Source organism: Triticum urartu, chromosome 7A, assembly GCF_056163025.1.
Source record: "Triticum urartu cultivar PI428250 chromosome 7A, HENAU_Tu73, whole genome shotgun sequence".
Classification (NCBI taxonomy): Eukaryota; Viridiplantae; Streptophyta; class Magnoliopsida; order Poales; family Poaceae; genus Triticum; species Triticum urartu.
In genome coordinates this window covers 137,574,226-137,646,314 of record NC_141879.1, presented here as the reverse complement: position 1 = coordinate 137,646,314, position 72,089 = coordinate 137,574,226, and the positions used below count along the sequence as shown (strand labels likewise).

The 72,089-nt window shown below is 52.9% G+C and overlaps 1 long non-coding RNA gene across 6 annotated transcripts; it reads right to left on the bottom strand.

Moving 5' to 3' along the window:
- Positions 1-39,139: 39,139 nt before the first annotated feature.
- Positions 39,140-47,051, bottom strand: LOC125523742 (uncharacterized). Of its 6 annotated transcripts, none has more exons than XR_015610292.1 (6): positions 46,571-47,051; positions 45,862-45,983; positions 41,433-45,589; positions 40,230-40,403; positions 39,696-39,793; positions 39,140-39,549 (listed from the first exon to the last, which is right to left on the bottom strand). It is a non-coding gene; the product is annotated as an uncharacterized LOC125523742 (long non-coding RNA). The 6 variants fall into 6 exon arrangements; XR_015610293.1 differs by lacking the exon at positions 39,140-39,549 and adding an exon at positions 45,666-45,750 and having other exon boundaries at positions 39,556-39,793; XR_015610294.1 differs by lacking the exon at positions 39,140-39,549 and adding an exon at positions 45,666-45,733 and having other exon boundaries at positions 39,556-39,793.
- Positions 47,052-72,089: the final 25,038 nt, after the last annotated feature.

Genomic DNA, 72,089 nt, shown 5'->3' with positions numbered 1-72,089 from the left:
CGGCGCCGTCCGTGAGGGGGGCACACCCCGGTGACGCGTGCCGCCTCTTTGAACATGCCACCAGAACATCCCTCATGTATGAGGTCCTGGTGCGACGCTCCCGTGGCATTGCTACCCCCAGGGCCCCCGTCCCGCCTAAACCTGTAGCGTTTGACCACGGGATCTAGCCCTTTGACTTTGCACGGACGAGCTTTGGCCAGTGGACCTCTCCACCCGCTTGTGTTAGGTCAGCCCATAGGAACACTTTGGAGCAACATCCGGGCCAAAGCCACAGCAAGATCCCCTCCGTGTAGACCTGACGTGTCCGTTTCCCCCCTCCAGGTGCCGGCGGCGGCGCCGTCCGTGAGGGGGGCACACCCCGGAGACGCGTGCCGCCTCTTTGAACATGCCACCAGACCATCCCTCATGTATGAGGTCCCTGTGCGACGCTCCGGTGCCATTGCTACCCCCAGGGCCCCCGTCCCGCCTAAACCTGTAGCGTTTGACCACGGGATCTAGCCCTTTTACTTTGCACGGACGAGCTTTGACCAGTGGACCTCTCCACCCGGTTGTGTTAGGTCAGCCCATAGGAACACTTTGGAACAACATCCGGGCTAAAGCCACAGCAAGATCCCCTCCGTGTAGACGTGATGTGTCCGTTCCCCCCCCCCAAGGTGCCGGCGGCGGCGCCGTCCGTGAGGGGGGCACACTCCAGAGACGCATGCCGCCTCCTTGAACATGCCACCAGACCATCCCTCATGTATGTGGTCCCGGTGAGACGCTCCGGTGGCATTGCTACCCCTAGGGCCCCCGTCCCGCCTAAACCTGTAGCGTTTGACCACGGGATCTAGCCCTTTGACTTTGCACGGACGAGCTTTGGCCAGTGGACCTCTCCACCCGGTTGTGTTAGGTCAGCCCATAGGAACACTTTGGAACAACATCCGGGCCAAAGCCACAGCAAGATCCCCTCCGTGTAGACCTGACGTGTCCGTTTCCCCCCTCCAGGTGTCGGCGGTGGCGCCGTCCATGAGGGGGGCACACCCCGGAGACGCGTGCTGCCTCTTCGAACATGCCACTAGACCATCCCTCACGTATGAGGTCCCGGTGCAACGCTCTGGTGCCATTGCTACCCCCCAGGGCCCCCGTCCCGCCTAAACCTGTAGCGTTTGACCACGGGATCTAGCCCTTTGACTTTGCACGGACGAGCTTTGGCCAGTGGACCTCTCCACCCGGTTGTGTTAGGTCAGCCCATAGGAACACTTTGGAACAACATCCGGGACAAAGCGACAGCAAGATCCACTCCGTGTAGACCTGACGTGTCCGTTTCCCCCCTCCAAGTACCGGCGGCGGCGCTGTCCGTGAGGGGGGCACACCCCGGAGACGCGTGCCGCCTCTTCGAACAAGCCACCAGACCATCCCTCATGTATGAGGTCCCGGTGCAACGCTCCGGTGCCATTGCTACCCCCAGGGCCCCCGTCCCGCCTAAACCTGTAGCGTTTGACCACGGGATCTAGCCCTTTGACTTTGCACGGATGAGCTTTGACCAGTGGACCTCTCCACCCGGATGTGTTAGGTCATCCCATAGGAACACTTTGGAACAACATCCGGGCCAAAGCCACAGCAAGATCCCCTCCGTGTAGACCTGACGTGTCCGTTTCCCCCATCCAGGTGCCGGCGGCGGCGCTGTCCGTGAGGGGGGCACACCCCGGAGACGTGTGCCGCCTCTTCGAACATGCCACCAGACCATCCCTCATGTATGAGGTCCCGGTGTGACGCTCCGGTGCCATTGCTACCCCCAGGGCCCCCGTCCCGCCTAAACCTGTAGCGTGTGACCACGGGATCTAGCCCTTTGACTTTGTACGGACGAGCGTTGACCAGTGGACCTCTCCACCCAGTTGTGTTAGGTCAGTCCATAGGAACACTTTGGAACAACATCCGGGACAAAGCCACAACAAGATCCCCTCCGTGTAGACCTGACGTGTCCGTTTCCCCCCTCCAGGTGCCGGTGGCGGCGCCGTCCGTGAGGGGGGCACACCCCGGAGACGCGTGCTGCCTCTTTGAACATGCTGCAAGACCATCCCTCATGTATGAGGTCCCGGTGCGACGCTCCCATGGCATTGCTACCCCCAGGGCCCCCGTCCCGCCTAAACCTGTAGCGTTTGACCACGGGATCTAGCCCTTTGACTTTGCACGGACGAGCTTTGGCCTGTGGACCTCTCCACCCGGTTGTGTTAGGTCAGCCCATAGGAACACTTTGGAACAACATCCGGGCCAAAGCCACAGCAAGATCCCCTCCGTGTAGACTTCACGTGTCCGTTTCCCCCCTCCAGGTGTCGGCGGCGGCGCCGTCCGTGAGGGAGGCACACCCCGGAGACGTGTGCCGCCTCTTCGAACATGCCACTAGACCATCCCTCATGTATGAGGTCCCGGTGCGACGCTCCGGTGCCATTGCTACCCCCCAGGGCCCCCGTCCCGCCTAAACCTGTAGCGTTTGACCACGGGATCTAGCCCTTTGACTTTGCACGGACGAGCTTTGACTAGTGGACCTCTCCACCCGGTTGTGTTAGGTCATCCCATAGGAACACTTTGGAACAACATCCGGTCCAAAGCCACAGCAAGATCCCCTCCGTGTAGACCTGACGTGTCCGTTTCCCCCTCCAGGTGCCGGCGGCGGCGCTGTCCGTGAGGGGGCACACCCCAGAGACGTGTGCCGCCTCTTCGAACATGCCACCAGACCATCCCTCATGTATGAGGTCCCGGTGCGACGCTCCGGTGCCATTGCTAACCCCCAGGGCCCCCGTCCCGCCTAAACCTGTAGCGTTTGACCACGGGATCTAGCCCTTTGACTTTGCACGGACGAGCGTTGACCAGTGGACCTCTCCACCCGGTTGTGTTAGGTCAGCCCATAGGAACACTTTGGAACAACATCCGGGCCAAAGCCACAGCAAGATCCCCTCCGTGTAGACCTGATGTGTCCGTTTCCCCCCTCCAGGTGCCGGCGGCGGCGCCGTCCGTGAGGGGGGCACACCCCGGAGACGCGTGCTGCCTCTTTGAACAAGCCACCAGACCATCCCTCATGTATGAGGTCCCGGTGTGACGCTCCGGTGCCATTGCTACCCCCCCAGGGCCCCCGTCCCGCCTAAACCTGTAGCGTTTGACCACGGGATCTAGCCCTTTGACTTTGCACGGACGAGCGTTGACCAGTGGACCTCTCCACCCAGTTGTGTTAGGTCAGTCCATAGGAACACTTTGGAACAACATCCGGGACAAAGCCACAACAAGATCCCCTCCGTGTAGACCTGACGTGTCCGTTTCCCCCCTCCAGGTGCCGGTGGCGGCGCCGTCCGTGAGGGGGGCACACCCCGGAGACGCGTGCCGCCTCTTTGAACATGCTGCAAGACCATCCCTCATGTATGAGGTCCCGGTGCGACGCTCCCATGGCATTGCTACCCCCAGGGCCCCCGTCCCGCCTAAACCTGTAGCGTTTGACCACGGGATCTAGCCCTTTGACTTTGCACGGACGAGCTTTGGCCAGTGGACCTCTCCACCCGTTTGTGTTAGGTCAGCCCATAGGAACACTTTGGAACAACATCCGGGCCAAAGCCACAGCAAGATCCCCTCCACGTGTCCGTTTCTCCCCTCCAGGAGCCGGCGGTGGCGCTGTCCGTGAGGGGGGCACACCCTGGAGACGCGTGCCGCCTCTTCGAACATGCCACTAGACCATCCCTCATGTATGAGGTCCCGGTGCGACGCTCCGGTGCCATTGCTACCCCCCAGGGCCCCCATCCCGCCTAAACCTGTAGCGTTTGACCACGGGATCTAGCCCTTTGACTTTGCACGGACGAGCTTTGACCAGTGGACCTCTCCACCCGGTTGTGTTAGGTCATCCAATAGGAACACTTTGGAACAACATCCGGGCCAAAGCCACAGCAAGATCCCCTCCGTGTAGACCTGACGTGTCCGTTTCCCCCTCCAGGTGCCGGCGGCGGCGCTGTCCGTGAGGGGGGCACACCCCGGAGACGCGTGCCGCCTCTTCGAACATGCCACCAGACCATCCCTCATGTATGAGGTCCCGGTGCGACGCTCCGGTGCCATTGCTACCCCTAGGGCCCCCGTCCCGCCTGAACCTGTAGCGTTTGACCATGGGATCTAGCCCTTTGACTTTGCACGGATGAGCTTTGACCAGTGGACCTCTCCACCCGGTTGTGTTAGGTCAGCCCATAGGAACACTTTGGAACAACATCCGGGCCAAAGCCACAGCAAGATCCCCTCCGTGTAGACCTGACGTGTCCGTTTCCCCCCTCCAGGTGCCGGCGGCGGCGCCGTCCGTGAGGGGGGCACACCCCGGAGACGCGTGCCGCCTCTTTGAACATGCCACCAGACCATCCCTCATGTATGAGGTCCCGGTGAGACGCTCCGGTGGCATTGCTACCCCAGGGCCCCCGTCCCGCCTAAACCTGTAGCGTTTGACCACGGGATCTAGCCCTTTGACTTTGCACGGACGAGCTTTGGCCAGTGGACCTCTCCACCTGGTTGTGTCAGGTCAGCCCATAGGAACACTTTGGAACAACATCCGGGCCAAAGCCACAACAAGATCCCCTCCGTGTAGACCTAACGTGTCCGTTTCCCCCCTCCAAGTGTCGGCGGTGGCGCCGTCCATGAGGGGGGCACACCCTTGAGACGCGTGCCGCCTCTTCGAACATGCCACCAGACCATCCCTCATGTATGAGGTCCCGGTGCGACGCTCCGGTGCCATTGCTACCCCCAGGGCCCCCGTCCCGACTAAACCTGTAGCGTTTGACCACGGGATCTAGCCCTTTGACTTTGCACGGACGAGCTTTGACCAGTGGACCTCTCCACCCGGTTGTGTTAGGTCATCCCATAGGAACACTTTGGAACAACATCCGGGCCAAAGCCACAGCAAGATCCCCTCCGTGTAGACCTGACGTGTCCGTTTCCCCCCTCCAGGTGCCGGCGGCGGCGCTGTCCGTGAGGGGGCACACCCCGGAGACGTGTGCCACCTCTTCAAACATGCCACCAGACCATCCCTCATGTATGAGGTCCCGGTGCGACGCTCCGGTGCCATTTTTACCCCCCAGGGCCCCCGTCCCGCCTAAACCTGTAGCGTTTGACCACGGGATCTAGCCCTTTGACTTTGCACGGACGAGCGTTGACCAGTGGACCTCTCCACCCGGTTGTGTTAGGTCAGCCCATAGGAACACTTTGGAACAACATCCGGGCCAAAGCCACAGCAAGATCCCCTCCGTGTAGACCTGATGTGTCCGTTTCCCCCCTCCAGGTGCCGGCGGCGGCGCCGTCCGTGAGGGGGGCACACCCCGGAGACGCGTGCTGCCTCTTTGAACAAGCCACCAGACCATCCCTCATGTATGAGGTCCCGGTGCGACGCTCCCGTGGCATTGCTAGCCCCAGGGCCCCCGTCCCGCCTAAACCTGTAGCGTTTGACCACGGGATCTAGCCCTTTGACTTTGCACGGACGAGCTTTGGCCAGTGGACCTCTCCACCCGGTTGTGTTAGGTCAGCCCATAGGAACACTTTGGAACAACATCCGGGCCAAAGCCAAAGCAAGACCCCCTCCGTGTAGACCTGACGTGTCCGTTTCCCCCCTCCAGTTGTCGGCGGCGGCGCCGGCCGTGAGGGAGGCACACCCCGGAGACGCTTGCCGCCTCTTCAAACATGCCACTAGACCATCCCTCATGTATGAGGTCCCGGTGCGACGCTCCGGTGCCATTGCTACCCCCCAGGGCCCCCGTCCCGCCTAAACCTGTAGCGTTTGACCACGGGATCTAGCCCTTTGACTTTGCACGGACGAGCTTTGGCGAGTGGACCTCTCCACCCGGTTGTGTTAGGTCAGCCCATAGGAACACTTTGGAACAACATCCGGGCCACAGCCACAGCAAGATCCACTCCGTGTAGACCTGACGTGTCCGTTTCCCCCCTCCACGTGCCGGCGGCGGTGCTGTCCGTGAGGGGGGCACACCCCGGAGACGCGTGCCGCCTCTTGGAACATGCCACTAGACCATCCCTTATGTATGTGGTCCCGGTGCGACGCTCCGGTGCCATTGCTACCCCCCAGGGCCCCCGTCCCGCCTAAACCTGTAGCGTTTGACCACGGGATCTAGCCCTTTGACTTTGCACGGACGAGCTTTGGCCAGTGGACCTCTCCACCCGTTTGTGTTAGGTCGGCCCATAGGAACACTTTGGAACAACATCCGGGCCAAAGCCACAGCAGGATCCACTCCGTGTAGACCTGACGTGTCCGTTTCTCCCCTCCAGGTGCGGGCGGTGGCGCTGTCCGTGAGGGGGGCACACCCTGGAGACGCGTGCCGCCTCTTCGAACATGCCACCAGACCATCCCTCATGTATGAGGTCCCGGTGCGATGCTCCGGTGCCATTGCTACCCGCCAGGGCCCCCGTCCCGCCTAAACCTGTAGCGTTTGACCACGGGATCTAGCCCTTTGACTTTGCACGGACGAGCTTTGACCAGTGGACCTCTCCACCCGGTTGTGTTAGGTCAGCCCATAGGAACACTTTGGAACAACATCCGGGCCAAAGCCACAGCAAGATCCCCTCCGTGTAGACCTGATGTGTCCGTTTCCCCCCTCCAGGTGCCGGCGGCGGCGCCGTCCGTGAGGGGGGCACACCCCGGTGACGCGTGCCGCCTCTTCGAACATGCCACCAGACCATCCCTCATGTATGAGGTCCCGGTGCGACGCTCCGGTGGCATTGCTACCCCAGGGCCCCTGTTCCGCCTAAACCTGTAACGTTTGACCATGGGATCTAGCCCTTTGACTTTGCACGGACGAGCTTTGGCCAGTGGACCTCTCCACCCGGTTGTGTTAGGTCAGCCCATAGGAACACTTTGGAACAACATCCGGGCCAAAGCCACAGCAAGATCCCCTCCGTGTAGACCTGACGTGTCCGTTTCCCGCCTTTAGGTGCCGGCGGCGGCGCCGTCCGTGAGAGGGCACACCCCGGAGACGCGTGCCGCCTCTTCGAACATGCCACCAGACCATCGCTCATGTATGAGGTCCCGGTGCGACGCTCCGGTGCCATTGCTACCCCCAGGGCCCCGTCCCGCCTAAACCTGTAGCGTTTGACCACGTGATCTAGCCCTTTGACTTTGCACGGACGAGCTTTGACCAGTGGACCTCTCCACCCGGTTGTGTTAGGTCAGCCCATAGGAACACTTTGGAACAACATCCGGGCCAAAGCCACAACAAGATCCCCTCCGTGTAGACCTGACGTGTCTGTTTCCCCCTCCAAGTGCCGGCGGCGGCGCCGTCCGTGAGGGGGGGGCACACCCCGGAGACGCGTGCCGCCTCTTCGAACATGCCACCACACCATCCCTCATGTATAAGGTCCCGGTGCGATGCTCGGGCGGCATTGCTACCCCCAGGGCCCCCGTCCCGCCTAACCCTGTAGCGTTTGACCACGGGGTCTACCCCTTTGACTTTGCATGGACGGGCTTTGAGCAGTGGACGTATCCATCCGGTTGTGTTAGGTCAGCCCATAGGAACACTTTGGAGCAACATCCGGGCCAGACCCACGGCAAGAACCCCTCCGTGTAGACCCGACGCGTCCGTTTCCCCCCTCCAGGTACCGGCGGCGGCGCCGTCCGTGAGGGTTAGACGGGACGGGGTACCGGAGGGGGGTAGGAATGCCGCCAGGTGTTGCGGTGGGCCCTCCTACGCTTGTGGACGTGTGATGGTACGCGCAGGCACCCGACACGCGGCTCTGGGGTGTGCACCCCTGACGGTCGTCGATTCCGCCGTGTCAGGGAGGGGGGAAACGGCCACATTGGGCCGAAAACTATCTATTCCGACGGGCAGAATGCGGTCAATTTTTTTTGTGAGAACCAATAAACATGTGCAATATTTATGTGTTAGGAAAAATGCACCTTAAAATAATGAAAAAAAAAGAATATACCTATGCCGACGGCTTGGCCGTCGGCATAGGCGTACACGTGGCATACAGAGCTATGACGACGGCTAAGCCGTCGACATATCCTCACCTTATCCGCATCGGCCACCCGTGGCCACTCATTCTCTCTGCCCTCCTCCTCGACCACTCCCACTAGTAGAAAAAAGGCCTGCAGTCCCGGTTCATAAGGGCCTTTAGTCCCGGTTCAAACCAGAACCGGGACTAAAGGCCCTCCACGTGGCCGCTGCCTGGAGGTCCACCTTTAGTCCCGGTTGGTAACACCAACCAGTACTAAAGGTAATTTTCTGATTTTTTTTGAAATTTTTTTTTTGAAATTTTTTTATTTTCAAATTTCTGATTTATTTTAACCTCTCATCTCTAATCACCCCTCTCATCACTGCTCAATTTAATCTCTAATCACCCCTCATCATTCCAAAGCATCTAACTTCCCGGACGGTCACCCATCCTCCCACTCCCCCAGCCCGAGCACGCTTAACTTCCAGGTTCTATTCTCCCTCGTTTCCAAGTCTGCACTCGTTGTTTTCCTGACAATAGTAAGATGTTAATCCTATTAACCCTCAGTATTTTAGCTTGAGCATGAAGTCACACATTTCACTGTTTGAGTTTGAAACTACTGTTCTAAAAAACTATAATTATTTAGTAACACTAATATTTCTTGAATAAGTAGTTTGACCATTGTTTGACCACAGTTTGACCATAGTTTGACCAGATTTGACCAAAATTCAAAAAAACTGAAATAATTATTTAATAACACTAATATTCTTGAATAATTATTTAGTAACACTAATACTTCTTGAATAAGTAGTTTGACCATAGTTTGACCAGATTTAATGAAAATTAAAAAAAACTGAAATTTAAGCATAACTTTTTTTCCTTTTGGAATTTTAGGATTCTACAAATTTGCAAACAGGCCGTAGGCGGTCTCCATCGAATGTAACTTTTTGAGTAGATGATTTTTCATATAAATAACTTTTTAATCCGAGTTCGTATGCCAAAGTTATGCCCATTTTACAAATTCCAGAGAGATTTTGTAAATAAAGTCGAAATTCATATTTGTAAATTTTCCCAACAACTAGACCACATGTCACATGGGAAACTTATTTTATTTTATTTTTTTGACATTTCCATTATTTTCTTTTGTTTTTTCTAAAACTGAAAAGGCGGTCCACCGGGGGGGGTTGAAAATTGGACCTTTAGTACCGGTTCGTGCCATGAACCGGTACTAATGCCTCAAAGCCCATTAGTCCCGGTTGGTGGCACTAACCGGTACTAAAGGTTAGACCTTTAGTCCCGGTTGGTGCCACCACCCGGGACTAATGGGCATCGCACCCTTTAGTCCCGGTTCGTGGCATGAACCGGGACTAAAGGGCCCAAGTGAACCGAGACTAATGCCTTAGCCGCACGAACCGGGACTAATGCACCCATTGGTCCCGGTTCTGGACTGAACCGGGACTAATGGGGTTACCCGGCCTAGACCAAAGCCCCCTTTTTCTACTAGTGTCCGCCTTCCCAACCCCGACCCGCGCCGCGCCACCCGACCCCGACCCCCACCCGCGCCGCCGCTGGATCCCGACCCGCTGCGCTGCACACCCTCGCTGCCTCCGTCCGCCCCCTCCACCCAAGCCTCACCGTGCCGCCACCCCATCCCCTCCCCCAACTCCGGCACCTCCCCGCCCCGTCAGCATCGATTGATCTATCCTGACGGCCCAGGTCAGGCCGTCGGCATAGAAAAGCCGTCAGCATACATCCACCTATGTCGACGGGGGCCGTCGGCACAGATGGGCCGTCGGCATCCCAATAAATATGCCTACGGCGGCCGTCGGCACAGAGGCTATCTTCGGCATATCTGTGGGCCCGACTGCCCGGGCGGCGACATCCTTTGACGGTGTGAAGCCTACGCCGACGGGGCCTAACGGTGACCGTCGGCATATCTGCCATGTCATCGATCCGCGTCATCTGCCACGTCAACGATCCGAAACGCTCACCGGTCCGTTGGGTGGCATATCTATGCCGAAAGCCTTGCCGTCGGCATAGGCTTGGCCCATGGACGGTGCCACGTCATCGACCCGCGCCATACGCCACATCATCGATCCATGGCTCTACCCTTCTGTGGCTGTAGCTATGCCGACGGCATAGCCGTAGGCATAGATTTCTAATATTTTTTATTCATATTTTATTTATTTTCTCTTTTTCCTTTTTATTTTTCCCCCAAAATAATTAGATTAACTTAAATGTGCGTTATGTCCAGAAAACATATTTGGATTATATATATATATATATATATATATATATATATATATATCGATTGCCACCTCACGGGCGTCACTTCCATCGTGTTACGAAGAGGGGAGACGGGACGGGGTACCTAGGGGGGTAGCAATGCAGCCAGGTGTTGCGGTGGGCCCTCCTACGGTTGTGGAAGCGTGGTGGCAGGCGCAGGCACCCGGCATGCGGCTCCGGGGTGTGCCCCTCCCCACACGGGCGCCGCTGCCGTCGTGTCCTGGAGGGGGGAAACGGCAACGTCGGGCCGACACGGAGGGAATCTTGGGGTGGGTTGGGCCGGGACTGTGTTGGGGGTGTAGCTATGGGCTGGGCTATGACAACCAGGTGAAAAGGTCCACCGGTCAAACCCCGTGCGGTGAAAGTCAAAGGGCTAGACCCGGCGGCCGTCTGTGTCAGGGTTAGACGGGACGGTGTACCTGGGGGGGTAGCAATGCCGCGAGGTGTCGCAGTGGGCCCTCCTACGGTTGTGGAAGCGTAGTGGCAGGCTCAGGCACCCGACACGCGGCTCCGAGATGTGCCCCCTCACGGGCGTCGCTGCCACCGTGTCACGGAGGGGGAAACGGCCACGTCGGGCCGACACGGAGGGAATCTTGGGGTGGGTTGGGCCGGGACGGTGTTGGGAGGTCTAGCCACGGGCTGGGCTATGACAACCAGGTGAAAAGGTCCACCGATCAAACCCCGTCCGGCGAAAGTCAAAGGGCTAGACCCAGCGGTCGTCTGTGTCAGGGTTAGACGGGACGAGGTACCTAGGGGGTAGCAATGCCGCCAGGCGTTGTAGTGGGCTCTCCTACGGTTGTGGAAGCATGGTGGCAGGCGCAGGCACCCGGCACGCGGCTCCGGGGAGTGCCCCACCTCACGGTTGAGGTCCCGGTGCGACGCTCCGGTGCCATTGCTAACCCTAGGGCCCCCGTCCCGCCTAAACCTGTAGCGTTTGACCACGGGATTTAGCCCTTTGACTTTGCACGGACGAGCTTTGACCAGTGGACCTCTCCACCCGGTTGTGTTAGGTCAGCCCATAGGAACACTTTGGAACAACATCCAGGCCAAAGCCACAGCAAGATCCCCTCCGTGTAGACCTGACGTGTCCGTTTCCCCCCTCGAGGTGCCGGCGGCGGCGCTGTCCGTGAGGGGGGCACACCCCGGAGACGTGTGCCGCCTCTTCGAACATGCCACCAGACCATCCCTCATGTATGAGGTCCCGGTGCGACGGTCCGGTGCCATTGCTACCCCCCCTAGGGCCCCCGTCCCGCCTAAACCTGTAGCGTTTGACCACGGGATCTAGCCCTTTGACTTTGCACGGACGAGCTTTGACCAGTGGACCTCTCCACCCGGTTGTGTTAGGTAAGCCCATAGGAACACTTTGGAACAACATCCGGGCCAAAACCACAGCAAGATCCCCTCCGTGTAGACCTGATGTGTCCGTTTCCCCCCTCCAGGTGCCAGCGGCGGCGCCGTCCGTGAGGGGGCACACCTCGGAGACGCGTGCCGCCTCTTCGAACATGCCACCAGACCATCCCTCATGTATGAGTTCCCGGTGCGATGCTCCGGTGGCATTGCTACCCCAGGGCCCCCGTCCCGCCTAAACCTGTAGCGTTTGACCACGGGATCTAGCCCTTTGACTTTGCATGGACAAGCTTTGGCCAGTGGACCTCTCCACCCGGTTGTGTTAGGTTAGACCATAGGAACACTTTGGAACAACATCCGGGCCAAAGACACAGCAAGATCCCCTCCGTGTAGACCTGACGTGTCCGTTTCCCCCCTCCAGGTGCCGGCGGCGGCGCCGTCCTTGAGGGGGGCACACCCCGGAGACGCGTGCCGCCTCTTCAAACATGCCACCAGACCATCCCTCATGTATGAGGTCCCGGTGCGACGCTCCGGTGCCATTGCTACCCCAGGGCCCCCGTCCCGCCTAAACCTGTAGCGTTTGACCACGAGATCTAGCCCTTTGACTTTGCACGGACGAGCTTTGACCAGTGGACCTCTCCACCCGGTTGTGTTAGGTCAGCCCATAGGAACACTTTGGAACAACATCCGGGCCAAAGCCACAGCAAGATCCCCTCCGTGTAGACCTGACATGTCCGTTTCCCCCCTCTAGGTGCCGGCGGCGGCGCCGTCCGCGAGGGGGCACACCCCGAAGACGCGTGCCGCCTCTTTGAACATGCCACCAGACCATCACTCATGTATGAGGACCCGGTGCGACGCTCCGGTGCCATTGCTACCCCCCAGGGACCCCGTCCCGCCTAAACCTGTAGCGTTTGACCACGGGATCTAGCCCTTTGACTTTGCACGGACGAGCTTTGACCAGTGGACCTCTCCACCCGGATGTGTTAGGTCATCCCATAGGAACACTTTGGAACAACATCCGGGCCAAAGCCACAGCAAGATCCCCTACGTGTAGACCTGACGTGTCTGTTTCCCCCCTCCAGGTGCCGGCGGCGGCGCCGTCCGTGAGGGGGGGCACACCCCGGAGATGCGTGCCGCCTCTTCGAACATGCCACCACACCATCCCTCATGTATGAGGTCCCGGTACGACGCTCGGGCGGCATTGCTACCCCCAGGGCCCCCGTCCCGCCTAAGCCTGTAGCGTTTGACCACGGGGTCTACCCCTTTGACTTTGCACGGACGGGCTTTGAGCAGTGGACGTATCCATCCAGTTGTGTTAGGTCAGCCCATAGGAACACTTTGGAGCAACATCCGGGCCAGACCCATGGCAAGAACCCCTCCGTGTAGACCCGACACGTCCGTTTCCCCCCTGCAGGTGCCGGCGGCGGCGCCGTCCATGAGGGTTAGACGGGACGGGGTACCGGAGGGGGGTAGGAATGCCGCCAGGTGTTGCGGTGGGCCCTCCTACGCTTGTGGAAGTGTGATGGTACGCGCAGGCACCCGACACGCGGCTCCCGGGTGTGCACCACTGACGGTCGTCGCTTCCGCCGTGTCACGGAGGGGGGAAACGGCCATGTTGGGCCGAAAACTATCTATTCCGACGGGCAGAACGCAGTCAATTTTTTGTGAGAACCAATAAACATGTGTAATATTTATGTGTTAGGAAAAATGCACCTTAAAATAATGAAAAAAAGAATATACCTATGCCGACGGCTTGGCCGTCGGCATAGGCGTACACGTGGCAGACAGAGCTATGCCGACGGCTATGCCGTCGGCATATCCTCACCTTATCCGCATCGGCCACCCGTGGCCACTCATTCTCTCTGCCCTCCTCCTCGACCACTCCCACTAGTAGAAAAATGGCCTGCAGTCCCGGTTCATGAACCAGGACTAAAGGGTCCGTACTAATGCCCTGACCCTTTAGTCCCGGTTCAAACCAGAACCGGGACTAAAGGCCCTCCACGTGGCCGTTGCCTGGAGGTCCACCTTTAGTCCCGGTTGGTAACACCAACCGGTACTAAAGGTAATTTTCTGATTTTTTTTTGAAATTTTTTTATTTTCAAATTTCTGATTTATTTTAACCTCTAATCTCTAATCACCCCTCTTATCACTGCTCAATTTAATCTCTAATCACCTCATTCCAAATCATCTAACTTCCCGGACGGTTACCCATCCTCCCACTCCCCCAGCCTGAGCACGCTTAACTTCCAGGTTCTATTCTCCCTCGTTTCCAAGTCTGCACTCGTTGTTTTCCTGACAATAGTAAGATGTTAATCCTATTAACCCTCAGGATTTTAGCTTGAGCATGAAGTCACACATTTCACTGTTTGAGTTTGAAACTATTGTTCTAAAAAACAATAATTATTTAGTAACACTAATATTTCTTGAATAAGTAGTTTGACCATTGTTTGACCACAGTTTGACCATAGTTTCACCAGATTTGACCAAAATTCAAAAAAACTGAAATAATTATTTAATAACACTAATATTCTTGAATAATTATTTAGTAACACTAATACTTCTTGAATAAGTAGTTTGACCATAGTTTGACCAGATTCAATGAAAATTTTAAAAAAAAACTAAAATTTAAGCATAACTTTTTTTCCTTTTGGAATTTGAGGATTCTACAAATTTGCAAACAGGCCGTAGGCGGCCTCCATCTGATGTAACTTTTCGAGTAGATGATTTTTCATATAAAAACTTTTTAATCCGAGTTCGTATGCAAAAGTTATGCCCATTTTACAAATTCCAGAGAGATTTTGTAAATAAAGTCGAAATTCATATTTGTAAATTTTCCCAACAACTAGACCACATATCACATGGGAAACTTATTTTATTTTATTTTTTTGACATTTCCATCATTTTCTTTTGTTTTTTCTAAAATTGAAAAGGCGGTCCACAGGGGGGAGTTTGAAAATTGGACCTTTAGTACCGGTTCGTGCCATGAACCGATACTAATGCCTCAAAGCCCATTAGTCCCGGTTGGTGGCACCAACCGGTACTAAAGGTTAGACCTTTAGTCCTAGTTGGTTCCACCAACCGGGACTAATGGGCATCGCACCCTTTAGTCCCGGTTCGTGGCATGAACCGGGACTAAAGGGCCCAGGTGAACCGAGACTAATGCCTTAGCCGCACGAACCGGGACTAATGCACTCATTGGTCCCGGTTCTGGACTGAACCGGGACTAATGGGGTTACCCGGCCTGGACCAAAGCCCCCTTTTTCTACTAGTGACCGCCTTCCCGACCCCGACCCGCGCCACCCGACCCCGACCCCCACCCGCGCTGCCGCTGGATCCCGACCTGCTGCCCCGCACACATTCCTGCCTCCGTTCGCCCCCCTCCACCCAAGCCTCGCCTCGCCGTGCCGCCACCCCATCCCCTTCCCCAACTCCGGCGCCTGCCCGCCCCGTCGGCATCGACTGATCTATCCCGACGGCCCAGGTCAGGCCGTCGGCATAGAAAAGCCGTCGGCATACATCCACCTATGTCAACGGGGGCCGTTGGCACAGATGGGCCGTCGGCATCCTAATAAATATGCCTACGGCGGCCGTTGGCATAGAGGCTGTGTTCGGCATATCTGTGGGCCCGACTGCCCGGGCGGCGACATCCTTTAACGGCGTGAAGCCTACGCCGACGGGGCCTAACGGTGGCCATCGGCATATCTGCCATGTCATCGATCCGCGTGATCTGCCACGTCAACGATCCGAAATGCTCACCGGTCCGTGGGGTGGCATATCTATGCCGACAGCCTTGCCGTCGGCATAGGCTTGGCCCATGGACGGTGCCACATCATCGATCCGCGCCATACGCCACGTCATCGATCCATGGCTCTACCCTTCTATGGCTATAGCTATGCCGACGGCATAGTCGTAGGCATAGATTTCTAATTTTTTTTCATATTTTATTTATTTTCTCTTTTTCCTTTTTATTTTTCCCCCAAAATAAATAGATTAACCTAAATGTGCGTTATGTACAGAAAACATATCTGGATTATATATATATATATATATCGATTGCCCCCTCACGGGCGTCACTTCCGTCGTGTTATGAAGAGGGGAGACGAGACGGGGTACCTAGGGGGGTAGCAATGCCGCCAGGTGTTGCGGTGGGCCCTCCTACAGTTGTGGAAGCGTGGTGGCAGGCGCAGGCACCCGGCACGCGGCTCCGGGGTGTGCCCCTCCCCGCACGAGCACCGCTGCCGCCGTGTCCCGGAGGAGGGAAACGGCAACGTCGGGCCGACACGGAGGGAATCTTGGGGTGGGTTGGGCCGGGACTGTGTTGGGGGTGTAGCTATGGGCTGGGCTATGACAACTAGGTGAAAAGGTCCACCGGTCAAACCCTGTGCGGTGAAAGTCAAAGGGCTAGACCCGGCGGCCGTCTGTGTCAGGGTTAGACGGGACGGTGTACCTGGGGGGTAGCAATGCCGCGAGGTGTCGCAGTGGGCCCTCCTACGATTGTGGAAGCGTAGTGGCAGGCTCAGGAACCCGAGACGCGGCTCCGGGGTGTGCCCCCCTCACGGGCGTCGCTTCCACCGTGTCACGGAGGGGGAAACGGCCACGTCGGGCCGACACGGAGGGAATCTTGGGGTGGGTTGGGCCGGGACGGTGTTGGGGGGTCTAGCTATGGGCTGGGCTATGACAACCAGGTGAAAAGGTCCACCGGTAAAACCCCGTCCGGTGAAAGTCAAAGGGCTAGACCCAGCGGTCGTCTGTGTCAGGGTTAGACGGGACGGGGTACCTAGGGGGTAGCAATGCCGCCAGGCGTTGCAGTGGGCTCTCCTACGGCTGTGGAAGCATGGTGGCAGGCGCAGGCACCCGGCACGCTGCTCCGGGGAGTGCCCCCCCCCCTCACGGTTGAGGTCCTAGTGCGACGCTCCGGTGCCATTGCTACCCCCAGGGCCCCCGTCCCGCCTAAACCTGTAGCGTTTGACCACGGGATCTAGCCCTTTGACTTTGCACGGACGAGCTTTGACCAGTGGACCTCTCCACCCGGTTGTGTTAGGTCAGCCCATAGGAACACTTTGGAACAACATCCGGGCCAAAGCCACAGCAGGATCCCCTCCGTGTAGACCTGGCGTGTCCGTTTCCCCCCCCCCCCAGGTGCCGGCGGCGGCGCCGTCCGTGAGGGGGGCACACTCCGGAGACGCGTGCCGCCTCTTTGAACATGCCACCAGACCATCCCTCATGTATGAGGTCCCGGTGAGACGCTCCGGTGGCATTGCTACCCCTAGGGCCCCCGTCCCGCCTAAACCTGTAGCGTTTGACCACGGGATCTAGCCCTTTTACTTTGCACGGACGAGCTTTGACCAGTGGACCTCTCCACCCGGTTGTGTTAGGTCAGCCCATAGGAACACTTTGGAACAACATCCGGGCTAAAGCCACAGCAAGATCCCCTCCGTGTAGACGTGATGTGTCCGTTCCCCCCCAGGTGCCGGCGGCGGCGCCGTCCGTGAGGGGGGCACACTCCAGAGACGCATGCCGCCTCTTTGAACATGCCACCAGACCATCCCTCATGTATGTGGTCCCGGTGAGACGCTCCGGTGGCATTGCTACCCCTAGGGCCCCCGTCCCGCCTAAACCTGTAGCGTTTGACCACGGGATCTAGCCCTTTGACTTTGCACGGACGAGCTTTGGCCAGTGGACCTCTCCACCCGGTTGTGTTAGGTCAGCCCATAGGAACACTTTGGAACAACATCCGGGCCAAAGCCACAGCAAGATCCCCTCCGTGTAGACCTGACGTGTCCGTTTCCCCCCTCCAGGTGTCGGCGGTGGCGCCGTCCATGAGGGGGGCACACCCCGGAGACGCGTGCTGCCTCTTCGAACATGCCACTAGACCATCCCTCACGTATGAGGTCCCGGTGCGACGCTCTGGTGCCATTGCTACCCCCCAGGGCCCCCGTCCCGCCTAAACCTGTAGCGTTTGACCACGGGATCTAGCCCTTTGACTTTGCAAGGACGAGCTTTGGCCAGTGGACCTCTCCACCCGGTTGTGTTAGGTCAGCCCATAGGAACACTTTGGAACAACATCCGGGACAAAGCGACAGCAAGATCCACTCCGTGTAGACCTGACGTGTCCGTTTCCCCCCTCCAAGTACCGGCGGCGGCGCTGTCCATGAGGGGGGCACACACCGGAGACGCGTGCCGCCTCTTCGAACAAGCCACCAGACCATCCCTCATGTATGAGGTCCCGGTGCAACGCTCCGGTGCCATTGCTACCCCCAGGGCCCCCGTCCCGCCTAAACCTGTAGCGTTTGACCACGGGATCTAGCCCTTTGACTTTGCACGGACGAGCTTTGACCAGTGGACCTCTCCACCCGGATGTGTTAGGTCATCCCATAGGAACACTTTGGAACAACATCCGGGCCAAAGCCACAGCAAGATCCCCTCCGTGTAGACCTGACGTGTCCGTTTCCCCCCTCCAGGTGCCGGCGGCGGCGCTGTCCGTGAGGGGGGCACACCCCGGAGACGTGTGCCGCCTCTTCGAACATGCCACCAGACCATCCCTCATGTATGAGGTCCCGGTGTGACGCTCCGGTGCCATTACTACCCCCAGGGCCCCCGTCCCGCCTAAACCTGTAGCGTTTGACCACGGGATCTAGCCCTTTGACTTTGCACGGACGAGCGTTGACCAGTGGACCTCTCCACCCAGTTGTGTTAGGTCAGTCCATAGGAACACTTTGGAACAACATCCGGGACAAAGCCACAACAAGATCCCCTCCGTGTAGACCTGACGTGTCCGTTTCCCCCCTCCAGGTGCCGGTGGCGGCGCCGTCCGTGAGGGGGGCACACCCCGGAGACGCGTGCTACCTCTTTGAACATGCTGCAAGACCATCCCTCATGTATGAGGTCCCGGTGCGACGCTCCCATGGCATTGCTACCCCCAGGGCCCCCGTCCCGCCTAAACCTGTAGCGTTTGACCACGGGATCTAGCCCTTTGACTTTGCACGGACGAGCTTTGGCCTGTGGACCTCTCCACCCGGTTGTGTTAGGTCAGCCCATAGGAACACTTTGGAACAACATCCGGGCCAAAGCCACAGCAAGATCCCCTCCGTGTAGACTTCACGTGTCCGTTTCCCCCCTCCAGGTGTCGGCGGCGGCGCCGTCCGTGAGGGAGGCACACCCCGGAGACGTGTGCCGCCTCTTCGAACATGCCACTAGACCATCCCTCATGTATGAGGTCCCGGTGCGACGCTCCGGTGCCATTGCTACCCCCCAGGGCCCCCATCCCGCCTAAACCTGTAGCGTTTGACCACGGGATCTAGCCCTTTGACTTTGCACGGACGAGCTTTGACTAGTGGACCTCTCCACCCGGTTGTGTTAGGTCATCCCATAGGAACACTTTGGAACAACATCCGGGCCAAAGCCACAGCAAGATCCCCTCCGTGTAGACCTGACGTGTCCGTTTCCCCCTCCAGGTGCCGGCGGCGGCGCTGTCCGTGAGGGGGGCACACCCCAGAGACGTGTGCCGCCTCTTCGAACATGCCACCAGACCATCCCTCATGTATGAGGTCCCGGTGCGACGCTCCGGTGCCATTGCTACCCCCCAGGGCCCCCGTCTCGCCTAAACATGTAGCGTTTGACCACGGGATCTAGCCCTTTGACTTTGCACGGATGAGCTTTGACCAGTGGACCTCTCCACCCGGTCGTGTTAGGTTAGCCCATAGGAACACTTTGGAACAACATCCGGGCCAAAGCCACAGGAAGATCCCCTCCGTGTAGACCTGACGTGTCCATTTCCCCCCTCCAGGTGTCGGCGGCGGCGCCGTCCGTGAGGGAGGCACACCCCGGAGACGCGTGCCGCCTCTTCGAACATGCCACTAGACCATCCCTCCTGTATGAGGTCCCGGTGCGACGCTCCGGTGCCATTGCTACCCCCAGGGCCCCCGTCCCGCCTAAACCTGTAGCGTTTGACCACGGGATCTAGCCCTTTGACTTTGCACGGACGAGCTTTGGCCAATGGACCTCTCCACCCGGTTGTGTTAGGTCATCCCATAGGAACACTTTGGAACAACATCCGGGCCAAAGCCACAGCAAGATCCCCTCCGTGTAGACCTGACGTGTCCGTTTCCCCCTCCAGGTGCCGGCGGCGGCGCTGTCCGTGAGGGGGGCACACCCCGGAGACGTGTGCCGCCTCTTCGAACATGCCACCAGACCATCCCTCATGTATGAGGTCCCGGTGCGACGCTCCGGTGCCATTGCTACCCCCCAGGGCCCCCGTCCCGCCTAAACCTGTAGCGTTTGACCACAGGATCTAGCCCTTTGACTTTGCACGAACGAGCTTTGGCCAGTGGACCTCTCCACCCGGTTGTGTTAGGTCATCCCATAGGAACACTTTGGAACAACATCCGGGCCAATTCCACAGCAAGATCCACTCCGTGTAGACCTGACGTGTCCGTTTCCCCCCTCCAGGTGTCGGCGGCGGCGCCGTCCATGAGGAGGGCACACCCCGGAGACGCGTGCCGCCTCTTCGAACATGCCACTAGACCATCCCTCATGTATGAGGTCCCGGTGCGAAGCTCCGGTGGCATTGCTACCCCCAGGGCCCCCGTCCCGCCTAAACCTGTAGCGTTTGACCACGGGATCTAGCCCTTTGACTTTGCACGGACGAGCTTTGGCCAGTGGACCTCTCCACCCGGTTCTGTTAGGTCAGCCCATAGGAACACTTTGGAACAACATCCGGGCCAAAGCCACAGCAAGATCCACTCCGTGTAGACCTGACGTGTCCGTTTCCCCCTCCAGGTGCCGGCGGCGGCGCTGCCCGTGAGGGGGCACACCCTCGAGACGCGTGCCGCCTCTTCGGACATGCCACTAGACCATCCCTCATGTATGAGGTCCCGGAGCGATGCTCTGGTGCCATTGCTACCCCCAGGGCCCCCGTCCCGCCTAAACCTGTAGCGTTTGACCACGGGATCTAGCCCTTTGACTTTGCATGGACGAGCTTTGGCCAGTGGACCTCTCCACCCGGTTGTGTTAGGTCATCCCATAGGAACACTTTGGAACAACATCCGGGCCAAAGCCACAGCAAGATCCCCACCGTGTAGACCTGACGTGTCCGTTTGCCCCCTCCAGGTGTCGTCGGCGGCGCCGTCCGTGAGGGAGGCACACCCCGGAGACGCGTGCCGCCTCTTCGAACATCCCACCAGACCATCCCTCATGTATGAGGTCCCGGTGCGACGCTCCGGTGCCATTGCTACCCCCAGGGCCCCCGTCCCGCCTAAACCTGTAGCGTTTTACCACGGGATCTAGCCCTTTGACTTTGCACGGACGAGCTTTGACCAGTGGACCTCTCCACCCGATTGTGTTAGGTCATCCCATAGGAACACTTTGGAACAACATCCGGGCCAAAGCCACAGCAAGATCCCCTCTGTGTAGACCTGACGTGTCCGTTTCCCCCCTCCAGGTGCCGGCGGCGGCGCTGTCCGTGAGGGGGGCACACCCTGGAGACGTGTGCCACCTCTTCGAACATGCCACCAGACCATCCCTCATGTATGAGGTCCCGGTGCAACGCTCCGGTGCCATTGCTACCCCCCAGGGGCCCCGTCCCGCCTAAACCTGCAGCGTTTGACCACGGGATCTAGCCCTTTGACTTTGCACGGACGAGCTTTGACCAGTGGACCTCTCCACCCGGTTGTGTTAGGTCATCCCATAGGTACACTTTGGAACAACATCCGGGCCAAAGCCACAGCAAGATCCCCTCCGTGTAGACCTGACGTGTCCGTTTCCCCCCTCCAGGTGCCGGCGGCGGTGCTGTCCGTGAGGGGGGCACACCCCGGAGACGTGTGCCACCTCTTCGAACATGCCACCAGACCATCCCTCGTGTATGAGGTCCCGGTGTGACGCTCCGGTGCCATTGCTACCTCCCAAGACCCCCGTCCCGCCTAAACCTGTAGCGTTTGACCACGGGATCTAGCCCTTTGACTTTGCACGGACGAGCGTTGACCAGTGGACCTCTCCACCCAGTTGTGTTAGGCCAGTCCATAGGAACACTTTGGAACAACATCCGGGAGAAAGCCACAACAAGATCCCCTCCGTGTAGACCTGACGTGTCCGTTTCCCCCCTCCAGGTGCCGGTGGCGGCGCCGTCCGTGAGGGGGGCACACCCCGGAGACGCGTGCCGCCTCTTTGAACATGCTGCAAGACCATCCCTCATGTATGAGGTCTCGGTGCGACGCTCCCATGGCATTGCTACCCCCAGGGCCCCCGTCCCGCCTAAACCTGTAGCGTTTGACCACGGGATCTAGCCCTTTGACTTTGCACGGACGAGCTTTGGCCAGTGGACCTCTCCACCCGTTTGTGTTAGGTCAGCCCATAGGAACACTTTGGAACAACATCCGGCCCAAAGCCACAGCAAGATCCCCTCCACGTGTCCGTTTCTCCCCTCTAGGTGCCGGCGGTGGCGCTGTCCATGAGGGGGGCACACCCTGGAGACGCGTGCCGCCTCTTCGAACATGCCACTAGACCATCCCTTATGTATGAGGTCCCGGTGCGACGCTCCGGTGCCATTGCTACCCCCCAGGCCCCCCATCCCGCCTAAACCTGTAGCGTTTGACCACGGGATCTAGCCCTTTGACTTTGCACGGACGAGCTTTGACCAGTGGACCTCTCCACCCGGTTGTGTTAGTTCATCCCATAGGAACACTTTGGAACAACATCCGGGCCAAAGCCACAGCAAGATCCCCTCCGTGTAGACCTGACGTGTCCGTTTCCCCCTCCAGGTGCCGGCGTTGGCGCTGTCCGTGAGGGGGGCACACCCCGGAGACGTGTGCCGCCTCTTCGAACAGGCCACCAGACCATCCCTCATGTATGAGGTCCCGGTGCGACGCTCCGGTGCCATTGCTACCCCCAGGGCCCCCGTCCCGCCTAAACCTGTAGCGTTTGACCACGGGATCTAGCCCTTTGACTTTGCACGGATGAGCTTTGACCAGTGGACCTCTCCACCCGGTTGTGTTAGGTCAGCCCATAGGAACACTTTGGAACAACATCCGGGCCAAAGCCACAGCAAGATCCCCTCCGTGTAGACCTGACGTGTCCGTTTCCCCCCTCCAGGTGCCGGCGGCGGCGCCGTCCGTGAGGGGGGCACACCCCAGAGACGCGTGCCGCCTCTTTGAACATGCCACCAGACCATCCCTCATGTATGAGGTCCCGGTGAGACGCTCCGGTGGCATTGCTACCCCCAGGGCCCCCGTCCCGCCTAAACCTGTAGCGTTTGACCACGGGATCTAGCCCTTTGACTTTGCACGGACGAGCTTTGGCCAGTGGACCTCTCCACCTGGTTGTGTTAGGTCAGCCCATAGGAACACTTTGGAACAACATCCGGGCCAAAGCCACAACAAGATCCCCTCCGTGTAGACCTGACGTGTCCGTTTCCCCCCTCCAGGTGTCGGCGGTGGCGCCGTCCATGAGGGGGGCACACCCCTGAGACGCGTGCCGCCTCTTCGAACATGACACTAGACCATCCCTCATGTATGAGGTCCCGGTGCGATGCTCCGGTGCCATTGCTACCCCCAGGGCCCCCGTCCCGCCTAAACCTGTAGCGTTTGACCACGGGATCTAGCCCTTTGACTTTGCACGGACGAGCTTTGACAAGTGGACCTCTCCACCCGGTTGTGTTAGGTCATCCCATAGGAACACTTTGGAACAACATCCGGGCCGAAGCCACAGCAAGATCCCCTCCGTGTAGACCTGACGTGTCCGTTTCCCCCCTCCAGGTGCCGGCGGCGGCGCTATCCGTGAGGGGGCACACCCTGGAGACGTGTGCCACCTCTTCGAACATGCCACCAGACCATCCCTCATGTATGAGGTCTCGGTGCGATGCTCCGGTGCCATTTTTACCCCCAGGGCCCCCGTCCCGCCTAAACCTGTAGCGTTTGACCACGGGATCTAGCCCTTTGACTTTGCACGGACGAGCGTTGACCAGTGGACCTCTCCACCCGGTTGTGTTAGGTCAGTCCATAGGAACACTTTGGAACAACATCCGGGCCAAAGCCACAGCAAGATCCCCTCCGTGTAGACCTGATGTGTCCGTTTCCCCCCTCCAGGTGCCGGCGGCGGCGCCGTCCGTGAGGGGGGCACACCCCGGAGACGCGTGCTGCCTCTTTGAACAAGCCACCAGACCATCCCTCATGTATGAGGTCCCGGTGCGACGCTCCCGTGGCATTGCTACCCCCAGGGCCCCCGTCCCGCCTAAACCTGTAGCGTTTGACCACGGGATCTAGCCCTTTGACTTTGCACGGACGAGCTTTGACCAGTGGACCTCTCCACCCGGTTGTGTTAGGTCATCCCATAGGAACACTTTGGAACAACATCCGGGCCAAAGCCACAGCAAGATCCCCTCCGTGTAGACCTGACGTGTCCGTTTCCCCCCTCCAGGTGCCGGCGGCGGCGCTGTGCGTGAGGGGGGCACACCCCGGAGACGTGTGCCACCTCTTCGAACATGCCACCAGACCATCCCTCATGTATGAGGTCCCGGTGTGACGCTCCGGTGCCATTGCTACCCCCCAGGGCCCCCGTCCCGCCTAAACCTGTAGCGTTTGACCACGGGATCTAGCCCTTTGACTTTGCACGGACGAGCGTTGACCAGTGGACCTCTCCACCCAGTTGTGTTAGGTCAGTCCATAGGAACACTTTGGAACAACATCCGGGACAAAGCCACAACAAGATCCCCTCCGTGTAGACCTGACGTGTCCGTTTCCCCCCTCCAGGTGCCGGTGGCGGCGCCGTCCGTGAGGGGGGCACATCTCGGAGACGCGTGCCGCCTCTTTGAACATGCTGCAAGACCATCCCTCATGTATGAGGTCCCGGTGCGACGCTCCCATGGCATTGCTACCCCCAGGGCCCCCGTCCCGCCTAAACCTGTAGCGTTTGACCACGGGATCTAGCCCTTTGACTTTGCACGGACGAGCTTTGGCCAGTGGACCTCTCCACCCGTTTGTGTTAGGTCAGCCCATAGGAACACTTTGGAACAACATCCGGGCCAAAGCCACAGCAAGATCCCCTCCACGTGTCCGTTTCTCCCCTCCAGGAGCCGGCGGTGGCGCTGTCCGTGAGGGGGGCACACCCTGGAGACGCGTGCCGCCTCTTCGAACATGCCACTAGACCATCCCACATGTATGAGGTCCCGGTGTGACGCTCCGGTGCCATTGCTACCCCCCAGGGCCCCCATCCCGCCTAAACCTGTAGCGTTTGACCACGGGATCTAGCCCTTTGACTTTGCACGGACGAGCTTTGACCAGTGGACCTCTCCACCCGGTTGTGTTAGGTCATCCAATAGGAACACTTTGGAACAACATCCGGGCCAAAGCCACAGCAAGATCCCCTCCGTGTAGACCTGACGTGTCCGTTTCCCCCTCCAGGTGCCGGCGGCGGCGCTGTCCGTGAGGGGGGCACACCCCGGAGACGCGTGCCGCCTCTTCGAACATGCCACCAGACCATCCCTCATGTATGAGGTCCCGGTGCGACGCTCCGGTGCCATTGCTACCCCTAGGGCCCCCGTCCCGCCTGAACCTGTAGCGTTTGACCACGGGATCTAGCCCTTTGACTTTGCACGGATGAGCTTTGACCAGTGGACCTCTCCACCCGGTTGTGTTAGGTCAGCCCATAGGAACACTTTGGAACAACATCCGGGCCAAAGCCACAGCAAGATCCCCTCCGTGTAGACCTGACGTGTCCGTTTCCCCCCTCCAGGTGCCGGCGGCGGCGCCGTCCGTGAGGGGGGCACACCCCGGAGACGCGTGCCGCCTCTTTGAACATGCCACCAGACCATCCCTCATGTATGAGGTCCCGGTGAGATGCTCCGGTGGCATTGCTACCCCAGGGCCCCCGTCCCGCCTAAACCTGTAGCGTTTGACCACGGGATCTAGCCCTTTGACTTTGCACGGACGAGCTTTGGCCAGTGGACCTCTCCACCTGGTTTTGTTAGGTCAGCCCATAGGAACACTTTGGAACAACATCCGGGCCAAAGCCACAACAAGATCCCCTCCGTGTAGACCTAACGTGTCCGTTTCCCCCCTCCAAGTGTCGGCGGTGGCGCCGTCCATGAGGGGGGCACACCCTTGAGACGCGTGCCGCCTCTTCGAACATGCCACTAGACCAGCCCTCATGTATGAGGTCCCGGTGCGACGCTCCGGTGCCATTGCTACCCCCAGGGCCCCCGTCCCGACTAAACCTGTAGCGTTTGACCACGGGATCTAGCCCTTTGACTTTGCACGGACGAGCTTTGACCAGTGGACCTCTCCACCCGGTTGTGTTAGGTCATCCCATAGGAACACTTTGGAACAACATCCGGGCCAAAGCCACAGCAAGATCCCCTCCATGTAGACCTGACGTGTCCGTTTCCCCCCTCCAGGTGCCGGCGGCGGCGCTGTCCGTGAGGGGGTACACCCCGGAGACGTGTGCCACCTCTTCAAACATGCCACCAGACCATCCCTCATGTATGAGGTCCCGGTGCGACGCTCCGGTGCCATTTTTACCCCCCAGGGCCCCCGTCCCGCCTAAACCTGTAGCGTTTGACCACGGGATCTAGCCCTTTGACTTTGCACGGACGAGCGTTGACCAGTGGACCTCTCCACCCGGTTGTGTTAGGTCAGCCCATAGGAACACTTTGGAACAACATCCGGGCCAAAGCCACAGCAAGATCCCCTCCGTGTAGACCTGATGTGTCCGTTTCCCCCCTCCAGGTGCCGGCGGCGGCGCCGTCCGTGAGGGGGGCACACCCCGGAGACGCGTGCTGCCTCTTTGAACAAGCCACCAGACCATCCCTCATGTATGAGGTCCCGGTGCGACGCTCCCGTGGCATTGCTAGCCCCAGGGCCCCCGTCCCGCCTAAACCTGTAGCGTTTGACCACGGGATCTAGCCCTTTGACTTTGCACGGACGAGCTTTGGCCAGTGGACCTCTCCACCCGGTTGTGTTAGGTCAGCCCATAGGAACACTTTGGAACAACATCCGGGCAAAGCCAAAGCAAGACCCCCTCCGTGTAGACCTGACGTGTCCGTTTCCCCCCTCCAGTTGTCGGCGGCGGCGCCGTCCGTGAGGGAGGCACACCCCGGAGACGCTTGCCGCCTCTTCGAACATGCCACTAGACCATCCCTCATGTATGAGGTCCCGGTGCGACGCTCCGGTGCCATTGCTACCCCCCAGGGCCCCCGTCCCGCCTAAACCTGTAGCGTTTGACCACGGGATCTAGCCCTTTGACTTTGCACGGACGAGCTTTGGCGAGTGGACCTCTCCACCCGGTTGTGTTAGGTCAGCCCATAGGAACACTTTGGAACAACATCCGGGCCACAGCCACAGCAAGATCCACTCCGTGTAGACCTGACGTGTCCGTTTCCCCCCTCCACGTGCCGGCGGCGGTGCTGTCCGTGAGGGGGGCACACCCCGGAGACGCGTGCCGCCTCTTGGAACATGCCACTAGACCATCCCTTATGTATGTGGTCCCGGTGCGACGCTCCGTTGCCATTGCTACCCCCCAGGGCCCCCGTCCCGCCTAAACCTGTAGCGTTTGACCACGGGATCTAGCCCTTTGACTTTGCACGGACGAGCTTTGGCCAGTGGACCTCTCCACCCGTTTGTGTTAGGTCGGCCCATAGGAACACTTTGGAACAACATCCGGGCCAAAGCCACAGCAGGATCCACTCCGTGTAGACCTGACGTGTCCGTTTCTCCCCTCCAGGTGCCGGCGGTGGCGCTGTCCGTGAGGGGGGCACACCCTGGAGACGCGTGCCGCCTCTTCGAATATGCCACCAGACCATCCCTCATGTATGAGGTCCCGGTGCGACGCTCCGGTGCCATTGCTACCCGCCAGGGCCCCCGTCCCGCCTAAACCTGTAGCGTTTGACCACGGGATCTAGCCCTTTGACTTTGCACGGACGAGCTTTGACCAGTGGACCTCTCCACCCGGTTGTGTTAGGTCAGCCCATAGGAACACTTTGGAACAACATCCGGGCCAAAGCCACAGCAAGATCCCCTCCGTGTAGACCTGATGTGTCCGTTTCCCCCCTCCAGGTGCCGGCGGCGGCGCCGTCCGTGAGGGGGGCACACCCCGGTGACGCGTGCCGCCTCTTTGAACATGCCACCAGAACATCCCTCATGTATGAGGTCCTGGTGCGATGCTCCCGTGGCATTGCTACCCCCAGGGCCCCCGTCCCGCCTAAACCTGTAGCGTTTGACCACGGGATCTAGCCCTTTGACTTTGCACGGACGAGCTTTGGCCAGTGGACCTCTCCACCCGCTTGTGTTAGGTCAGCCCATAGGAACACTTTGGAGCAACATCCGGGCCAAAGCCACAGCAAGATCCCCTCCGTGTAGACCTGACGTGTCCGTTTCCCCCCTCCAGGTGCCGGCGGCGGCGCCGTCCGTGAGGGGGGCACACCCCGGAGACGCGTGCCGCCTCTTCGAACATGCCACCAGACCATCCCTCATGTATGAGGTCCCTGTGCAACGCTCCGGTGCCATTGCTACCCCCAGGGCCCCCGTCCCGCCTAAACCTGTAGCGTTTGACCACGGGATCTAGCCCTTTGACTTTGCACGGACGAGGTTTGACCAGTGGACCTCTCCACCCGGTTGTGTTAGGTCAGCCCATAGGAACACTTTGGAACAACATCCGGGCCAAAGCCACAGCAAGATCCCCTTCGTGTAGACCTGACGTGTCTGTTTCCCCCCTCTAGGTGCCGGCGGCGGCGCCGTCCGTGAGGGGGGGCACACCCCGGAGACGCGTGCCGCCTCTTCGAACATGCCACCACACCATCCCTCATGTATGAGGTCCCGGTGCGACGCTCCCGTGGCATTGCTACCCCCAGGGCCCCGTCCCGCCTAACCCTGTAGCGTTTGACCACGGGGTCTACCCCTTTGACTTTGCATGGACGGGCTTTGAGCAGTGGACGTATCCATCCGGTTGTGTTAGGTCAGCCCATAGGAACACTTTGGAGCAACATCCGGGCCAGACCCACGGCAAGAACCCCTCCGTGTAGACCCGACGCGTCCGTTTCCCCCCTCCAGGTACCGGCGGCGGCGCCGTCCGTGAGGGTTAGACGGGACGGGGTACCGGAGGGGGGTAGGAATGCCGCCAGGTGTTGTGGTGGGCCCTCCTACGCTTGTGGAAGTGTGATGGTATGCACAGGCACCCGACACGCGGCTCCGGGGTGTGCACCCCTGACGGTCGTCAATTCCGCCGTGTCAGGGAGGGGGGAAACGGCCACATTGGGCCGAAAACTATCTATTCCGACGGGCAGAATGCAGTCAATTTTTTTTGTGAGAACCAATAAACATGTGAAATATTTATGTGTTAGGAAAAATGCACCTTAAAATAATGAAAAAAAAGAATATACCTATGCCGACGGCTTGGCCGTCGGCATAGGCGTACACGTGGCATACAGAGCTATGACGACGGCTAAGCCGTCGACATATCCTCACCTTATCCGCATCGGCCACCCGTGGCCACTCATTCTCTCTGCCCTCCTCCTCGACCACTCCCACTAGTAGAAAAAAGGCCTGCAGTCCCGGTTCATAAGGGCCTTTAGTCCCGGTTCAAACCAGAACCGGGACTAAAGGCCCTCCACGTGGCCGCTGCCTGGAGGTCCACCTTTAGTCCCGTTGGTAACACCAACCAGTACTAAAGGTAATTTTCTGATTTTTTTTGAAATTTTTTTTTGAAATTTTTTGATTTTCAAATTTCTGATTTATTTTAACCTCTCATCTCTAATCACCCCTCTCATCACTGCTCAATTTAATCTCTAATCACCCCTCATCATTCCAAAGCATCTAACTTCCCGGACGGTCACCCATCCTCCCACTCCCCCAGCCCGAGCACGCTTAACTTCCAGGTTCTATTCTCCCTCGTTTCCAAGTCTGCACTCGTTGTTTTCCTGACAATAGTAAGATGTTAATCCTATTAACCCTCAGTATTTTAGCTTGAGCATGAAGTCACACATTTCACTGTTTGAGTTTGAAACTATTGTTCTAAAAAACTATAATTATTTAGTAACACTAATATTTCTTGAATAAGTAGTTTAACCATTGTTTGACCACAGTTTGACCATAGTTTGACCAGATTTGACCAAAATTCAAAAAAACCGAAATAATTATTTAATAACACTAATATTCTTGAATAATTATTTAGTAACACTAATACTTCTTGAATAAGTAGTTTGACCATAGTTTGACCAGATTTAATGAAAATTAAAAAAAACTAAAATTTGAGCATAACTTTTTTCCTTTTGGAATTTTAGGATTCTACAAATTTGCAAACAGGCCGTAGGCGGTCTCCATCGGATGTAACTTTTCGAGTAGATGATTTTTCATATAAAAACTTTTTAATCCGAGTTCGTATGCAAAAGTTATGCCCATTTTACAAATTCCAGAGAGATTTTGTAAATAAAGTCGAAATTCATATTTGTAAATTTTCCCAACAACTAGACCACATACCACATGGGAAACTTATTTTATTTTATTTTTTTGACATTTCCATCATTTTCTTTTGTACTAAAGGTTAGACCTTTAGTCCCGGTTGATGCAACCAACCGGGACTAATGGGCATCGCACCCTTTAGTCCCGGTTCATGGCATGAACCGGGACTAAAGGGCCCAGGTGAACCGAGACTAATACCTTAGCCGCACGAACCGGGACTAATGCACCCATTGGTCCCGGTTCTGGACTGAACCGGGACTAATGGGGTTACCCGGCCTGGACCAAAGCCCCATTTTTCTACTAGTGTCCGCCTTCCCGACCCCGACCCGTGCCGTGCCACCCGACCCCGACCCCCACCCGCGCCGCCGCTAGATCCCGACCCGCTGCGCCGCACAACCTCGCTGCCTCCGTCCGCCCCCCTCCACCCAAGCCTCGCCGTGCCGCCACCCCATCCCCTCCCCTAACTCCGGCGCCTCCCCGCCCCCGCCCCAACACCACCGCCGCTCCCATCCCCTCCCCTACCGCCGTTGCGCCGCCCCGCCCCCGCCCCAACACCATCGCCGCCCCATACTCTCCCCTACCGCAGTCGCGCCGCCCCCATCCCCTCCCCCATCGCCGCCGCACCGCCCCAAATCCGTCGTCGCTGCCGGGCCGGCCCGTCCCCATCCTCGGCCGCCTCGTCCCCGACGCCACTGCCCCGCCCGTCGTCGCCCTTCTCCGCCCCGTCGCCGCCCCGCCCTGCTTCGCCCTGCCTTTGCCTCACCGGTGAGGCCCCCGCTTGCTGCTTGCTGCCGCTGGTTGCTGCTTGTTGTGCTTGCTGCTGCCACTGGATAGATTAGTTAGTTAGTTTAGGGTTTAGATGGATATATTAGTTAGGTATATCAATGGTTAGATAGATGGATTATAAGATATAAAAATGTTGTTGATGGGTTAGTTGAGAAATAAAATTGTTGTTGATATATAGATGGATAGATGAGTGGACATTACATCATGATATATAGATGGATAGATGATATGCTATATATGTGGTTTGATGAGATGCTATATATTGCATATCCTGCAAAAAAATTGGTTCGATGAGATGAATCAATGATGATGACGAATAGATGATGATGATGAATATGTGACAAATAGATGATGATGGTTATAGTTTTTTTGCCTACATGATGCAAAAATAAATGAATGCATGTTTAAATGTTTTAGATATGCTCTATGAGTTGTGATGTTCTAAAATTTTTGTCGCGATGGATTTTGCAGGCTTTGTGGTGTCGCATTTCATCGGAGTGATCGTTGTACGACGTGTTGGTCCCCCTGAGCATCCCTCTGCTGTTCGACTACTTCCTCTACAGCCGAGGGTGAGCTACAAGTCCATCTCCTTCATTTTTTTCATACCACTAGATTTCATTCTCAAGTCAACTGGCGTAACCTAGGCGTCTCCCGTCCAAAAGGGTTGCATCGATAAATATGCATTCAATTGCATATTTATCACCGCAGCTCTTTTGGATTGTCCAGCGTTTTCCACGGACAGCCCGAGGATGTGTAGATTGGGTATGTTCTCCATGTTCTACCCCGTTCCGAGACAGGATTTCGGCGGCGCCTCCCCATTGTTCTTCGGAGCACATTCTCTCGGCTATTTGCCGAGACGTGTATCTGGAGAACAGCGGGGAGGTGCTGCCGAAATTTTGTCTCGGAACAGGGTAGAATGGAGAACATACTCAATCTACACATCCTCGGGTGGTATTAGGACCCATCTTTACCTATTAGAGATGTAGGTGGATTCAACGTGGTAGAAACTGAAAATTTGATGTGATTAATTTAAGTGAATCCTTAATTATGTTGTGTGGCTTGCAAAAAAGCAGAGGATGGCAGATAATCAGTGGATGTACAGTGGTTTTTTCCGTCGGAATCGAGTAACATCAGAGTGGATCGCGAAAAATGATGTGTATTTGAAGGAGATATTCCGTCGTCCAATGAGAATTATCCCACAATGCCCCTGTGCGAGATGTGCCAGACGTCACCGTAGAAATTAGACGGACATGAGTGAGCACCTTCGCACGCACGGATATATGCCAAACTTTGACATGCCGCCGATAAACATAGCCGAGCACGACCGTGGTAGAGAGGAGGTGATGCGACAACGCATCGATGGATATGAGGACGACGAGGTCAGGGACATGCTAGATGATGTCATTGTTGCAGAAACGGCAAATGCAACACCTTCAGAGAATGAACCGGAGGAGCTGGAGGCTACCGCAAAGGCCTTCTTGGAGGTCTTGGCCTCATCGAAGAAACCTCTTTATGCGGGTGCGAAAATATCTCAGCTGGATGCCATCTCGCAACTGATTGCAGTCAAGGCTGAGTACGGCTATAGCCAGAAATGCTTCGAAGCATTCCTGGGAGTATGGGCTAATAGCCTCCCTGAGGGTCATGAACTGCCGAAAAGCATGTACGATACAAAGAAAATCATGAAGGCACTCTCTATGGATTATGAGAAAATAGATGTTTGCCTGAAGAATTGCCTTTTGTTTAGGCACGAGTATGCGGATGACAAGTACTGTAGGAAGTGCGGTTCGTCTCGGTACATTGAGGTGGTCAGTGAGGATGGTGAGAAAAAGCAGCTAACCATCCCCGTTAAGGTTCTTCGGTATCTTGATTTTATAAAAAGACTGCAGTGCCTTTTCATCACGAAGGAGTCTGCCAAAATGATGAAGTGGCACAAGGAAGGTATAAGGTACAATCCAAAAAAAATCGTACATCCATCGAGAGGGGAAGCATGGAAGTCGTTCGATGAAGAATACCCCGAGGAAGCAGCCAAGGCCGGGAATGTCAGAATAGCCATATCAGGTGATGGGTTCAATCCATATGGTATGTCATCCAATCCATACAGCTGCTGGCCTGTGTTTGTAATTCCTCTCAACCTTCCTCCCAGTGCCCTAACGCAATAGAAGACCATGTTCTTGTCACTCATCATTCCGGGGCCTAAATACCCGGGGAAGCAATTGGGTGTGTTTATGCAGCCGCTTGTGGATGCTTTGCACCACTCTTGGTACTTTCTGAGGTTGACATACGACCGGGATATGCAGAGAAATTTCTTGATGAAAGTTTGGTTGCACTATTGCATGCATGACTTTCCCGTCTATGCTCTATTCTGCGGATGGTGTACAAGTGGGAAGATGCCATGCCGAGTGTGCATGCAGGCTCAGCGAATGATTTGGCTGAGTAAGGGTGGCAAGTATGTAGCCTTTGACCTGCATCGACAGTTCCTCCCTCCAGACCATCCAGACAGGGAAGACAAGAAGAACTTCACGAAAGGCCGGGTTGTTCATGAAGTAACGGAGATTCCAACATTTTCGGGGGCAGATGTTCTTGCTCAGCTAAAAGCTCTCAAGCCTAAAGTCAAAGGCAAAGGCAAAGCCAAAGCCAAAGGCTTCGAGGGATATGGTGAGACGCACAACTGGACTCACATTACCCCCTTCTCGCAGCTTCCCTATTTCAAGGACCTCAAACTTCCTTACAATATTGATGTGATGCACACCGAAAGGAATGTGGCAGAGTCCTTTTCCACACGATCCTCAACATTCCTGATAAGATGAAGGATAACGTTAAAGCTAGAGCCAATCAACAAAGAATTTGTGATAGACCACGCCTAAACATGAAGCCTCCCATAGGCGGTCGAAAAAACTGGTTCAAGCCAGATGCTGACTCTGTCCTTAAACCGCCAGAAAAAAGAAGTACTTATCTGGCTGAAACAAATTTTGAAGTTCACCGATGGTTATGCATCGAATATGAGTAAGGGAGTCAATCTTTCAACGGGCAAAGTGACCGGCCTGAAGAGTCATGACTACCATGTATGGATTGAGCGGATAATGCCGGTGATGATTCTAGGCTATGTCCCCAAGCATGTATGGCGAGTGCTTGCCGAGCTTAGCCATTTCTTCCGCACGCTCTGTGCTAAAGAAGCAAGTAAAGAGGTGATTGAAAAATTGCATAAGAAGGCACCGGAGTTGATAGTCAAGCTAGAGAAGATCTTTTAGCCAGGCTTCTTTACTCCGATGACACATCTCATTCTGCACCTCGCGAATGAGGTATTGTTGGGGGGCATGTGCAGAATCGCTGGCAGTACAGCCCTGAGAGGCAAAACAAGCATCTCCGACGGAAATGTGGAAACAAAGCTAAGATTGAAGCTTCCATAGCTGAGGCAGTTATCCTAGAGGAGGTCTCAGACCTCAGGACATCATACTATCCAGAACACGTTCCCCATCTGCATAACAAGGTGCCTCGATACAATATAGAAGAGCCAAAGTATCAATCCAGGCTCGATCTATTCAACGCGCAAGGTGGGAGGGCTAGGGCCTCAAAATTTTATAACATGCCACGACAAGAGTGGGAGGACCTCATGTTCTATATCTTGCACAACATCAAGGAAGTTGAGGAAGTGTGGATGAGGTAATACCACTACACCATTCCTTTATGTCTTCCACATCATCATGTTCCATGTTCAGTCAGTCCCAGTCTAACACCGCTTTTCTTTTTTTAGTGATTTCGTTCAAGAGGAATGGACGGGAGTGAATCCTCCTACTGAGGCGGAGGCACTTACTCTTCTCCGTCATGGAAACCCTGGACGTAAAAATTTTGTTGCTTGGTTCATGGAGAAAGTAATTTTCCACACTCCCCTATTAAATACCTAGTTCAACATTTATTAGTTAACCGAACTAATGCATGCAACAATTTCCATTATACTTGTAGGGAAAAGATCCGAACATATCTATGGATGATGAATTGAGATGGGTTTCCATGGGTTTTGACCCTGCCGTCATGACATGTAAAGAGTATGATGTGAATGGGTATCGCTTCCATACAGAGGAGCACCAAAACAGCCAGCCTGATCCCAAAACTATAAATATCGGAGTGTACACCCTCGGTCAAAATTCAGTAGACTACTACGGAAGGGTACAAAATATATACGAGGTTAAATTCCGCCAGGGGCGTGAGGCCCTAAGTCTGCCTGTGTTCAAATGCCGATGGTTCGATCCGCGGGAGGGGGTAAAACATACGCCTTCCATTGGTTTGGTCGAAGTTAAACCATCAACCGTCTATGCCGGAGCCGATCTCTTCATTGCGGCTACCCAAGCTACACAAGTATATTATCTGCCTTACCCATGCCAGAAAGTGTATCTAAAGGGTTGGGAAGTTGTGTTCAAGGTGTCGCCACATGGTAAGCTACCAGACCCGAATGAAGACGATTACTACAACATTAACCCCATGACATACGAGGGAGTGTTCTATCAAGAGCAACCTGATGATGATGATGATGATGATGTGGTTAGAAACGATGACGCTAGACCATTGGGTGATGATGATGTGGATCCAAACGTCGACGATGCACGAAATGATGGTGAGACCATTGTCAATGAAAATGACATACTTATGCTAGAAAAGTTAAACGAAGACGCTGACGACGAGGAAGAGCCTCCACCTCTGTCGGACAACGAAGATGATATGATTGATAGTGATGATGAGACGGACCGAGAAAGAGGTTACAACAGTGATGATTCATATGGGTTCTAGCAGATGTACGTTTCAAGTCTTTTTTTCTATAGTTTAGGAATATGCCTTTTTATGCATTTTTATTAATGTGTTTATTATCATGCCTTTTCCTTCATTTCATTAATTTACTAATTGCTTATTCTCTTTTCAATGCAGGTTCATGGAACATGGGCAAGGGGAAGGCCGACGGTGTGGGTTTCCTCCGCAAGGTCGCCGGCCTATCTAGTCGGAGTGGTCGAGCACGTAATCCTCCCCCTCGGCTACTTGACGATGACTCCTCACAGGGAGGTCGAGGGAGAGGTGCCCCTAGAGGAGGAGGGGGTGGGGGGAGAGCCTCTAGAGGGCGAGGTGGTGGGGGGAGAGCCACTACAGGGGTCACGGCCAGAAAGAGCGCACCCTCACTGACTTAGGGGTGTTGTCTTCGAGGCCCTCCTCTAGTGAGGTACACTCTAGGGAGGAGGAGGACGAGGAGGCGGAGGAGGAGGTTGGGGAGGAGGAGGCAGGCGAGAAGGAGGAGGAGGAGGTTGGGGAGGGGGAGGTAGGCGAGGAGGAGGGTGGTGGCGGGGATGATGGTGGTGACGGGAAGGGGGTTGACAACAAGGGGTGGCTGCGTGGTAACGCAAAGCTACCAAAGCAGGTTCCTGCTACCGAGGAGCAGAAGTGGCTCATTGAGCCCACGGGAAAAGAGTAAGTGCCACTTTGTAATAATTTCATTATTTTGCTTGTCACATGCTTATTTCGGTTGTTATTTTTTTTGCTTGTCACATGCTAATAGTTCATTCTTTTGCAGCAACTGGATATATTCTAAAGGGGTCCGTATTCCTAACAGCCTCATCACCGTCTTGCTGAAGTTATACTGGCCGGGGTTGTACTGTCCGGATCCAGTCAGGCAGCCGGACCATCGGGTTTTGGCCACGAGCTGGGACCACTGGGAAGCGGCCCGCCACGCGGACCATGAGACCCATGCCAAGGCCGTGATCACTACTTTCTGGGTGAGTTCTCTTCAGAAGCACAAGTCCATTCTAGTTTCATGAATGATTTAACTCATGGCTTCTTCCATTCTTGTTTCTTTCATGATTGTAGAAATTCTATCGAGTTCTTCCGGAGCACATGGCTAGAGCGGACCAGATCGTGCTGCGCCAATGCAAGAAGAAGGCCCGCCAAATGTAGTACGAGGTGTGCTATGTGGCCATCTCCACATACTACCACGGCGTTCTTGGTGTCAAGATGACCAAGGAAGAAGCGCGGAGGATGGGCATTACCTTGGAGAGGCTCGAGTTCTTGGCGGTAAGTATAAAAGATTTTTCATTATGCTTTCATATATTATGCTTTCATTACCTTGTGGTACATTATGCTTTATGCTTTATGCTTCCATAACACCAATTTGGACACACCTACATGCCATTATGCTTTTATTATGTAGGTGTGTCCAAATTGGTGTTATGGAAAGACGAGTCCTGGGAAGCATTGGTGGATCTTTGGTGTGATGAGGCTGGAGCCTGGGCGGCTATTAGAACCAAAAATAAGGCTAACCGAGGGACGGAGGGAGTACATGCTCAGGGAAACCGAAACCACTATCTCCACAAGGCAGTTAACGTATGACTAACCCCATTAAACATTCTTCTTCTTCTATTTACCATCACTTTCTTATGTATGACTAACCTCTGTTTGGTGGTGCAGGAGGAGAAACTAAAGCGGCCGCTCTCACACATGCAGGCGTGGGAGATCGCCCATACGCGGAAGGACCCCAAGCCTGGCGAGCCCAAGTACTACGGCAAGAAGACCGCGGCGAGGAAGAAGGCCTACTCCGAAGCGTATCTGAAGTTACATCCTGACACACCTGACCCCATTGCGGCAGATCTGGACGACAGGGCGGTGGTGAGCATGGGGCCCAAGGAGCACGGTCGGGAGGCGGTTCTCGATGTTGTGATCACTCCTACTATCTCCTACACACAGCTTCGTCGGATCGACCCGAGCCTGAGCCAGCGCACGAGCCAGCCAGTGACCAGTGCACAGTCCCTCTTTCAGGAGCAACAATCTGTAAGTATTTTCCCTCTTATCTTCATTGCTCACTTTATTTTCCGCATTTAGTAGTTTCATGAGTTCCATCATGTCATACCGTAGACCTACCTAGAGTACACACGCTAGGAGACCATGGCGTGGCATCAGAGGCTTTATGAACACCAAGTGCAGAGGGATCGCCAGATGCAGCAGGCTTTTCAAGAAATGGTGGCCGACATGTGTCCTCAGTTGCAGCCAGCACAATGCCCTCCAGCACAACTAGTGCTGCTGACCTTTGAGGAGTTTGTGGCACAGAACGCTGGCCCCTCGCTGGTTAGTTCATCTCCAATCTATTCACCCAAAGCATGTCATGCCTTTCAACACAGTCATATATCCCGTTAATATGTCTTTTCAACATCCAGGGCACAGGTCGATCTACCGTTGGCGGTGGTCTTCGCAGCACTCCGGAGACACGGAGCCCGACCACTCCGATCCACGAAGGCGGATGCGGACGTGGAGGCGGTCTTGGCGGTAGCACTTCCGCTAGCACTGACGACCTGGGCTTCGGCGGTCTTGGCAGTGACGACCTGGGCTTCGACGGTCTTGGCGGTGACGACCTCCGCGGTGCTCGACGTCCTGGCGCTTAAGCCTTGTGTGTGGTGATGATGCTTCAGATGACTTGTGTGTGGTGATGATCATTTAGATGACTTGTGTGCTTTTCTATATGCTTATGCTTATGTTGGTTGTGATGATGATCATTTAGAGACTTGTGTGTGATGATGCTTATGCAATTATTGTTGTGATGATGCTTATGCTTATGTTCGTTGTGTTCTATATGTCTATTCCATCATATATATCTGCTGATATGTGCTCTTATTTGAACTGAATTGATTTGAAAACAAACAGAAAAAAGGAAAAAAAATCAAAAGCAAACTATGCCGTCGGCATAGGGCTGGCGTGAGCTCCCAGTAGCTGACACGTGGCACCTATGCCGACGGCCTAGCCGTCGGCACAGTTTTTTAACTAAGCCGACGGCTAGGCCATCGGCATAGGTCCCACGTGTCAGCTACTGAGAGCTCTGTATGAAGGAGTATGCCGACGGCTAGGCCGTCGCCTTAGTTTGAAACTTGGCCGACGGCCTAGCCGTCGGCATAGCCCTGGTTCACGAGCAGCGCTTGGTCGCCACGTGACAAACCTATGGCGACGGCCTCGCCGTCGGCGTAGTTTTTGACTAAGCCGACGGCTAGGCCGTCGGCATAGGGATGCCACATGGCGACCTGTCGTTGGGCAAACTTGACGACGGCCGCCGTTAGGCGCGATCGTTGCCGACCGCCGGGGCCGTCGGCATAGATGTACGGCCCCCGTCGGCGTAGCATATATCCCGACGGCTTTTCTATGCCGACGGCCTTCCTGGTTGTGCCGACGTATATGTTGCCGACGGGGGCCATCGGCATAGGTCTGTCCCTACGGGACTCAGGGCTATGCCGACGGCCCTGGCCGTCGGCATAGGAGGCAATTCCGGTAGTGCGCTACCGGAGGAGCAATGATTTCATGCCGCTGTATACCACACAACTCTTTATAAGGCGCAAGACTTCCCTGATGAATAACTCATTCCACGATTCACCTCTAACTTAGAATCCCATTTCATGCAAAAAGTTGTCGTGGCTCTGTTCAAAGAGGATTTGAATTTGATAAGACATAGGCGTACAAGGCATCGGAAATAATCTTGTAACTATTGAGCCAGCAATTGAATGACGTCCGTAGCTATTGCGTACATCAGCCTTCGTGTACTCCTCGAATACTTGCGTAATTGCGTACTCGCGGTATGGCTGTTGGTGGTGCCACGTCAATTGGTGACAGCTTGTGGTGGTGTCGGCGATGGGAGCAGAGTGCCGCCTCGATGGACAAACGGGGCCCTCCGTGGTGCTTCCATCATACCCACTAGATAGGAAGTGCGGCTTGCCGCACCCCACCCGCCCCCGCAATATCCAACCTGGTATGAGACATTTTTTTATTTCATACATTTATACAATGAAAAGCAATGGTGCAAATGTTCAGTATGTTACAACAAAAGTGCAAAGGTTTAGTAGTTCACAATAATACATTCAGCTATCTAAGCATAGTTCTCAGGAAGAATACTTGTGTGGGATAAGGGAAGCTAATGATGCCTGTGAGGCCGCAAATTCAAGCACTCGCCTACAATGAACCCCATTCAAATCCACTGAAGCATCCAATTGCTGCAATAGACCAAGAGGAAAATAGCAAATTAGCTCACCGGCTCACCAAAAGGTAAGAAGAAAAACAATGAAATAAAATCCAAGAACACGAACCTACACTACCATGGGTGAGTAGATAACGAAGAAATTAGCTCATATTTTTAGTATAACCAACAATTACTTTTACACATAGTAATCAGAAGAGTATTTGTAACCAAATGCATCTTTATTCTCGTATGTAGTGCAAAGGACATAAAGCAAAATGTTAGAACTCTTTTCAGTTCCTAGACATTCTCATTTGTTAGGCAAATTGTTATGTACATACTTTCACGTTGCTGCTACACTTCACCTTCTCTGCCACATCACCGATGTTTTTGCACACATAAGAATCTCAAAGAACTGAAAGTACCAACACAAAAGCAATGAATAGGCATTGCTTCAGAGAGAGAAAAGTTACATTGGGCTTGGGCTCATTTCTTCCATGTCCGGCGGCCTTCCGCTCGAGTTCCTTCCAATATCATCCCAGGAGGCTTCAAAAAGAGCATTGTATATTTATACAAATTCTTTCGCGTAGAGTGTCCACGACCACGTGCACAACTTTGTTCAGTACCGTTGCATGGGCATGGTTCCCCTGCAAAAAATATAGCAATATGAGAGATTATATAATCATGTAGATATAATATTGTAGAAAGGGACCTAGCATCAATGCATACTTTTTGGGAACGGGACTAAAAGGCAATGATATATAACAATTGCAAGGGCACAATTCCTCCTATGAAAGGTACATGTGCCTAAGGTAGCTTCTACAATTTTCTAAAGCTAACAACATAGAAAAGGGCCAGCCACCACTTGCGTGTTACCACTGAATAAGTCTATAATTTTGTAACATAAAAGGATCAGGCACCCTTTCCCACCCACGTCAGTTTGGCCATATTAACCAGGGCTGCTAGAATCAAGCGGGCCTTTTTCTTTCTTTCAGCAATGCTAACACTAACATGAATGCAGGTGGATATTTTATTACCTTAAATGGAAAAGAACATTTAGTTACACAGGATCTAGCAGCACCCAGGAGAAAAAAATGAATGCTGTCAGGTTCCGAAGATTTTTGGTTCCATCTGTCCATGCAAAATCCCTTTATTTTAAGAAGACATGACTAAGGATCATGGCAATATCAGCTTTTATGCAAGTAGAAGCAGCACACCCGATTCAGACCACACTATGATATCAGTATGCATACATTTTGTAGATACCAAAGATTAATAAAATATAGTGATAAAAAGAGAAATGTAATTAGTGCACATTATTTATTGTTAATCTATCATCTTAGAAGTCCCACATAAAAATAGATAATCTGTAAAGATCATCGTGCATTTTTACTGAATCTTGAACTATTTGAGTTCATAAATTTAAAAGCATTAACTCAGGGGCTTGAACTAAGAAATATGACAGAACTGCAAATTGATTACATTGGCGGATTCAGAACACATACATAACAACAACTCTTATAGATCCTACCTAATACATGCATCCGCAATATTTTGGAGAGGGTATTGAAAATAAATTAAATTAATCTGGTTCCCAACCATTTATGTGGGGTTACATGATGTATTAACGGCCCTAAGAAAAATACATTGGATTGGGCGAAGGAAAACACTTGTACCTATGTTTGGCTTCCTCTCTTTTGCGAGATCATGTTCCAAGGGAGAGTAGTGTAGAACAGAGTACCAATTAGCTTTGTGTTCATAACCATAATTTCATAATCAAGCCACACATGCACCTTTAGCACAGGGGCTAAAAAAGTTAGTGGGAGCACAATCTGAAAATACACAACGCCAAAATGCTAACTTAACATGAGAAAGAGAAGTAAATACCCAAGAAGATGATTTGATCATTTTGTTTCCAAGGAAGAACGCTGACAGAAAGAATCATATATTGAACCTTAGAATAGCAGACATTCAGATCAACTCTGTAGTCCGCAGTGTAGCTCGGCTAGCAGTTTACACGACAATAAAAGAACATGTAAAGTAAGAGGATAAATAAATACTTCTCCAGCAGTATGTGGTTTTCTCAGTGAAAACAAAATGAATTCTACAAAACCACATCTATGCAAGTATGCTCCGCATGAGGAAAATGCATGCTTACCCAGTATATTATATAAAAAATACCATATAAAACCAATATAAATATGACACCAAGACAGCTACTTATCAGGCTACCACAGGATGTAACCAATTGATGCAATAACACACACCTAAAGCAGTAGAGTGAATAAAAAGAGGGGGTTGTGAAGCAGTAGTCGTTGTGTAACAGACATACATTTAATCCTCTAATGTAGAACCGGAGATATCAATACATACATCAAGATGACTATTTCGTAGAGTAACTCGAGAAAAGAATTAACATGTTTTCCTGTTTTAAAAGCTCAAGTGAATATGCAGTTTGATTACAACCATACTCAACCATGTATCCGGTCATCTGTTCTTTATGTCAAACATGTAAACATGTCACGTTCATTGAGCCCACACCGGCGCATGATAGAGATAGATAGAGTAGGTTATTTGAATGTTTATCTCATATCTCATATTGTAACCTCTCTCTTATCTCTTCCTCCCCAAGATGTAATCTTCCTAGAAGATCTAAACTACCGCATGTATGCGTTATCAGGGAGGTGCGCCCCTGCTCCATATAACACGTAACCCGTCCCTCACATCGAGGTAAGACGCTTCCACCTAGTCGCACATGGTAATCAGAGCCTCCTCTTCCAATCTCATCTAGGGTTCCAGAAATCCAGTAGCGCTAGCCTCCATGTCTTCCTCCGCCACCTCCCACGCAAGCCTCAGTGGCCAGGTCCCGGAGAAACTCTCTCGCACGAACTACGTGCTCTGGCGTACTCAGATCATGCCCCAGCTGAGAGGGGCAGGTCTCTTCGGCTATGCCGATGGCACCATGCCCGAACCCGCGCCCCTTCTTGTCACCAAAGACAAGGATGGGAAGGAAACGTCCGAGCCCAACCCTCTCCACCCCATCTGGGTCAGGGACGACCAGCAGGTGCTCGGCTACCTCCTCAGCAACCTCTCCAAAGAGGTGCTGATCACGGTGACGGCGATCACCACCACGCACGGCCTCTGGTCGGCGCTGACAGGCATGTTCTCGTCGCAATCCTTGAGCCGCGTCAACAACATCCGCACCGCCCTCATCAATGCTCAAAAGGGCAACCAGTCCGTCGCTGCCTACTTCGCCTTCATGCGCGGGCTTGCCGATGAACTCGCCGCGGCGGGCAAACCCATCCAGGACGACGAGCTCATTTCCTACATCCTGCAAGGGCTGGACATGGACTACCAGCCCCTGGCCTCAGCTCTCAACGCCCGCGTCACGCCCATCACCCTCGACGAGCTCTTCGCCATGCTCAGCAACTTCGATCAGCGCGTGGTCCACTTCCAGAACTCCGGTGGCGGCTTCAAGTCATCTGCGAACGCGGCCACCCGCGGGCGTGGTGGCTACTCAGGTCGCCACCGCGGTCCTCCTCGTCCCAAGGGCAAGCAAGGCGGCCCCAGCAACGCCACTGGCTCCGGTTCACGCTCGGGCCGTCCCAACTCCACCAGCAATAGGGGGCGGCGCAGTGGATCTGGCCGGTCTCGTCCCGATGCCGTTCGCTGTCAAATCTGTGGGAAACCTGGCCACACAGCCAAAGACTATTGGTACCGGTTTGATGAGGACGAGGCAACATCTGAAGAAGATGACAAGGTGGCGGTGGCTGCCGATGGCTCCTATGGCGTGGATACCAACTGGTATCTCGATAGTGGCGCCACCAACCATCTCACGGGCGAGCTGGAGAAGGTAACTCTCCGTGAGAATTATCATGGGAAGGATCAGATCCATACAGCCAGCGGTGAAGGTATGAGCATACGTCACATAGGTCACTCAGTTATTCATACCCCTTCCCGCAAAATTCATCTTCGGAAAATCTTGCATGTTCCCAGTGCCAATAAGAATCTTCTCTCCGTTCATCGCATCACCATTGATAATCATGTTTTCATTGAGTTTCACCCCTTTTTCTTCTTGATTAAGGATCAGGCCACGAGGAGAATTCTCTATCGAGGTAGATGCGTTCGAGGGCTTCACCCGTTGATTTCGGAGTTTCGAAGATCAAATAAATAAGCTTGTGGTGCTATCAAGCTCTCGTCCACACGATGGCACGATCGTTTAGGACATGCCTCTTTTTCCTTAGTTGAAAGTTTGCTTAAGAAAAATAAGCTCCCGTTTGTTGGTGAGCGCAACATTGAGACTATTTGTGATTCTTGCCAAAGAGCAAAATGTCATCAGTTACCATATCCCATATCAACTAGTGTTTCGACTCAACCTTTGCAATTAATATTTTCTGATGTTTGGGGCCCTGCTCCTAGCTCGGTTGGTAGATACACATATTACGTTAGCTTTATTGATGACTATAGAAAATTCTCGTGGATTTATCTTCTCAAGAAGAGGTCCGAAGTCTTTCAAGTTTTTCAAAATTTCCAAGCACTTGTTGAACGCAGGTTTGACCCCAAGATTATTGCCGTCCAATCCGACTGGGGGGAGTATGAGAAACTCAATTCCTTTTTTCAAACACTTGGCATATCACATCACGTGTCATGCCCTCATGCTCACCAGCAAAATGGGTCAGCCGAACGTAAGCATAGACACATCGTTGAGGTTGGTCTAGCCCTCCTAGCTGGTGCTTCCATGCCCCTTAAATTCTGGGATGAAGATTTTCTCACGGCTGTTCATATCATTAATATGCTTCCTAGCCGTGTTATAAATCGTGAAACTCCCATTGAAAGACTTCTTCATGTCAAACCAGACTACACTTCTCTATGTGTTTTCGGTTGTGCATGTTGGCCCAATCTCAGTCCTTACAACACCAGAAAACTCATGTTTCGCTCCAAACAGTGTGTGTTCCTTGGGTATAGTGCTCAACACAAGGGGGTCAAGTGTCTTGATGTCTCCTCCGGTCGTGTCTACATTTCTCGCGATGTAGTTTTTGATGAGACCAAGTTTCCGTTTTCTGACCTCCACCCAAATGCCGGTGCCTTGCTTCGCAAAGAAATTCTTCTTCTCCCATCCACTCTCACTGGCCTTGATTCAAGGGATGATAACTGTGTTGATTCTATGATGACTAACCTGCTCACCACGCTGCATGAGTTGTGTGATGATACAGGAGATAGTGCAGATGCATCTGGGAACGGAAACTCGAAAGGAATCGGCGAAAATCCTGAAGAAAACGGTGCTACAGCACAATATTTCATGTGTCCCAGCTCGGGGAACAAATCCCCCTCGGGATCGGTGCGTGCAGGGCCAACAGAATCAGCCCCGGGATCTGCGTCTGGCGACAGGCTGCGCGGATCCGCCTCGGAGTCCGCGCCCGCCCGCGTCTCGGCTGCGCCCGACCGGGCCGCTCCTGCGCCTGACACCGCGCCCCTCGCCCCGCACCAACCCCGCTCAACCGCGTGGCCGCCTCCGACTGGCGCGACGCGCGCCCGCTTTCCGGTCCAACCGGTCTGCTACAAGCGGCGCGACCTGCGTCGCCCGACCGGCGCGGGCCCAACCACTGCTGGCGCGGACTCCGCTGCTGGCGCCAGGGGGGCCACGGGCAATGATGAGCCCGGATCTTCTGCGCCTGCTGCTTCGCCCGTGCGCGTCGCTGCTTCGTCCCCTGCCACAGAAGATTTGCCGCCGCTGGACACTGCTGCTGCCCCCGAATCCTCCTTGGGATCGGCGCGTGCAGAAACTCCTGTACGTAGCACGGGATCCTCTGTGCAGTCACCACGGCGTACACGGCTGCAAAAAGGGGTAATTCAACCTGTTGATTACGAACATGTAACAAAATATGGTATGATTTGTTCAACAGGTGAACCTTATACACTTGAAGAAGCACTTGGTGATGAACATTGGAGAAAAGCCATGAATGAAGAATACATGGCTCTGCAAATACATCAACCCTATTCTTATTATAAAGATGGCCAGGTTATCAATATTCTTGTTTTAACACAAGTTCAGTCTAATGAGTACAGATAGATGTGAGCTACTAAAACATGGTGATGGCATCTCACCTTTAGAACAACACAGATCATGTTGGACTGCCATCCCCGCTGGGATCTGGGCGACCACCATGAGTGCCGGGAGGATCTCCTCTTCCTCCTTCCTCACCCTCTCTTCTTACCACCCCATCTCCCTGTTTCAGTAAATAAATCATGAACCATAACTTTCTATTAATTACCTTCCATTAGTAAGAAAAATGGCCCAATTACCATCATAAGAACGGTAGGCTTGAGCCCCAAAAAATTTCAAGCTTGACCAAAGAGTGCCACCAAATAACAGGTTCCTAATACTACAGCAAAAACTAACTTCAGTCGAGGACAACAATGAGAAGCAGCACCAACTGAGACACACAACCACACAGATTCTTGTAAGCCGGAAACGACAACACTGAACCTCACAAGCTTATGCAGAGAACGCCATGTAAAATGAGCAACGATTACCGCTACAACACTGAACCTCACACGCTTATGCACGGAACAACATATAGAATGAGCAAGCGCTACGACACACTGATTTGTACTATTTCCATCCACACTTGGCCTCAACGCCAAAATTCATGGCTGGAAAGAACTGAGCCTGGCACTACTCCCCTGAGCCGGAAACGACAACACCGAACCTTGCAGGCTAATGCAGAGAACAAACTTGGCACAGCCAAGCCGAATTCCCGGTCTACAGAGCTCAAATCAAGCAAGAAAAATTAGCAAGAGGGGGGAAATCAACCTTATGGTCACCACCTCCCGTGGCGAAGCGGAGGCCGCTCGGCTGGATGTTGATGGAGAAGATCTGCAGGCCGTCATGGCGAACCCAGCTGGGCTTCTCCGTCAGCATCTCCGCGCCCCCGAGGTAGGGAAGAGGAGGAGTCCTATCCGCACGGGTGACAGACGCATGCCGTTCTCGGTGAAGACGCAGATGGGGCGGCTGGCGTCGCAGGAGAGCACGTAGCGCGCCCGGCTAGCGTGGTGCGCCTCGAGGTAGAGCACGGGGCCGCCGTCGAGGCCGCGGACGAGGAGCCGGGAGGGAGCCGCGGTGAGGCACGGGCGGGAGGAAGAGGAGAGGGGGCGACGGCGGCGGCGCGAGTGCGGGGCGGGTGCCTGGGCGAGCGACGGCGGCGGCCGGCGGGGCAGGGAGGCGGGCGCGGTTAAGGGTTAGGGTTTGGAGGGAGAGAGACAGAGGCGGGCGGGAGGAAGAGGAGAGGCAGCGCGCGAGTGCGGGAGGAGGTTGCTGCAACAGGAGGGGGGGCCCTTTTATACCTCAGGACGCGAAATGACGAAAATGCCCTTGGTGGGGCATGCTATTCACACGCGGTGGCACGAAGTTTTGACACTGTTTCGATCTACAGTGACTCACCTATATCCGACGGCCCATACCCCTCCATCTCGCGATCGAACGGACGAAAACGCATCAAGGACGGGATCCAACGGCCAAGAAGCGCTAAACTTCAAGGAGGCTGGGTTACTCCCAGCATGTATCTTACGCGATGTCTATGCTCCCACCCCGCTCGCCTCGGATCACTGCCGTTCTAGGCGCTCGGCTAGACCTTTTGATCTCGTGTCGAGCTTTATGAACAGTAGAAACAAGAACTAGTCGTGTTTGTTTGTAGTTGCAGTCCATTTCCTGAAGTGGGGTTTGATTAACTGGTGGTGATTAGTTTGATTTAGAGCATCTATAGTCGTGACTTGCAAATCTGGGCCCTCGAACACCCGCGGACGCGTCCGCAGGCACTGATCGGGCACTCCTCAAATCCTGTTGTCCACATCCGTGTATCTCATATCCAGCCCCCTCATATTCATACTAGCATGCGACATAGATAAAAGAACGTAGATCATCACATAAACATAGAATCAGACAGAGAAATGCACATTCCAATCACCGACGGATGTCGAACAGATCATCAAAGTTCACATAAACGACGGACAAATATAAACTACATTACTAAAAACTAGAAATTGAAGACGGAGACAACGGAGATTCACCACTTCCTCGCCGGTCCTTTGCGCTTCTGGTCGCTAGCGCAGGTGTAGGCGATGGCGGCTGGTGGCGGATCGTCCGAGTCGCCGGACAAGGAGTCGTTGTCGTCGTCGTCGTTGTCAGAGAGGATGACAAACCCTTTAGCCGCCGGACCTCCCTGTCCTGTTGCCGCTTGAGCTTCGTGAGCTAAGCCGCCTCCGTCGCTGCCTATGCCGCCTCGTGCTCGGACTGCTCAAGGGCAATCCGGAGCGCCTTGGCGCCGCCGCACGTCCGTCTCCACGGTCGTAAGCGATCGGTGATAGACCCATTCAAGGAGCCGCGCATCCTCGCCGGGCTCTGCCTGCATCCCATGGCGGCGGCGCATGGACTGCTTCGCCTTCCTCCTCTCCCTTTCCCGCTGCCGCTCACGGCGGAGGCACACGCCTCTGATTCCGACGTGCGCGTTCGGGCCTGCGGGGCGGGCACAAGCACCCACCGCTGCCCACGTGGGGGAGCATCAGCCGGTGGGGCCATGGGACGGTGTAGGGGAGGTACGGATTGTGCAGGCCGCCTGTCGGAGGTGCGCACTGCTACCTCTTGAGCACTGTGTTGGATTTCCTTGAAGAGGAAAGGATGATGCAGCAAAGTAGCGTAAGTATTTCCCTCAGTTTTTAAGAACCAAGGTATCAATCCAGTAGGAGGCTACGCGCGAGTCCCTTATACCTGCACAAAACAAATAACTCCTCGCAACCAACGCGATAAGGGGTTGTCAATCCCTTCACGGTCACTTACGAGAGTGAGATATGATAAGATAATATTTTTGGTATTTTTATGATAAAGATGCAAAGTAAAATAAAAGCAAAGTAAAAAAGCAAAGGAAATAACTAAGTATTGGAAGATTAATATGATGAAGATAGACCCGGGGGCCATAGGTTTCACTAGTGGCTTCTCTCAAGAGCATAAGTATTTTACAGTGGGTGAACGAATTACTGTTGAGCAATTGACAGAATTGAGCATAGTTATGAGAATATCTAGGTATGATCATGTGTATAGACATCACGTCCGAGACAAGTAGACTGACTCCTGCCTGCATCTACTACTATTACTCCACTCATCGACCGCTATCCAGCATGCATCTAGAGTATTAAGTTCATGAAAACAGAGTAACGCCTTAAGCAAGATGACATGATTTAGAAGGATAAATTCATGCAATATGATAAAAACCACATCTTGTTATCCTCGATGGCAACAATACAATACGTGCCTTGCTGCCCCTACTGTCACTGGGAAAGGACACCGCAAGATTGAACCCAAAGCTAAGAACTTCTCTCATTGCAAGAAAGATCAATCTAGTAGGCCAAGCCAAACTGATAATTCGAAGAGACTTGCAAAGATAACCAATCATACATAAAAGAATTCAGAGAAGATTCAAATATTGTTCATAGATAATCTTGATCATAAACCCAGAATTCATCGGTCTCAACAAACACACCGCAAAAAGAAGATTATATCGAATAGATCTCCACAAGAGAGGGGAGAACATTGTATTGAGATCCAAAAAGAGAGAAGAAGCCATCTAGCTAATAACTATGGACCCGAAGGTCTGAGGTAAACTATTCACACTTCATCGGAGAGGCTATGGTGTTAATGTAGAAGCCCTCCGTGATGGATGCCCCCTCCGGCGGAGCTCCGGAACAGGCCCCAAGATGGGATCTCGTGGATACAGAAGGTTGCAGCGGTGGAATTAGGTTTTTGGCTCCGTGTCTGATCGTTTGGGGGTACGTAGGTATATATAGGAGGAAGGAGTATGTCGGTGGAGCAAAAGGGGGCCCACGAGGGTGGAGGGCGCGCCTGGGGGGGGGGGTAGGCGTGCCCCCCTACCTCGTGGCTTCCTTGTTGGTTGCTTGATGTAGGGTCCAAGTCTCCTGGATCTTGTTTGTTTCAAAAATCACGTTCCCGAAGGTTTCATTCCGTTTGGACTCCATTTGATATTCCTTTTCTTCGAAACCCTAAAATAGGCAAAAACAGCAATTCTAGGCTGGGCCTCCGGTTAATAGGTTAGTCCCAAAAATAATATAAAAGTGGATAATAAAGCCTAATAATGTCCAAAATAGTAGATAATATAGCATGGAGCAATCAAAAATTATAGATACGTTGGAGACGTATCACGCACGGGCCGGGAGGGGCCAGGGCCGGCGTCGACTGCGCAGATGGGGAAGTTGCGGTTGCGGCGAGGCTGTAGATCCGGAGCTGCCCCCATGGATTTCGAGTCGAACGACTAGTCGTCGACTAGTCGACGAGTCATTACATGAAGGTTGACTCAACCTGTCGACTCGAATCATTGGATGAGTCGAGCGACTCGATCGACTAGTCCCGACTAGTCTCGGTCTTTGAGTCGAACGACTCGATCAATCTGTGATGGAAGAGGAGCTGAGCGGAGAAAACGGAGCAGGGAAGGATGGGGGAGGCGGAGAGGAAGGGGCGGAGGCAGAGAAGCCATGGAAGAAGAGCTGCAGCAAGGCCATTGCGGCTGTCGATTCGTTCCTGGAGGCTGGAAGGGGAGCAGGTGAGAGAGAGAAAGAAGAGAGTGGATGGACGGTGAAGATTAGAGAATATAGATGGTTCAGATTGAGCTAGGCAGGCTAGGGTTTCATTGGGCCTTATTGGGCCAATATTGCTTCTGGGCCAATATTGAAGGAAGATTGGAGCGTCTGGAAACCTAGATCGAACAGCTCCACCCCCCTCCCCGACCCAGCCCTCTTCTGCAGCAGCCGCCGCCCCTGGCTTGCTGCTCGTCCCCTTCTCCCCTGGTGCTGCTGCCTGCTGCTCATCCCTTGGTTACTGCTACTATAGGTCTGCTCTTCCCATCGCTGGCTGCTGCGGCTCCTCCCTTAGTTGCCGCCGGTCTGCTCCTGACTACTTAACTCACGTCGACTCATCGCATGTCGACTCGTCGACCATGAGTCTAGACTAGTCACGACTAGTCTAGAGTCGCCCCCCCCCTGAGCAACTCGCTGACTCATCGACTCAAAAACCTTGGCTGCCCCCGGTCGCCACCTTGGTCCGCTCCAACGCAATGCGGAGGGCAAGCTCATAGTCCGGATCCATCTCGGAGTCGATGTGGCTGCCGGAGCTCGACATTACACCGGATTCGATCAGAATCGGTGCGGGAAGAGGAGATGACGGAGTGAGAGAGGAGAGTGAGTGAGTTAGGGTTTCGGAGCGATGAACGAATGGGGTCTTTTGTGGGACATCGGTGGTGGGCCGGGCTTGTCAGGCTGACTTGCCCGGGCCACCCCATATTCACCCCATATTTGGGCTGGATATAAGGTATGCCGATCAGCCCAGATGTTTGAGGCCCGTATGAGACGTTCGTCTAGATCAAAAAATCATGATCGGTCAGTGACCGAATGGGTGGCCCGGGTGTTTGAGGCCATTTTGGGGCGCCCGACTATAGATGCTCTTAGACGAGGAAATGACACCAACGTTTGTTAGTGATGCATTTGAAGTCTAATTTAAATCTTAGGTTGTAGAGCTTGTTTGAAATGAATCCCCACCTTTAAATCTCTGAAGTCTGTAAGTTGTACTCATCGATTCTGCTCAATCTTAACCGTGAACCTTGTTTAGACCAATTTGGCGCTATTCACAAAAAAAAATTGGTGCGTTGGAAAAAGAACTATCCCGGCCGGGATCACACTCTAGTCTCACTGACTGTACAGGTCCACATGTCAAATTTCATCTTTTCTTGTCCGGTCCGGTCGACCATCGTGCCATGCCACTATGGGAGCCGTCTCAATTGAGTAAAGTCTTTTGTAAACCTTGAATTCATACAGCTAATCAGAATTGAACCCTGAACTCTGAATCCATGAAATCGGTACCCTATACTAATTGATCCCGGTCACAAGTGCACCACGAAGACGAGATTTCTGTCGCGCCCTTGCTGGCGCCACAGGCCCCGCAGCGCATCTGCCTCCCTCTCAAGTTGGAGGGTAAATTGAGAAAATGCCACATCTTTCCTGGGACTTTGCTTTTATAGCACACCTTTCTTTTTATTAGATTATATAGAACACCTTTGACTAACAGCTGGACAAAATACCATAAATTGGTTTTTTTCCTTCTTTTCCATGTCCAGACCCACAACTCACTTTTGTTAGGACGAAATTGCTCCCAGGCCGTTTCCTGGTCGTAAGAAACCATGACAGAACGAAGCACCACGCCGCCTCGTCGTTCCTCCTCCCGACACCACCACCTCGTTGTGCCAGCTCCCCGGCGAGTCGCTGTCTCGCCGTGCCTCCTTTCCCGCAGCACCATCTTGCCGTTCCTCCTCCCCCACTTGCCACCCGTACCTATGTAGCGTGTTCCTGTCCAGACGTACGTAGCTGCTCATTGTTGTGCTGGCTGGAGAAGTGGTCGCTGTACATGTTGGCTGCTCCACCAGTTGTAGTTTGTAGCTGCTGGTTGCTCAGGTTGCTAGCTTTGTTAGCATATGGCTCAAATATTAGCGACACCAAGTACAAATTTTATTATGTGTTGATGGCTGTAGCAACTGTTGTAAGAAGATACGAATGCTTGTCTATACGTATGTAATCAAAATTCAGATTGGGATCTAACATGTAATGATATATAATTTTGTTGGTATGAATATAATCAAAATTTCAATAACATTTTCACATAAAATTTTGACATGACCTCTCTATATTTCTGTACCATTTTCACATATCACAAGAATATATATGACAATCCAGAATTAATAAATATGAATTTATATTTGAAGCATAAGGTGAGTCATTGTGTGACAAGTTGCATCCAGAAGCATAAAATGAATAACCATCTCAGTACACACACGAGAAGATGACAAGACATTTAAAGACAGAATTCAATCAAAAACATCAACTTTGTTGAAGAAGTGGCATGAACTCAATGCAGATCACTAAACACATAACATGATCACAGAATGGCATGCTACACTCTTTTTCTCTTCCTCGGCGTGAGCCTTTTGCGGCCTTCACAACTACTTTTGCTGAGAAGCGGGAGTCCATGTTTCCATAGAAAGTTGCCTACATAATACATCAATTTCATGCATTAAAAATAAGACCAATGTTATACATAATTCAATAAAAACATCAGATTTGTTTTTCACCTCCTTGTGATTGGACCAGGGCTGCCTTGTAGGACAGCTAATGAAGATGTACCTCCAAGAGGGCTACGAAGAGATGATTGACTACAGAAAAAAACCATTGTTTAGGATAAAAACATGCCACACTTGTAGAGATATTGAAGATAAGCAAAATGAAATTTACCTCCTCGTTATAGGTCGAGGGGTGGCTTGTGGGACACCCAATGGCGACATCCCTCCAAGAGGGCTACGAGGAGATGATTGACTACACCAAAAAAATGTTTAATATAAAAACATGCCACATTTGTAGAGATATTAAAGTTAAGACAGAAAAAATTACCTCCTCGTCATAGGTCGAGGACTAGCTTGTGGGACAGCCACCGGAGACATCTCTCCAAGAGGGCTACTGTTGGTGTCAAAACCGGCGGATCTCGGGTAGGGGGTCCCGAACTATGCGTCTAAGGCGGATGGTAATAGGAGGCAGGGGACACGATGTTTTACCCAGGTTCGGGCCCTCTTGATGGAGGTAAAACCCTACATCCTGCTTGATTTATTCTTGATGATATGGGTATTACAAGAGTTGATCTACCACGAGATCGAAGAGGCTAAACCCTAGAAGCTAGCCTATGGTATGATTGTCTGTTGTCCTACGGACTAAAACCCTCCAGTTTATATAGACACCGGAGGGGGCTAGGGTTACACAAGGTCGGTTACAAAGGAGGAGATACATATCCGTATTGCCTAAGCTTGCCTTCCACGCCAAGTAGAGTCCCATCCGGACACGAGACGAAGTCTTCAATCTTGTATCTTCATAGTCCAATAGTCCGGCCAAAGGATATAATCCGGCTGTCCGGAGACCCCATAAACCAGGACTCCCTCAGTAGCCCCCGAACCAGGCTTCAATGACGACGAGTTCGGCGCACAGTGTTGTCTTCGGCATTGCAAGGCGGGTTCTTCTCCAATTTTCAAGTGTTCGTAAGCAGTGTCCAGCTCCATAAATGTTGAACCTCTTGGCTCCTATGCCCAATAAGGGCTTTCTCCCACGCGTCGAATGAATACGAGGCGCCAGGGCGTTTTTACATTCTCCCCCCTAGCCAGATAAATAAATTGTCTATTAAAGGGATGGGGATTCTTAGATCCGATCCATACCATCCTCCCCAGCGAGAATCCATCAGAGCGCGTTTCGGAAAGATCCATTCCAGCATGGCCGACCTCCGCAGCTCCTCCTCCCGCCCCCGTATCCCTAAGATCGGTAATTGGGAGAGGTGTTCAGTCCCGCACAGTCGATTAGTCGAACTGCAGACTAAGGGATTTCTCCCTCCGGCGTATATGGTGCCCGTTCGAGCCGGGCTTGCCACCTACAATGGCGGGGAGCAAGCGGAGAGCTTTCCCTGTCCCTCCATGGGGGAACGGGTCTGCCTTGTTCCTTATTTACTAAGGGGACTCGGATTTCCAATTCATCTGTTCCTCCGCGGGCTCCTGGAGTTCTACGGCCTCCAATTACACAATCTCACCCCTGCCTCCATTCTACATATCACCGGCTATGTTGCTCTCTGCGAGTTGTTCCTGGGCTGCGAGGCTCACTTCAAGCTGTGGAAAAGGCTATTTTGCCTCATCCCTCGCATAAAGAGGAGATCACTTTATCAAGTGGGCGGAGCCGAAATATGGCGCATCGCCGATACCGGATACCTGTCCGGTACCCCGAAGAAGTCGTCCGAAGACTAGCCTTCAAAATGGTTTTATATGGAGGATGTTCCCCTTCCGGACCCTGTTCGACGGGGTCTTCCTGAGTTCAACAATGCTCCTCTGAAGAAGCGCCGAAGTTGGCGCCCACGGAGCCCCCAGGCGGAAGACAACAGAGAAGTCCTCTATCTGATGAACCAGATCAAAGCACTGGCTCAATCAGGATTGACAATAATCGAAGTTATGTCGATTTGCATAATGCGGGGAGTGCAACCACTTCAATACCGTGGGCACCCCTTGTGGTGTTATAACGGGGCGGATGACGCCACCCGCTGCGGGCGTAAGGGTCCGGACAATGCTGCCGCTTTAGCAAAAATTCTGTCTGAATTGTTCAAGGGCGAGGAAGAGGAGTTCACCCGCATCAAGCCACGGGATGGATTCTCCATGTACAATCCTCCAAGCTGGGTAAGTTATATCTCCCTGCTCCCATTTTTTCCGCATTCTTTGTCGTAAGTATTCACCTTGCCACTTTGCCACAAGAACTGCGAAAAGCCATAAAGGAGGTTAGCAGCCCTTCTACACAACCAGAGGACCCTGACCGGGCCCTCGACTCCGGACTTGAAGAAGATTCGGTTATATTCGTGGAGCTGATAGACCGACAGTTCTATCAGTTAAGCTGCGACGATGCCATGGTGGCCATTACGGCCGACTATCCCAGACTGCTCCCTGCATCGCAAGTAAGAAAAACCAAAAATCCCAACTCCAAAACTAGGATCCCCTTTTAGGCACTTCACCCACCATATACACATGGCATCTTTTACAGGGAAGGCATTCGGGACGCCCTGCCGAACCCGCAGCAACTCGCCAACAAGAGGCACCGAGGCCGGGTAGGCCCAAAAGGAAGGTGGTCAGGACGGAGACGCTAACGCAAAGGTATAAGAAAACCCCGCTACGTGGTTGTCGTCTTTCTCAAAATCTAATGATGCCCGCATTTCTTTAACAGAAAAAACGCTCGCCGGAATATGTCCGGCTATGTTGCCAATCACGCTTCCACCAGTCGGGCGCCAGGACCGGACATGGAGGGAGAAGCCGATATGGGGCAGGCACCGGATAATCCCCCTATAGAGGATGCAGATAGATTATTCGCTACAAACTCAGAAGTGGAAAGCGCCATGAATCATAGGCGCCGCCGGGCCGTACTCCATGACGCTTGTTTCTCACCAGAGGCGTTTGACGCCTTCAATTCTGGAGAGGCGTACCTCCGTGCTGCTCAAGATGGTCTAGCCAGAGCCACGAATCAGTATGTAAAGGATGTACAGGTGAGTAAATCCGATGATTTATATGTATCAGTAGCCCCTGAGACTTGAAACAGTTAGCAGAACTGATTTAAGGATCATCTTTATTGTGCAGGTTCTTACAGAGAAGAATACTAGGCTGTCACAGGAGCTGGAGGAATGCAAGACCCGACTGCGGGCTGCTGTGGCCGCATTGCAGGAATCGAAAAAGTCACCTGCTGGTAACATTTACTTTAAAGAATGATGGTTACCATATAACGTGCGGCATGGCTGCAGATCTAACAACAGATGTTGTAGATGAATCCGGAGGACCAGCATGTTATGCGACAGTTAGAGGCTGGCAAATGCATGCTGATTGAGGTTAGGCGGGAGAAAAACAATCTCCAAGATGCCAATATTAAGCTGAGCGTGGAACTAAAAGACGTTCGGGGCCAGCTTGCAGACTCCGAGAAGGAGAATAAGCGGCTTCGGCGCGGCATTTTTAGTAAGTGCTTGAACGAATCCTTTTAAAGGAGTTCGGTGAAGAAGCCGACTAACAGCGTTATGTCTGTAGGTATGCTGACGGATCGTCCCGCGGAGGAAATGCCCGGGTCTGCGGGTGATCTTCTATCCGAGCTGTCACATCTGCACGAACAAGTTCGGCAGGTGATGCAGGGTGTTGCCCAGGCCTTGTGGCCGTCCGTCTCCCTGCCAGAGGGCGTTGCCGAGTTTGCAGAGAAGCTCAAGGGAGCACGGCGGCGCTTCCGATTATGGAAGATATCAGCCTGCCGACAGGGTGCCAGAGAAGCCTGGGCCATGGTGAAGACGCGGTATACCAAGGCAGACCCAAATCAAATGGCCGAGGTCAGACCTGTGGGGCCCGACGGAAAAGAGATCCCCGTTAGCTTAGTTTATGGGCAAGTAGAATTAGCCGCAAAGTATTCTCAACAGGATTGTAAGCTAGACCGCCTGTTGGATGGTATAGAAGAGGAGTTTAGTCAGTCTGCATGACTATGTAATTAAAGTGACATGTATAATGCCTTCTAGCCGGATTGTAGATCATTTGTCGTTGCGGACCTTTTCGCTTCAACCTCCGGGCCCAATAGTCCGGAGTGTATCCGAATACCCGCTCAATTATATAAGAAACGGGGTATGCGTGGAGACCAGGCGTAGGGGTCATTAGTGCTTTATCAGACAAGTGCCCAACTAGTTATGTTATATTACATGGGTAGTAAGAAACATCTTCCAGGGAGAATAGTTCCGTTAAGGGTTCCTTTCCCTAGGTAAGCATGCCCTAAAGTGCATGTCCGGACTGCGATAGGAAACGCAGGAAAAACATCTGGGGGCAGATATGGACAATAAATAAAAATCATCTTTTGTTCACCGACCGAATATTCCCTTAAGAACGCTAGCTTTCGGCTTCACCCAGTCTGAGATACACATACGGCTGACCCGACAGTAACAATCGCAGAGGTGCTCCCCTTATGCCCTAGCCGAATTAACGGGAACGTAGGGCATAAATACAAGAGCCAGACAACCCAGCTTGGCCAAAACTTAAGTCATATCGATGCATATAATGGTGAAAAAAGGTACATGCGGAAGTATAACGCATGTGTGGGGCATGAGGCCCAGATAAATAATTTAAGCTTCTGTGAAAGAAGCCCCCAGGTATGAAGAGTGCGGCTAGCGCATCTGTAATGTGCAAGCGAGGCACAAGGTGACCCTTGAAGGCCTATAGAAATAATAAAAGAAAGAAAGAAAGAAAGAGAAAGAAGACAGATAATGTATATGCAGAAAATGGACAAATGGAGGGGACTAACATAGAGTCCGGTGCTAGGCGTAGAATCTTCGGAGCCTGGCCGCGTTCCATGGGTTCGGCTCGAGTCGACTAGTCGGTGCATCCTGCACTCGGTACGCTCCACCGGTCAGAACTTGGTCAATAATGAAGGGACCTTCCCATTTGGGCTCGAGCTTGTTCTTTTTCTTATCCGGCAGGCGTAGAACTAGTTCGCCAACTTATAAGTTTTGGCCCGTACTTCTCTGCTTTGGTATCTGCGAGCCTGTTGCTGATAAAATACGGAACGGGCTTTGGCTATGTCGCGCTCCTCCTCCAGGGTGTCCAAACTATCCTGCCGATCGAGCTCGGCTTCTCTTTCTTCGTACATGCACACTCGAGGTGAGTCATGAATTATGTCACAGGGCAAGACTGCCTCTGGGCCGTACACCATAAAGAAGGGTGTATATCCGGCACTACGATTCGGCGTGGTCCGCAGCCCCTAGAGTACGGAGTCGAGCTCCTCTACCCAATGCGTGTTAGACTCCGTTAAGGAGCGCACTAATCTGGGTTTAGTGCCACTCATTATAAGACCGTTTTCTCGCTCGACTTGACCGTTGGTTTGTGGGTGATAGACTGAAGCATAATCGAGCTTGATGCCCATTTTGCTGCACCAGAGTTTTACCTCGTCGGCCGTGAAGTTCATGCCATTATCAGTGATGATGCTGTGGGGGACGCCATAACGGTGTACAACCCCGGATATGAATTCTATCACCGGTCCGGATTCGGCTGTTTTAACAGGTCTGGCCTCTATCCGTTTGGTGAATTTATCCACCATGACCAATAAGTATTTTTTCTTGTGGGTTCCCCCTTTAAGGGGTCCAACCATGTCAAGCCCCCAGACCGCAAAGGGCCATGTAATGGGGATTGTTTGGAGGGCGATAGGTGGCATGTGACTTTGATTTGCAAAGAGATGGCAACCGACGCAGCATTGGACCAAGTCCTGTGCATCTGCCCGGGCCGTTGGCCAATAGAATCCTGTACGGAAGGCCTTGCTTACAAGAGCCCAGGCTGCGGCGTGATGACCGCCGAGTCCGGCGTGAATTTCTGCCAAAAGATTCCGCCCTTCCTCTTCGGAGATGCACCTTCGAAGGACTCCGGTAGTGCTTTTTTGTATAATTCTACCTCATGGACCCTGTAGGCCTTGGATCGCCACACTATGCAGTGTGCCTCATTTTGGTCCTCCGAAAGTTCCTGTCTAGTTAGGTAGGCCAGGAATGGTTCTGTCCACGGGGCAATAATGTCACATCCCTGCTTTTAGTCATGCATTAGGATTGGATGAACATGTGCATCATGTTTAAATTTCTTTTAAACTTGAAATGGGGCCTAATCAACCCCAACACCTCCCCTGAAAATGCTAATTTCCAACAATTGGAATTTCAATGAACCCAAAATGCCCTTCATAAAAGCCCACCATTTTTGGTCTTGACTAAAACCTCTGCCAAAAATGGTCTTGCAATTTATGGAGCCATTCTGGATTTTTGAACAAGCCATAAGTATTTGAATTTGGGCATTTTAAATGCTATAAATATTTTAAAGTGCTCAAATAATCTTGGAAGCATTTTTAGGCAGTTGAGAATATTCCCAAATGTGCCTCTGAATATTTCCAGAGTTTTTGGAAATGAAATATTATTTATTCTATTTCAATACACGTAGCAGGAAATAAATAAAAGCAAAACAGAAAAGAGAGAGAGAGAGAGTTAGAGCTTACCTGTCGCCCTGGCCTGGCCCAGCTCGGCCCAGCCCACTGGCTACCGCCAGTCATCCCCCTCCTCTCGCCAGGAGGACGAGAGGCGCGTGCCCGGCGGCCGCAGCCACACGCCAGCCACCTCCTGCTTCTGCCGACACCCAGGATGTCGTCTACGAGTGCCACGCACTCTCCCTTGTCCCCCTCTCACTTTCCCCACTCTCCCCGTGTCCCTCTCCCCCTCTGGCTCTCTCCCCATCCCCTCCCGAGAGGAACTCGTCGCCACCGTCGCCGTTCACCGCGGCCATCGACCCCCTCTCGTCTCTTCGATGTGTCCCCGAGCACCACCGACATCTTCTTCTTCCCCACGGCCGAGCCGCGACGCCTCGGACGCACTGCAACGCCGCTAGCGCCATCTTCTTCCACCTCTGTCCGCCGAGATCGCCGGCGACCGTACGCCGCCCCTGATGCATCCCCGAGCTCGCTGAGGCCACCGCTACACTCCCCGTGAGCTCCTTCTCCGTTCCCCTCTCTTTCCTTGCCGTTTTCTCCCTCTAACCGCGGGCTCTGTTGAGCCCGAGAGCTCAGCTCCGCCGGCCATGTCGCCGCCGTGGCCACAGGCGCGTAGGCTCGATTCCAAGCGCGTCACCACACTCACCATGTTCCCAGGAGCCTAACGCACCACTCCCCGCGCCTCGCCGTGCCCCGTAGCTTCGGGTTTATCCTCGCCCGAACTCCGGCGAACGCCAAGGTCGTCGCCGCCGTCGTTCCAGGCCTCCCCGAGCTCCACTTCCAACACCAAACGCCGTGGCTTGCCCCAAGCTACGCATAGGACCAAACCGCAGTCGATTTGGTCGATTGTGGGCAAAACCTGAGCCCCTCCGCCGCATCTGTCGTCGCCGGCGTCAAGCCGCCGGCGAGTTGACCACGTTTTGACCGTGGACTGACGTGTGGGCCCAACTTGACTTCCCCCCTGAGCCTATGACAGGTGGGGCCAGCCTGTTAATTAGTTTAGGATTAGTGCTAACTAATTATAGTTAGTTTAGGTCACTGACATGTGGGCCCAGGCCCCACTGACAGTTAGTTAGTATTAACTTAATCCTGTTACTTAGCTGAGACACTGACAGATAGGGCCCACTAGTCAGGTTTGACTGGCCCTGGCGCCTTTGACTCGCTGACGTCACAGTGACGATGTGCTGACGCAATTATTCATTTTCTGGATTTATTTTTATATAGGAAATTCCAGAAAATAGCCAAAACTTCTAAAAATCATAAAAAATCAACCATAGCTCCAAATCAAACAAATTATATATGAAAAATGATCAGAAAAATTCAATCTATCCATCTGTAATGGTTTCATGCATGACAAACCACCTTAACGTTGCTGTTTAGGTGAAACAAGCTAACACACTTAGTATGCATAAGATCTTTAACTTCCATTTGAATCTTTGGTTCAAATGGACCCATTTCAACTTGTTTCACATTGCATTAGGCAGGACACATCATTTTGCCATGTCATAGCATGCATCATATTGTTGCATATTGTCATGTGTTGATTATGTTCTGTGTGTCCTTCGTGGTAGGTTCTGCCTCCGAGGATATCTCCGAGTATCCAACTGAAGGGCAGTACCCTACTACCACTCCATCAGGCAAGCAGCCCCATTGATCATATCGATACAATCCCATGTTCTCGCCTCTGCTCTCATTTATTGCATTAAGACAACATTGTTTCAAACTGCTGTGTGCTGTAGTTGAACCCTTATCCTCTGCATGACCTGTCATTGCCACAGTAACTAGATGAAACCCACTAGCATGTGTAGGAGTTGATTGAGCCATGTTTGTGTTTCCTACCTTGCTATGCCTGCTATGCTTAGAGTTGTGTCAGGTCTGGTTCATCTGGGTGATGGGCTAGAGTGAAATGATTATGTCGGTAATGTGAGGAATGTGTTGAACATGATTTGGTAAAGGTATCGATGAGAGGCCATGTAGGAGTACATGGTGGGTTGTTTCATTGAGGCCGTCCATAAGAACTGAGATCTGTATGTGTGATTTAAGATTCAGTTACTACCATACGTTGGGCCCGAAACCAATGGACCTCTCGGCTTCTTGATCACCCTAGTACTCTGTCCAGGAGTTGCAAATAGTTTATGGTGTTTGTAGGTTATGTATTGGCGGCCGTGCGTAGCACCGACCCTAGGGGTGGGCTATGTTGCGGTAGATACACCGTGGCCGGGTATGCCGGGCGCCCGTTTGGCGTCTCAGGACCCTGTTCACATCGTTCGGGGCCATATGTGGAAACCTCGGCCGGACTCCCTGTGGATGGAACCTGGATAGGCAATAAACCTGGACTAGAGACTTGAGTGTTTAGGTAGGCCGTGGCCGACACCCTCGTTGGGCTTCCGCTTGAAGGTTGCCTAGTACATGTCGTGTAAATGGCGGTAAGTGGTGAAAGCATGTATGAAGAAGTACACCCCTGCAGGGTTAACATCATCTATTCGAATAGCCGCGTACAAGGTAAAGGACTACTTAGTTGCCTATACAGTTCATAGACAAGTTAATGGATACTACTAAAAGACTCAAGATAAGTGTGAGTACCGAGGATGGACCTCTCGTAGGATGACGAGGGAGGATCCCCGGTGGAGTATTGTGTTGGTGATTAGTGGACTCGTGTGCGAAAACTATTTTACTAGTGATGCCCCGTAGGATAGCTTAGCCAAGAGTCAAAGCTGGCTTGCTGCAATAACTCCACCACCTTCTTGAGAATGAGCATGTATAGTAGGTTCTGATGTATGACTTGCTGAGTACCTTTGTACTCATGTTTGCTTAATTACTGTTTTCAGACGACAACACCACCCGCTCCGATGGGTTTTAGGTAGATCTCGACGTCGATGAGTGACTTGCCACCCAGGTGGTCATCCTGGCCATGGAGGGCCCAATGTAGATAGGCAGGCTTCGAGAAGCCTTCTTTCTTTCTAGTGTCTGTACTCAGACTATTTGCTTCCGCATGTGCTTGTATGCTTGTATGACTTGAGTGTCGGGTCATGTGACCCCTACCTGTATGAACATGTTATGTATGGCTCTCTGGATCCTTTAAATAAAGTACTTGAGTTGTAGAGTTTTGTTGTGATGCCATGTTGTATTTGCACATATCGAGCATATTGTGTGTATGATTGAAATGCTTGGTATGTGTGGGATCCGACAATCTAGTTGTTTATCCTTGGCAACCTTTCTTATGGGGAAATGTAGTCTAGTGCTCCTCGAGCCATAGTAGTCCACTACAGCCCGGTTGACCGGAGTCCTGCTAGCCCAACACTACTGCTCCGGGCACTTGACTGGCTGGCATGTGTTTCACTTCGTTCCTATGTCTGTCCCCTCGGGGAAATGTCACGCGGTGACTTCCGGAGTCCTGCCTAGCCTGCTACAGCCCGGGTTCCCCGGGGTCCTGTTAGCCCAGTGCTACAGCCAGAATTCACTCGCTGATGACCGACATGCTCGATGTGATTCATGTATGCCTGTCCCCATAGGTCTGTGCCGCTTTGGGTTCACGACTAGCCATGTCGGCCCGGGTTCTTTGTCATATGGATGCTAGCGACACTATCATATACGTGAGCCAAAAGGCGCAAACGGTCCCGGGCCATGGTAAGGTGACACCCGTGGGGATACCGTGCGTGAGGGCGCAATGTGATATGAGGTGTTACCGGCTAGATCTATGTGACTTGGAATCGGGGTCCTGACAGCGTTGGCATCAGAGCCGGACTGCCTGTAGGTTCGTTGAGCCAAACTGGTCGATGTCGAGTCTAGAAATGCTTTTCTTATATGTAGGGGAATTGATTGTGGGAGGGAACGTAAGGCTCTTTTACTCCTTTACCTTATGCCCTCTGATCTGAGTCATTCTCTTCTCATTCAACGTGGGTTAAGGACTAGGCTCTCTTCTTCTATCAGGTTCACGTGTTACTAATCCATGGTAGCTTATAGGATTGTTGTTACAAGCCTCAGTACAGTTTCTACTACTTTTAGTATGTTGCCAGTTGAATCAGAACCTTTATATGATATTTTTGACAGGTATTGCAAACTGTTGTGGATGTATCAAATCTTTTCTAAGCATTTAGAGCCGTTATGCTGTCCGATTTCCCCTAGAAATTTCTAATGCCTTTGCATTATTCTGTGCTTTCAGATGGCCACCCGTTCGCAGAACCAAGTGGTTCGTCTGACCCGGTGCCTTGATGTGCCCGGCCACACGGCCATGTTGCTTCGAGTGATGGTTGAGTCAGGCTATCGCTGGTATCCGGAATATACCGTCGAGGAGCAGTTCAGAGACTTCAACCAGAGCCAGTACCTCTGTACCGTCAGGATATATCCCTCTTATCCTGGAGCCACTGAGCCCCTTCACTGTTCCTATGGACTTGGGGTCACTATTGAGATGTTTGTCCAGGATGCATCCTATTCAATGATGACTATCATTCGAGCCAGGACTGCCTTGCTACAGAACACCGACTTCTGTTTCATGCCAGCCTCACTTCCTGGAGCACAGGGGTACTATCAGTCCTTGTACTATGACTCTACACATGAGGAGTCACTAGTCCACACCACTTCCGAGATGCTCGAGGATAAGGGCCGCGAAAATCGGGCCTTGCGTATGGAGCTTTTCAACTCTCGTGCTGATCACTGGGCCACTTTGACTCGGTTTGCACCTGCGGTGCGGGCAGGATACATGGATCTGAGGGATCTGTACCCTATACGGTCTGGATTGCCAGATTGTATGGAGTGGCGTGATGTAGGAGGCATCATCCCTCCTCGTGGTCCCCGTCTGCCACCACTTGTGGGACCAAGGCCACATCCGAGTCCCTATGGTCCGCAGGCTCCGCAGGACCGTCTGTTCCCAGATGATCATGTTCCACTTCCAGGCTTTGGTGGCGACTTCTATGAGGATTACTACGGAGCCGTCTGAGCTAGTAGTAGTTTCTCTAGTATTGTAGTAGTTGCATTCTCCACAGTCCTGCGCGATCGTGGGATACAACTTGGTGTGTATCACGTTTTGGAGGTGTAGAAAAATAATGTATAGGAGGTTGGAATGCCTTCGATGAGATGTAATGTCTTTCACCGTAGTTGTATTCTAGCCTGGGCTTGTACTAAACTATGTATGGTGTGTATGACCAATGGTATATATATGGCAGTTTCTATATTATTATGTCGTGCAACGAACATCTTAGCATTCCATGTTATCCATTACATTTTGCACTTCCTTGCTAAGTTTGTGCCACCCTTATCTAAACTGTTGTTTTGTTTTCTCCTAGGATGGTCAACACCCGTAGCAACCCTGCTGCCCCGGAGCAGGGGGAAGCCAGTGCAGTTAGGGGTGAAAATCTGCCTCACCCGCCTTCTCTGGCCTAAGTGATGCTGGAGGCGGAAAGAAACAAGCGTGAGACTATCCGCTTGCTGGAGCGGATTGAGCAGAACACTGCACGCCATCAGCGAAATGACTTGGTGTCAATCAATGACTTTATCAAGTTGTACCCACCAAAGTTTAACCATTCCGTCGAGCCCCTCGACGCAGATGACTGGCTTCGCAGCATCACCCACAAGCTACGTTCTGCCAACGTAGCCGAAGCTGACAAGGTTACTTATGTTGCCTATCACCTCGAAGGCCCTGCTAGCCTTTGGTGGGAAAACTTTGAAGATATGCGCCCGGTCGGCCAAATCACTACTTGGGCTGAATTCAGTGAGGCTTTCCGTGAGCATCACATCCCGGAAGGTCTCATAGATCGCAAGAGGGAAGAGTTCTGCAATTTCACCCAAGGAAGACTGATTGTGGATGCATATAGTCGTGAATTTGGGAATCTGGCACGATATGCTCCTGAAGAGGTATCCACCGACGCTAAGAAGCAGGCAAGGTTCCGCAAGGGACCTAACCCTGAGCTTCGCCGCGATCTTCGTCTGCACGAGTGCACCTCCTTTCAGAAGTTGGTCAATAAAGCCATCAGTGCTGAGACAGGCCAGTCTGACTATGACGCTTCACGCAAGCACTCTTGTGATTTTGGCTCTTCATCCGGCTCTGGATCTCAAAAGTGCCGGGTGTGGATTCCAAGCACGGCACTACCACCCAGGTTCATTCCGAGGCCATCCTTTGAGGCGCCTCGCCCCAACCAGCAGTTTGCACCGTCCAAGCCCTATGGTGGCCCCGCTGCTAATGCTGCTCCACGCCCCAATGTTGTGACATGTTTCAAGTGTGGAGAGCCAGGTCACTATAGTCGAGAGTGTCCCCAGAACAACAACCCCAATCAGTCTGGAAAGTCCGTTGGCCATGGTAAGCCAGCGGGAAAGACATTCTACGCCAAGCCGGTCACCACTGCACGTGGCCATGTCAACTATGTCTCAGCCGAGGAGGCTCATGAGGATCCTAACGTCGTCCTTGGTACACTCCTTGTTAATTGCCATCCGACATCTGTTCTTTTCGATACTGGAGCATCTCATTCATTCATATCTGAGAGCTATGCTCGATTGCATAACACAACATTCTGTGACATGCCCACTACCATGGAAATTCAAACCCCTGGCTCTAGATGGCAAACCTCTAGAGTAAGCCATGGGAACGAAATTCTTGTCGATAGACTTGTTTTCCTTGCATCCTTAATAGCTCTAAAGTCCTCTGACATAAACATCATATTGGGTATGGACTGGATGTCAGCTCATTATGCTAAGATTGATTGTGCCACTAGAACCGTTCAACTTACTCACCCATCGGGCAAGATAGTCAATGTCTTAACTCGAGTGGCCAAGCGCCAGCTTTACCCCCTAAATGCCAACCCCCTTCCAGACCTTGAAGATATTCCGGTAGTCCGGGACTTTCCGGATGTCTTTCCAGAAGAACTGCCAGGTGTTCCACCTGACAGGGATGTCGAGTTTGTGATAGACCTTGTTCCAGGAACCGTTCCAATTTCTAGAAGACCCTATAAGATGGCACCCTTAGAACTAGCCGAGCTTAAGAACCAACTCGATGAGTCCTTGAAAAAGGGTTTCATCCATCCTAGTTCCTCTACTTGGGCTTGCCCCGTCCTCTTCGTCAAGAAGAAGGATGGAACGGATCGGATGGTTGTAGATTACCGACCTGTCAACTTGGTCACCATCAAGAACAAGTATCCGCTTCCCAGGATCAACGATCTGTATGACCAGCTCGCTAGATCCTCAGTCTTTTCCAAGATGGATTTGAGGTTGGGCTACCATCAAATCAAAATCAGAAACGGGGACATTCTCAAAACGGCCTTTGTTACTCGTTATGGCCAATACGAGTACACCGTTATGTCCTTCGGTTTAACCAATGCCCCCGCCACCTTCTCTCGATTAATGAACTCGGTCTTCATGGAGTATTTGGATAAATTCGTCGTAGTATACCTCGATGACATACTCATCTACTCTAAGAATGAAGAGGAACATGCCGAACATCTAAGGCTGGTATTGACGAAACTTCGAGAGCATCACCTTTATGCCAAATTCTCCAAGTGTGAATTTTGGTTGTCAGAAGTGACCTATCTAGGCCATGTAATCTCTGGTAAGGGTATTGCTGTCAATCCCGAGCGAGTTCAAGCCGTCATTGATTGGACTCCACCTGAGACGGTCAAGCAAGTTCGGAGCTTCCTTGGCTTAGCGAGATATTGCCGCCGCTTCATCGAGAATTTCTACAAGGTTGCTAAACCTCTAACTGAACTCCTCAAGAAAGATAAAAAGTTCGAGTGGACCCCACAGTGCGAGTTCATCTTTCAAGAACTGAAAAGACACCTGACATCTGCTCCCGTACTGGTACCACCAGATTTCTCCAAGGACTTTATTATCTATTGCGACGCCTCACGACAAGGACTAGGTTGCATACTCATGCAAGATCGTCAGGTAATTGCCTATGCTTCACGGCAATTACACCCACATGAGGAAAATTATCCCGCACATGATCTAGAGCTTGCAGCTATAGTCCATGCACTTAAAACTTGGCAACATTACCTTCTCGGTAATCGTTGCGAGATCTTCACCGATCACCAAAGTTTGAACTATATCTTCACCCAACCGGATTTGAATCTCAGGCAAAGACGTTGGGTCGAGTTGATCTCGGATTACGACTTAGGAATAACTTACACCCCGGGCAAAGCCAATGTCATGGCTGATGCACTAAGTCGTAAATCCTATTGTAACAACCTGATGTTACAACAAAGTCAACCACTTCTCCATGAGGAATTTTGTAAGCTTAATCTTCACATTGTTCCCTGAGGATTCCTATCCACCCTGGTGGCGAAACCTACCCTTATGGATCAGATCATCAACGCACAGAAGGTAGATCCGGGAATCTCCCGTATTAAGAGAAACATTAAGAAAGGAGTAGCGAATTGTTTCTTCGTTGATGATCAAGGTGTCGTATACTTTGGAAACCGCTTAGTGGTTTCCAAGGCACGAAACCTGAGGCGGCTGATCCTTAAGGAAGCTCATGAATCCCCTCTCACCATTCATCCCGGTAGTACTAAGATGTATCAAGACCTACGCCAGAGGTTTTGGTGGACTTGGATGAAGAGAGAAATTGCTCAATACATTGCTAGTTGCGATGTCTGTCGTCGTGTTAAAGCAGAGCACCAATGGCCTGCTGGCACCCTTCAACCTTTGGCTATTCCTGAGTGGAAATGGGATAAAATCAGTATGGATTTCATTACTGGGTTTCCCAAGACCAAGAGAGGGAATAATGCTATCTTTGTCGTGATCGACCGTCTTTCCAAAGTAGCCCATTTCCTACCTGTTCGTGAGAGTATCACCGCTAGCCAGCTAGCCGATTTATACATCTCCCGAATAGTGTCTCTTCATGGTGTCCCATTGGAAATTAACTTAGACCGTGGGAGTCTCTTCACCTCTCGATTTTGGGAAAGTTTCCAAAATGCTATGGGAACTCGTCTCTCTTTTAGCATCGCCTTCCATCCTCAATCAAGTGGTCAAGTAGAGCGAGTCAATCAAATTTTGGAAGATATGCTCCGAGCTTCTGTCATGTCATTTGGAATGGGTTGGGAGAAATGCCTTCCATTCGCGGAGTTTGCTTATAACAATAGTTATCAAGCTAGCTTGGGCAAAGCTCCTTTCGAAGTTCTCTATGGACAAAAATGTCGAACGCCTCTTAACTTGTCAGAAACCGGGGAAAGACAACTCTTTGGCCCGGATATGATTTAGGAAGCAGAAGAGCAGGTTCGCGTTATTAGTGAGAAATTGAAAATAGCCCAATCTCGTCAAAAGAGCCAATATGATCGTAAACATAAGCTCATGAATTATGAAGTCGGCGAGAAGGCTTACCTTCGGGTTACTTCGTTAAACGGAACCGATCATTTCGGTATCAAAGGCAAATTGGCTCCTCGTTACATTGGACCCTTTCGCATTCTTGCCCAACGAGGAGAAGTTGCCTACCAATTGGAACTACCTTCGCATCTTTCCAGAGTTCACGATGTCTTCCACGTTTCTCAACTCAGGCGTTGCTTCGCGGATCCTATCCATGGAGTGGACCACGAAACGCTTGATCTACAAGATAACCTCTCATATCGGGAATATCTCGTTCGTATCCTTCATCAAGCCGAGCGTACCACTCGACGACATAATATCAAGTTTCTCAAGGTTCAATGGTCACACCATTACGAGAAAGAAGCCACTTGGGAAAGGGAGGATCGTCTTCGACTCGAGTACCCCACCTTCTTCCCGGAGGATCCTAAATCTCGAGACAAGATTCTTTTGAGTGGGGGTGAGTTGTCACATCCCTGCTTTTAGTCATGCATTAGGATTGGATGAACATGTGCATCATGTTTAAATATCTTTTAAACTTGAAATGGGGCCTAATCAACCCCAACACCCCCCCTGAAAATGCTAATTTCCAACAATTGGAATTTCAATGAACCCAAAATGCACTTCATAAAAGCCCACCATTTTTGGTCTTGACCAAAACCTCTGCCAAAAATGGTCTTGCAATTTATGGAGCCATTCTGGATTTTTGAACAAGCCATAAGTATTTGAATTTGGGCATTTTAAATGCTATAAATATTTTAAAGTGCTCAAATAATCTTGGAAGCATTTTTAGGCAGTTGAGAATATTCCCAAATGTGCCTCTGAATATTTCCAGAGTTTTTGGAAATGAAATATTATTTATTCTATTTCAATACACGTAGCAGGAAATAAATAAAAGCAAAACAGAAAAGAAAGAGAGAGTTAGAGCTTACCTGTCGCCCTGGCCTGGCCCAGCTCGGCCCAGCCCACTGGCTACCGCCAGTCATCCCCCTCCTCTCGCCAGGAGGACGAGAGGCGCGTGCCCGGTGGCTGCCGCCACACGCCGGCCACCTCCTGCTTCTGCCGACACCCAGGACGTCGTCTACGAGTGCCACACACTCTCCCTCGTCCCCCTCTCAATTTCCCCACTCTCCCCGTGTCCCTCTCCCCCCTCTGGCTCTCTCCCCATCCCCTCCCGAGAGGAACTCGTCGCCACCGTCGCCGTTCACCGCGGCCATCGACCCCCTCTCGTCTCTTCGACGTGTCCCCGAGCACCACCGACGTCTTCTTCTTCCTCACGGGCGAGCCACGACGCCTCGGACGCACTGCAACGCCGCTAGCGCCATATTCTTCCACCTCGGTCCGCCGAGATCGCCGGCGACCGTACGCCGCCCCTGATGCCTCCCCGAGCTCGCTGAGGCCACCGCTACACTCCCCGTGAGATCCTTCTCCATTCCCCTCTCTTTCCTTGCCGTTTTCTCCCTCTAACCACGGGCTCCGTTGAACCCGAGAGCTCGGCTTTGCCGGCCAAGTCGCCGCCGTGGCCACAGGCGCGTAGGCTCGATTCCGAGCGCGTCACCACACTCACCATGTTCCCAGGAGCCTAACACACCACTCCCCGCGCCTCGCCGTTCCCCTTTAGCTTAGTTTATGGGCAAGTAGAAATAGCCGCAAAGTATTCTCAACAGGATTGTAAGCTAGACCGCCTGTTGGATGGTATAGAAGAGGAGTTTAGTCAGTCTGCATGACTATGTAATTAAAGTGACATGTATAATGCCTTCTAGCCGGATTGTACATCATTTGTCGTTGCGGACCTTTTCGCTTCAACCTCCGGGCCCAATAGTCTGGAGTGTATCCGAATACCCGCTCAATTATATAAGAACCGGGGTATGCGTGGAGACCAGGCGTAGGGGTCATTAGTGCTTTATCAGACAAGTGCCCAACTAGTTATGTTATATTACATGGGTAGTAAGAAACATCTTCCAGGGAGAATAGTTCCGTTAAGGGTTCCTTTCCCTGGGTAAGCATGCCCTAAAGTGCATGTCCGGACTGCGATAGGAAACGCAGGAAAAACATCTGGGGGCAGATATGGACAATAAATAAAAATCATCTTTTGTTCACCGACCGTATATTCCCTTAAGAACGCTAGCTTTCGGCTTCACCCAGTCTGAGATACACATACGGCTGACCCAACAGTAACAATCGCAGAGGTGCTCCCCTTATGCCCTAGCCGAATTAACGGGAACGTAGGGCATAAATACAAGAGCCAGACAACCCAGCTTGGCCAAAACTTAAGTCATATCGATGCATATAATGGTGAAAAAAGGTACATGCGGAAGTATAACGCATGTGTGGGGCATGAGGCCTAGATAAATAATTTAAGCTTCTGTGAAAGAATCCCCCAGGTATGAAGAGTGCGGCTAGCGCATCTGTAATGTGCAAGCGAGGCACAAGGTGACCCTTGAAGGCCTATAGAAATAATAAAAGAAAGAAAGAAAGAAAGAGAAAGAAGACAAATAATGTATATGCAGAAAATGGACAAATGGAGGGGACTAACATAGAGTCCAGTGCTAGGCGTAGAATCTTCGGAGCCTGGCCGCGTTCCATGGGTTCGGCTCGAGTCGACTAGTCGGTGCATCCCGCAGTTGGTACACTCCACCGGTCAGAACTTGGTCAATAATGAAGGGACCTTCCCATTTGGGCTCGAGCTTGTTCTTTTTCTTATCCGGCAGGCGTAGAACTAGTTCGCCAACGTTATAAGTTTTGGCCCGTACTTCTCTGCTTTGGTATCTGCGAGCCTGTTGCTGATAAAATACGAAACGGGCTTTGGCTATGTCGCGCTCCTCCTCCAGGTTGTCCAAACTGTCCTGCTGATCGAGCTCGGCTTCTCTTTCTTCGTACATGCACACTCGAGGTGAGTCATGAATTATGTCACAGGGCAAGACTGCCTCTGCGCCGTACACCATAAAGAAGGGTGTATATCCGGTACTATGATTCGACGTGGTTCGCAGCCCCCAGAGTACGGAGTCGAGCTCCTCTACCCAGTGCGTGTTAGACTCCGTTAAGGAGCACACTAATCTGGGTTTAATGCCACTCATTATAAGACCGTTTTCTCGCTCGACTTGACTGTTGGTTTGTGGGTGATAGACTGAAGCATAATCGAGCTTGATGCCCATTTTGCTGCACCAGAGTTTTACCTCGTCGGCCGTGAAGTTCGTGCCATTATCAGTGATGATGCTGTGGGGATGCCATAACGGTGTACAACCCCGGATATGAATTCTATCACCGGTCCGGATTCGGCTGTTTTAACAGGTTTGGCCTCTATCCGTTTGGTGAATTTATCCACCATGAACAATAAGTATTTTTTCTTGTGGGTTCCTCCTTTAAGGGGTCAAACCATGTCAAGCCCCCAGACCGCAAAGGGCCAT